The sequence below is a fragment of the Epinephelus moara genome, chromosome 24 (assembly GCF_006386435.1).
Source record: "Epinephelus moara isolate mb chromosome 24, YSFRI_EMoa_1.0, whole genome shotgun sequence".
NCBI lineage: Eukaryota > Metazoa > Chordata > Actinopteri > Perciformes > Serranidae > Epinephelus > Epinephelus moara.
The window spans coordinates 22,510,448-22,582,536 of NC_065529.1; the positions used below are offsets into that span (position 1 = coordinate 22,510,448).

General features: G+C 42.1%; 2 protein-coding genes and 5 non-coding genes across 9 annotated transcripts in view; 3 read left to right on the forward strand and 4 right to left on the reverse strand.

Moving 5' to 3' along the window:
- The first annotated feature begins 8,110 nt into the window (after positions 1 to 8,110).
- Positions 8,111 to 52,528, forward strand: fgd5a (FYVE, RhoGEF and PH domain containing 5a). 3 transcript variants are annotated; one of them, XM_050038286.1, is made up of 21 exons: positions 8,111 to 9,056; positions 11,718 to 14,439; positions 22,895 to 23,012; positions 25,357 to 25,415; positions 25,809 to 25,839; positions 29,977 to 30,128; positions 31,584 to 31,740; positions 37,484 to 37,574; positions 38,516 to 38,566; positions 38,786 to 38,844; positions 39,555 to 39,626; positions 39,815 to 39,883; positions 43,649 to 43,732; positions 43,831 to 43,910; positions 44,077 to 44,173; positions 44,545 to 44,682; positions 45,051 to 45,153; positions 45,305 to 45,441; positions 48,582 to 48,746; positions 49,092 to 49,246; positions 50,348 to 52,528. In XM_050038286.1, exons 1-21 carry the CDS (start codon positions 9,047 to 9,049, stop codon positions 50,382 to 50,384), a joined length of 4,587 nt encoding a protein of 1,528 aa, XP_049894243.1. In that variant the 5' UTR covers positions 8,111 to 9,046; the 3' UTR covers positions 50,385 to 52,528. The 3 variants fall into 3 exon arrangements, with proteins under 3 accessions (XP_049894243.1, XP_049894244.1, XP_049894245.1); XM_050038287.1 differs by having other exon boundaries at positions 8,464 to 9,056; positions 48,582 to 48,710; XM_050038288.1 differs by having other exon boundaries at positions 8,464 to 9,056; positions 48,582 to 48,683.
- On the reverse strand, positions 45,736 to 45,807 carry trnae-cuc (transfer RNA glutamic acid (anticodon CUC)). Its single transcript has one exon. It is a non-coding gene; the product is annotated as a tRNA-Glu (tRNA).
- Positions 46,174 to 46,245, reverse strand: trnae-cuc (transfer RNA glutamic acid (anticodon CUC)). Its single transcript has one exon. It is a non-coding gene; the product is annotated as a tRNA-Glu (tRNA).
- Positions 46,947 to 47,018, reverse strand: trnae-cuc (transfer RNA glutamic acid (anticodon CUC)). Its single transcript has one exon. It is a non-coding gene; the product is annotated as a tRNA-Glu (tRNA).
- Positions 48,098 to 48,169, forward strand: trnae-cuc (transfer RNA glutamic acid (anticodon CUC)). The gene has a single exon. It is a non-coding gene; the product is annotated as a tRNA-Glu (tRNA).
- trnae-cuc (transfer RNA glutamic acid (anticodon CUC)) lies at positions 49,359 to 49,430 on the reverse strand. Its single transcript has one exon. It is a non-coding gene; the product is annotated as a tRNA-Glu (tRNA).
- An 8,208-nt stretch (positions 52,529 to 60,736) lies between the features above and the next one.
- The window catches only part of LOC126386269 (protein kinase C delta type-like), a 27,379-nt gene continuing 16,026 nt past the window's right edge, over positions 60,737 to 72,089 (forward strand). The window contains exon 1 of the mRNA XM_050038496.1: positions 60,737 to 60,942. The gene's annotated coding sequence lies outside the window, so the exon portion shown is untranslated. The remainder of the gene's footprint in view (positions 60,943 to 72,089) is intronic.

Consider the following 72,089-nt stretch of genomic DNA (forward strand, 5'->3'; position numbering starts at 1 on the left):
ATAAAACATGACAAAAATGAATGCTGCAAATTATTTTTCGTCTGGTGATCCAGCTATGACCTCAGCTGTGTTTCACCTCCAGGTGCCACTTAACCCCATTAAATGAAGATGAAAAAACATACAAAATATATATTTGTCTACCCGTGCACACACACACACACACACACACACACATGGAATATAAACAAATATTTCAACCTTTACACATTCAGCACTTAAAAAGACACTTTATTTATATCGATATATCTTTATTACCTACTTACACTTAAAGTGGCTCCATCACCTGACATTTAAATCTGGGTTATTGCACCGGCGCCACCGTGCTGAATTCATAAACCAATATGACACAGCAGAGCCAAGACCCCTCTCAAGAAAACAAGTGTGGGCATTACAGACAATGGCCGCTGGGTCAATGCAGGGTGAGGGGAGAAAGTGAGTCCCAAGAGACGGACCAAGAGGAATTTTCACTGCGCCAAACCAGGCAATATCGCCCAGCCAATGTGTTGCGACGACAGTAACGATTGGCTCCAGTTCATTGTATCAAAGCTGACCTTTTTGACCTCTGGTTTGCCGTGGAAACATGTTGTCTCAACAGAAGTGATAGCTGCTGATTGACATCAGCTGACACAGTGTTGAGAATGACACCCCATCACTTGAGGCAGATATTACTTATAGATAATGTGATTCTAAGTGTCCTCTCCCTCCTCTGTGTCCCACTGAGAGACAGATGAGCGCACGAGCTAAAAGTCTCCACAGGTCAACGTGTTTTTCATTATCACCAGTTTAACCACACTATCGTACTGCAGCAACGTTGTGACCTATGCATTGTTGTCATGATAAATGGCATGATCAAATATACACGCTGAAGCATATTCCACACTTTGGTGGTTTTGCAGCTTCCATAAATGAAAATTGACCGTGCTGTTTGTGCTGATGTTGGTAGAAAACCCTCATGAAGCATCCTCCCCCCTCATGAAGCATCCTCCCCCCCTGCGCCCTCGCCACACCCTTCATCCCCTGAGGCTCACTGTGCATGAGAATACACAGGAGCCCCGCTGAAACGACCTCAGCAAAATATCTGACCAGAGACAGGACAGCGAGACCGCTCATGTCCCCTGAGTGTGTTTTACTGTGTGTGTGTGTGTGTGTGTGTGTGTGAGAGAGAGAGAGAGAGAGAGAGAGAGAGAAACAAAGACATAAAAGTAAGGAAAGCATCGTGAATGAGGACGTTACTGAGAATGAGGACGGAGAGAAAAAACAGATATTAGCAGTCAAATATATTCAAAAAAAGATTCCACATACTGCCATTACAGCCTCCAATAGGGTCACCTTGTGTTCACAGAATGGACATCAGTGTCCAGGGAAATATTGTCCTACTGCCAAAGATAAATTCACAATGACCTAAAGTGATTTGGAGTGTCAGTTGGCACAACATGCATTCAGGAAGGACAAGATAACACGTACGCAATGTATATAGAACAAAATGAGTTGCCTGGTGTGATGTTTAGGATGAAGTAAGACAGCACTTGTGATTAAAATAGGATAAGTATGGTGAGGTATAGTTTTTTTGTTGTTGTCGACAAATCCCATAAAAAGAACAGAACCAACAAAGAATTGATCCTAACAAGTACTGTCTGTGTATCCACAGCTTATTTCATTGTGCTATAGAGCTCCATTGTTGTCCAAAACCTATTAGAAACACATTAGCCAGCCACACTATTGCACATGGTGACACATTCCTTTATTGCCATGAACATGACATCCACACCTGAAAACAATCTCCAACAAAGGCTTTATTTACTCCTGTTTGAGTAACATTAGCCATACACTGCAGTACCCAGCTGCTATAGGAATGTATAGAGATTTATTTTAAAAATGAAAGTAAAATGTCCGTCTTTAACTATTTTTGAAGACCTGGTTTGAGTCTTAAGTGGGATTTATACTTGTGCATCAGCTCTGTGCAGAGCATTTATACTTGTGGTGTCTGTGTCACTCTGCAGTTACACCACAAAACACGAGTCAACGGTGCGGTTTCTGTGAAGTGCTGTAAAGTTTAGTTGACTGGTGGAGACACACCCAGAACACACATTAAACATGGCTTAATAGAGACAATTAGTGCACAAGTACACAAATCGGCTTCACTATAACTCGCAGCATTCACAGACAAAGCATTTGTCTTTTGCTGGACACATTTTCCCCACAAATACAACATGCTAATGTTATTAGTACAAGCCTATGGCATTTCACATTGTATAAATTAGCCTAGCGGCTAACAAGCTTTTCCTCTACTTAAATTTTATATACTTTATTAATCCCCCTGAGAGGAAATTACATTTTTTCACTCTTTTTGTCATACACACATGCACAAATAGGACCTATTCATGCACAAAGTGGAGAGCGGTTGGGGGGGTTCAGTGCCTTGCTCAAGGGCACCTCGGCAGTGCCCAGGAGGTGAAGTGGCACCTCTCCAGCTCCATATTTGGTCCGGACGGGGACTTGAACAGGTGACCCTATGGACTGAGCTACTGCTCAGGGACAATAGCAACATTTAACAAAGGTAACATTACAAAATTTGGCTCCATTACAGCTCACCAAGTTCATCGACAAAACAGTTGCCTTGTACTAAACACGTTTTCAAAACAAATAGCCTATAACAATCTAACATTATTAGCTTATACATCAATGTACTATGTTTGTCAGAATGATGTTGTAAGCAAAACCTCATTGTGTGCAAGTGCATGAAACAGCACAGTGATCGGAGCTTAAAGTCTAGTACAGTTTGTATCATTTTGAAAACCATAATTAAATTTCTTTTCATGAACACAAATCACATTTTCTGATTTAAACATCAAAGATGCTCAGACTTATGACTTGACTGTCACTATGAGAACAACGTGTTGCATGACATGAACAGTGAGTTTCATCTTAGTGCAAAATATACACGACCAGTGAGTCTCACACTGCAAAGGCTACAAGTCTAATCTTATTTTAATGCAGATCTCTCATTTCCTGTCTGTCAGCGACTCGTCTTGATTAGAAAGGACTTAATTATTCCAAAACAAAAGCCTGGTGGACACAAGAAAGGGAGGTTGTGGTGCTGGCTGTTGATATTGTTCTATCAGACAGTTCGAAGGGAGGAAGTCCTCTGTCTGAGCTGCCAGGCCTGGCTGTTTTTTGGGCAGGGGGGTTGGGGGGTCCTGGGGATAAGAGCCCGCCCTGTTATCTTTGTGTAAAAGGTCACACAAGTCTGGCGGAAGAAGCAAAAGCAACAACCATCTGTGTTTTCCACACACTCCGCTGCAGCTATCTAGACAACGGACAGCCGGGCTGTGAAGGCACACATGTACACACAGACATCACATCGCTCACTCATATCTGTGCACTCAGGCCGTATGGTGAAAGATGCATTGTCAGGAGAAGTTGGAAAGCCCCCAGATATGTTTTCCGTCTTGTGACGCGTGCGTAGGAGTATCATTGTTTTTGTTACACACGCTATTTATGCACAAGCTATTGCTCAGAATGAATTGTACTGATTTATCAGAGGACTCAAGGTTTGTGCTGATATTGTGCAGAATGTTTGTGTGTGTGTGTGTGTGTGTGTGTGTGTGTGTGTGTGTGTGTGTGTGTGTGTGTGTGTTGTTGTTTTTTTAAATTCATATGACACCTTCAAGGACGATTTTGCAACTCTGATGTATCACAAAGAAATAAATGGTTTTGCTCTAAAGTGAATGCACTCCAGCTAGATGATGGACACATTTAAGCTTTTCATTAATGGTCCAGTGTGTAGGACTTAGGGGGATATACTGACAGAAATGCAATGTAGTATAAGTATAGTGTTTTCTTTCGTGTTTAATCACCTGAAAATAAGAATCATTGTGTTTTTGTTACCTTACAATGAGCCATTTATATCTGCATAGGGGACAGGTCCTGAGTCCGCCATGTTGCACCTTATTGGCACCCTCTGGGGCTGAAAAATGAAGCCAACATGGAAGTGCCCAAAAGTGCAGTTCATCAAATGGCCACTTGAGGTTGGCTCCAGAAGCCAGTCAATCCCCATAGACTCATTTCAACACAGTAGAAATGTTTATCTGTCTTCTGATAGTGTCCTCAGTCTCAGTCAGATCCACCCACACCTCCACAGCGTCAGCCTCTCACCCAAATATGGTCACTTCTGGCTTGGAAAAAAACAAGATGGCGATTAAAACGGGGGTCCACAAACCAATGGGTGACTTCACAGTAGCTACATCCATTATTTTATACAGTCTATGGTTGCACCACCAAATTTCTACAGTAGCCTGGAATGGACAAACCAAACACTGGCTCAAGATAGGACCAGTCACATCTCTGTGTTGACCACCGTAGATTAGCAACCCCGTGATTATTCAGTGTTTTTACTGGTTTTGATCACCTGGTCCATTTGTGTTAGAGAGTTAGAGACCACTGCAGATAATTCAGCTCCTACGAAAGAAATCTCCTGAACAATGAACCTTGAAGGAATTCACACTTGGCATACAGGAGATGTTTCAGCTGGTTGCAATCCTCACAGCTAGATGCCACTAAATCCCCCTAAATCTTACACAATGCTCATTTAAATTACATAGTTTCTCCTGTTGCATGTTGTGAAACATAAGTCATACACTGTGCTTACACCTACAGCGAGACTTGCGTGAGAGTACATAAAAACTCTGCCAAAGACGTGTTTGTTCACTCACAGGAATATCTGCATCCTCCCCGTCTCCTTTGGCTGAGAAATGTGAACACACTCACAAAAAGAGTAAAAATTCTGGCTCGGGGCTTTTTTCATGATCTTATTGTTTTCCCTCTTGTTCCGTTAGTGCTCGACACAACCAGACTGGTGGCAGTGGATCACGCACACACTTGCTGTACGTTTACTGACTCATATGTACAGCATACACCTGCATGAACACACATTACACACACACACCTTACACGCTCAGAGCAGATTCCATGCAGGGAATTCATGTTATATTGCCACACAGTACCTGAGTGTTCAACGCCATTAAAATGGTAAACACAAGCATACTGCAGAGATTGAGGAAATATATAACAGACTACACAAACTCAAAAGTCCCTCACAATGAAAGGCCTTGACGGTGCTCGTTAATCTGCGACGCCAAAAGCCATCGTTCAATGTTTTGACTGTGCTATTGTGCTTTATTTGGAGAGGACATAAATGCGTCTTTTTTTAAAATTTTATAGGGCTCCCCGAGAATTTTATTTTGAACCAGTAAATCATTGTTTTTACAGCGTAGCTCGGAGGATTGTCTCTGCAGCAATAGAGAAAAAGAATAACAAATGCATCTGTTATCAGAGCTTGACCTACTCTCTCCGCTTCAGGCTAATTAACGGCAATGTGACAGCTATTGTGCCGTAGCCGTGGCCTTTTACTGCCGAGCAATAATACTTTGTTTTTTGGTAATGGAGCTGCGCTGCCATTTTATCTCAGGTTAGGTTAGTCGGCTAGACTTAACACAAACAGCTCCTCTGGAATCACAAGTTAATGTGACCCAATGAGCCACTGACACACCAACCTCTCGTGTCATTCTTTAAAAGTGCTTGCACATGGGGAAAACCCACATCCTGATGACTGCAGCACTATAACAATAACATACCTCTGACATTTTTGAATGTAATATAATGTGTCTTTGTTATTCAAATGACAACAATGATACAGGCCCGTTCATTGATTTGCTGTGGAAATCAATCAAAGGCCCTGTGGGGAATTAAACCTGTATTTGCTGCTTTTTGATGAAGTGCTGACTTCCATGGTCCACCTGTTTACTGCAATGCTCTGCTGTGTGTGCATGTGTGTGTGTGTGTGTGTGTGTGTGTGTGCATGCAAAAGAAGTCATAGAGGTTGGTGGGAGGGGGTCCTGGCTTCATGCTGTTGGGAGAGTGGAGTGTACACTGCTGACACCAGGGTTTTCTTATTTTACACAGGTTACACAGAACTATTTTTATGCATAAAAACATGATGTGGTTTAATAATGCATCATCTGTCTTGTCAAAAACAACCAAACTCCATTAATCCTAAAATAATCTCTGCATATTCTGTTTTATGACATTTTAATAAAGTCTGTTGTCCTACATATCTTCTGCTCCGAAGTCCCTTAATCAGAATCTAAAGCTCGGGGCAAACACACAAGTCTCAGAAGAGCGCCCTTACTGGCTGTGCACAGCTGGCAATCAATAAAACATGTCAATAATGATTTGATCCATTACAGCAGTCAAACGCTTTGCCATCCAATTACAAAGGTGTTTGGGTCACTTCAAAGAGTGAAAGCCTGATTGTACTTGAGTATCACACAAATCAATACCTGAACTTAATAAACTGCAGCCAGTTTGCATAACAGCATGATTAAGTGCCTTCTTTTCTTAGAAATGAACTCTGTTGCGAAGCTGCCGCTGACACACATTAAATAACACACTGTGCCACAACGGGGCAAAAAACACAAAACACTCGCTTTCCAGTTATCAGCTGCATTAAAGTGTGATGTCATATAGCTGTATAGTCTCATCGGGGAATAAAAACACTCAGCACATCCATTCAGTCCTGTGTCCAGTCGCTGGCAAAGCAGGTGTTATGGATTGTCTCAGCTCTGGGAACGAGTCGCTGACCCCTTCCCCTGATCCCTTTCCTGTTTGGCATTGTGTGTGCAGCCTAGTCGGGGGGCGATAGAGTCGGTTTGTTCCCTGCTACTACGGCATGTTTTTCCAAATATCTCCATTCCCCTTTTCTCTTCCAGTCAAGTCATGTTCCAGGTGGGGTGACAGAGCACAGCACGCAGCTACAGGCGGTCCAGGAAATTTGTGTCCTCCGTCCAAAAACATGTTTTGACCGTCTGTGCCACATCTGGGGGGATATTTACTCCTAAAGCCATTCTTTTCTGCAGCCACATGACACAATACTCATAACAGGTTCTATTTGCACACCCTGCAAAAGCAAAACATATTTTGCACAAATGAAACCAAAAAAAAAAGGTCATATGTGGCGATTGTGAGTGGAATACTCTTGAGAGAGGCAATTTGGCACAGCCAAAAGACCAGAGTGGAGCTATCTTTAGTCGTCCAATTCAAAAACAAAAGGTTACTTTATGGCAGCTATAAATGTGCTACTACTGACACATTAAAAATTGTCTTGGCTTCAACACTCCATAATGGTCATTACAGTATCTCATTGTAACAAGGGGAAGCAAAACAACGGAGTCACAGTGATTTAATTGTTTTGGTGGTGGTGTAGCATATTGCAAAATACATTACTCAGCATCCCATTTACACAAATAAACAGCTTAATTACTGCAGCAAACACAATGGGCGCATCTTACGCTGAAATTATTTCATATTTAATACCCTCTTTAGTGGCGTGCCGTATAATTTAGAAATGGTATCATTACACACACCAGTATATTCATTGCTTAATGAGATGACCCTTATGTAAGTGCAAATTATAACATGAGGTGATTATGACATGAACTCTCTCTTTGAGTCTGACACAGCTCTGCACCTGCAGCAGAGCTAATCCTTCCTGCACCAAACCATCTGGAAAGGGAATTTTGCTCTGTGTATAATGTATGGGTCTGTATGCCGCTGCAGCAGTCAGGACCAGAGCCCTGCGGTGAAACAACACAGCTGATTCTTTTGTTGTGCTTCTCTGCTCCATCACTATCCATTTAAACTCTGCTGTAAAAATCCCACAAGTCTTCTACATTGTTTGACCTTCAGTGTGTGAGTGTTAAACCAACATCGAGAGCTGACAAATCAAAGACCCCAAGAGAGGGGACAGTCCCAGCCCCCTCCTGTGTTGCTCAAGGTGCCTCTGTCCTTGAAAGCCCACAATGAGTCCTGGACTTAAAGCTGATCAAAGTTTGTCTTGTTCCTCGAACCATCAGTCTCTGCACAGCAGCAGTCAATCAGCTCTGCTCGAGGTTACCTAAGGGGTTAACATCGCCAACCTTTCCCATCTGTTGCTAAGGAAGTGTTGCCTGTTGTGCAGGAAACAGGGAGAGCGGTTTCCTGTTATGAAGAGAGGTTTTTAAAGGCTTGCATTCATTCAATCGTGCAACAGATGCCGGGCCAGGAAGCTCAGCCAATAGCAAAAGCTTTGGTGTCCTGCAGAAACTGGGTCTGGAAACTGCTTTTAGGAACCTTTCTATGCACTGTGCTGGTTCAGGAAATAATACACGAGCAAAACATGCTGGAGAAAACACGGAGATCTCTGCTTGATTTCTGAGTATCTGGTGTACACTGTGTAATCCTATAAAAGCATGAAAAGTATGTCATCTCATGTAACTGTGTGAGTCTGAACTTTTCAACTGCTGTCAGTCAGTGAGGGAACATGTGCCATGCACCAAACCATGGGCAGATGTGGGTTGAAAAAAATAATATTAGTTGTGCAAATATAGTAGCTGCAGATTAGAAGCTGCCCACCAGAACAATGAAACACTGGAGATGAACCGTGGTTTATAGTACCATATTTATGGTCCAAATCTCCCACACTGAGTGGATTTGGTTTCACTCAATTCTAGTCTTACAGTGCTGCGTCTACAATGAGGCAGAATTGGCCACATCTGTGCAGCGGTGTACTGAAACAAAACACGAGCAGATGTGAAAATGAAATAGCCCAGATATAATGCTGTGCATCGCAAAAAAAAATGAAACATAGACAGAGTGGGTTTAGTTCGCGCTCCGTGTCCGCGCCGCCGCGCCAATTGTAGGCTCGTCCTGCTTCAGGAAGCTCCAAGCAGCACCTCCCGTTTCCACACAAGAGCGCACCACTTTACTGTAGCACCAGCACTGGAGATACACACCGGCTGAAAGCTGAGCTGCCACTCTGCGAACACGGGCGTCTTTCCACAAGTCACTGGAGAAAAACAAAAGACAGCATGTCCCGCAACTCTTCATTCACCTCCTAATTTCCCCGCAATGTGTTTGTGTCTGGATTAAGTTTTCATTTCGAGGGACGCGGTCGGCTGTGGGGAGAAACATGAGGATAACTGTCGGTTCCCGTGGATGATGCTGCCCCACAATGAACACAGGTTGGTTGGTTATGTTTTATGTTCATGTCAAGAGTGTCCAGAAAGTTTAAATGTTTTACAGCAAACAAAGTGGTGACAGCGTGAGTGTTTGTGTGTGAGTAATTAATGAAATTGGCTGATTCTGTCTGAAAACATATTTCACCTGTTTATTTTCCACCTATTTCACATACAAAATGATGCCCAATGCAACTTGATTCAGCCTGCTTTAAATCAGTTATTACCTAGTGAAATATATATAGAGTGATGGATTGATCACATAGGTACTGGTATTTTCTTAGAAATGATGCTGCTAGTTTTTAACAATGCAACTGGGTTGAATTCTACCTGCAGAAATTTGGAGTTTTAATCCATAGCTATTGATAAAGTTGCTTTCAGTGGAAGTCTGTTCTAGGATTAGTATTAGGGTTAGAGCTGGGATTATAATCCATCAAAGTAGACAGAGCCATTGGTTTCGAAGGTCACCTGTCTGTGAGGTGTCCTGTGAATTTAAGTGAAAGAAGTTGAAAATTGCTCTCTTGTCATTTTTTCCACCAAAGGAAATCTTTGTTTTGGAAAATAAAGCCCCATTTGTTTTGTACAGCCTTGTCACTCTGGATTTAAGACAGGTTGTTAAAGCTTACAGTGTGACATTTCACGATGAGGACACAGTCTGAAATCATATCCTGTGAGTTTGGCACAGCCAAGGTCCCAGTGTCTATCTCTTCCTTTGTTTTTCAAACATTTGTTTTAATTGAATTCTTGTTGCATAATTCATATCCTGTTGTTTGCAGTTGGGTGCTTTGTCAGACTGGGACCCTTGTTTTCTCTCCCTGTTTTATTGTTCTTTGACGCACTCAAAGGACCTTTTCAGCAAAAGCGAGGAAAAAAAAAAGTGTGTGTGCCTATATGTGTGTGTGTGAGTGTGTGTGTGTGTGTCTGTGTGAGTATGTTTCGTGAGAATCGGGGAAGAATGACGAGAAGGAAGTCCATTTGTGTTGTGAAAATCTGTACTCCTAGAGAGGTTCATGGAGGAGTGATGGGGGGCCAAGCTGTTAATGTCCTTCCCCCCGTGGACATCCTGTGTGGAGTCCGAGGAGGCTTCTTGAAGAAAGAGTGTGGTGACATTAATGGAAAAAATATGTATAATTGGGGGCAAAAAGCAATATATGACAGTGAAGGGCAGTTTCCTATTAGACTGATGTCTGAAGAGGGAGACACACTGACAGAGAGAGGGAGAGAAAACAGTCAGAGATAGCCAGAGTGCACACAGGGTTTAATAGGATGTGCGTCAGGGCAGGTACTAAATAACAGGAAGAGACAAAGGGTGTACACACTTTGTTAAGTACGGGTGTGTTTCATGACAATTCTAAATTTTGATAGCAGTGCTCTTTAATGACTTTACAATTTTTCAAACTTAGACATGCAGCTCAGCCCCAAATTCCAAAGTACATTTTTTCCTCTTACCTGTAGAGTTCTTTATTAATCTAGATTTGGTGTGTCTAGTTTTGGTGTGAGTTACCCAGTGTTGGAGATATCAGCTGTAGAGATGTTTGCCTTCTCTTGAATATTAAGGAACTAGATGGCACTCTGCTTATGGTGCTCAAAGTGCCAGAAAAATAAATGAAAACTCCACAGCAGTGTCTCTTTCCAGAAATTATGACCAGCTACACAAGATAATCCACTGACATTGTTGTGAGCAGTTGAACTATTTTCTTTGTAGCGAACTACACCTGCCAACTGTATCACTGCACAGAAAGAGGTGTGCATCTGCTCATGGACCAGAGGCTTGTGCTTGTGATACTGCGAGATGAAAGGATTAATGGAGTCCTTCTTGGCTGAGCTGTAATGTTAGCTAGCTGAGTGGAGGTGAGCTAGCAGAGATGCACACTTCCTTTTAGGCGGGTGTAGTTTGCTAGAAAGAAAATAGTTCCTACTTAAAACTGCTCACAACAAGGTCTTCGGATTATTTTGAGTGACCGGGTCATGATTTCTAGAAAGAGACATTGCTGTTGAGTTTTTCTAAGCATGTTTTGGCCCTTCAGCACCACAAGCTGAGTGCCATCTAATTCCATTATATTCAAGAGCAGGCAGACATCTCTACGGCTGATATCTCCAACACTCTGCAACTCACACAGACACAATCTAGACAGATAAATAGCACTACAGGTAAGAGGAAAAAACTGTATTTTTCATTTGGGGGTAAACTGTCCCTTAAGCTAAATGTTAAGTCTAAATTTAAAAGCAAGACATGGACGCACACTGTCAAAATTAACACACACAGATTAAAGCTGCTTATTCATTTCAGCAGGCCACAGATAAGGATTTCTTGGAGCAATAACAAAATCATCTTTAAAGTTTTTGACAATAAGCCAATCATTTGTTGAATCAGATTTAGCTATAAGCGTACAACCTGCATGTGTCATTTCCCAGACAGGGAGATGTTATTGTTCCTCCTCTAAGTACTCTGTGGCTCTGTTGTTTTTCCTGCTGATAATGTCCCCTGCAGCATTCTGCATGTCACTGACTATTGTACAGGACTTGACTTCCTCTCAGCATTCTATACCAAAACAGGAATCACATCTTTATCCTCGTGTTAGCGTAGATATTACAGATAAAATGAAAGTAGCCTATTATTTAGTGGCTTTTACTTTTTTTAAATTAACATTTACTGTCTTTTCACAGATTTTCAAAATCCACTGCAAGTCCCTCGACCAAAGCTCCGCAGTCATCTGACCATCAAAGTGCAGTCCAAACTGATGTCCAGGCCGTGTCCCCCTGTCCGTGGTCCAAAACCTCCTGTCGCCCCAAAGCCCAGACCCCTGTTTGAGTCTCATACACAGGAGGAGCCCTGCCCCCCACAGCGCCTGAGCAACGGAGACCTGGCTCACTCTGATGGAGAGACGGAGGATCTCCACGAAATGGCTGGGGAGAATCAGGACAAAGAGGAGAAAAGTGAGGCAGAGGATGGGGCTAATGTCGAGGAAACGGAAGAAGAAGTCGACATATTAGATAATGATGCCGACAGCACTGGCTCAGAGGACACAGTCAAAGCAGATGATGGTTCTACTGTTGACACTACTGAGGATGAAAACAATGACACTGACTTGAACCAGCCTGAAGGTGGCAATCACACTGATGATGAGAACAAATCACCGCCTTCACTTACTCCTGCTGAAATGGAAGGTGAGACAGGAGAGGAGGCAGAAGAGGAGGAACAGAGTTTCAGTGAAAACAGTGAAATAGTCTGTGACTCTACAGGAAACTCAGATGGACACGTAGAGGAACAAAGTCTTGATCAAACAGAGTCACTCAGTCAGGGTGATAAGGACAATGATACTGGATGTAATGAAGTGGACAGTGAGCAGAGTGAGGAGTGTTTGCACTGTGATTTAAACACAGATGAGAATGAGCTGGAAGCTGGAGGTTTTGCATTTGGATTCAGCGTGCTTCCAACTGTAACTGAGGAGTATCCCTACGACGTGATTGGCCCCACAGATGATGCTAGTGATACATGTGAGTCATGTGACACAGTTGAAACAGGCGAAACAGGGGTATGGCAACCAGAACGGGCCACCAAGGACCTCTCTGGTTGTTTTAGATTCGCATCCAGTACTGAGGATGTATTTGGGCCTTATTCCGTCATTGAAGCTCTTCCGCCAGATATGACCGGCACTGCTGACCCAGAGTGGAGTCAGGACGATACTGATGACAAACCTTCAAATGAAGTTCAGACAGCAGGTGCTTCTAATCAGGAACCTTACTATGTGTCATCAGATGATGTGGACAAGCTAGAGGATAAGATAGAGGAGGACGCCGAGCAGTCGAATCAGCACAAAGACAAAGCAAGGGACGGTGAGTCAGCTGATGAGTATGCAGACATTGAGGATTCACTCTGCCCTCAAGCAGATAACTTAGAGCAGGTTGAGTGTGTCTCATCAGAGGATTACGTCGAAATAGGCGATGACGAAGAAGAGGAAGAAACGGAAAAGAAACACATCAAAGGAAAAAGTGTGAAAGAAAGAACGGCTAAACGAGAGCAGGCTTTCCTCAGCCAGAGAACAAGCTGCCAGCCTCGCCTCAGGTTGTGCAACATCACAGTGCCATCAGACCTGGACGTAGGCCGCACCCCAGAGCTCACCAACAGGGTGGTGTTTGCCCACACCACTGAGGCCTTTGAAGAGGACATTGAGGAACTGGACTGCCATATTGTGCCTTACTATGAAGACACAGACTCGGACAGTGATGAGCATATATACGAAGAGGCAGGGTTTGATTCAGAAGGGGAGAACTTTGTGACACTTGATCGAAAGACTATTGTCACACGATCACGCTCTTATTCTGGGAAAGTTCCAGGTTATGTCCCAGAAACTGTGCCAGAGGAGACAGGGACAGAGTACCAGGCCCATGACTACTGCACAGTACCCTTGGATAAAAACAATGAACCACTTAGCCATTCACAGCAGCCTGGGATCAACTGTTTGGTCCCGTCCATGAAGTCTCGCCACTTCTTGTTTTATTCCCGATCTGCAGAGGGTCCAGAGTTGACGTTGACCAGTCCCACAGAGATCAGCCATTCTCTGAAGGATGATATCAGAATAAGGAGGAAAGATGATAATCTGTCACTCCCATGTGTCATCACCTCTTCTGGAAGCTTCTCCCAGCGTAGCCATCAATCATCCAGTGGTGTTTCTACACCAACCTCTCTAGTGGACATCCCGCCACCCTTTGAGCTGGCCTACATCACTAAAAGACCTGTTACTAAGAGTTCCCCATCCCTCCTGATCCAGCATGAGCATAATGATATACCTAAGAAGAAGAAGTCCTCCTTCAAGCGCTTCCTGGCGCTCAAGTTCAAGAAGAAGACAGATTCGAAGGGTTTCAGCGATGGAAGTGTCCGCTCTTCACGTTCTTCCTCCGAGTCCAGCCACCACGGCCCAGCAAGGGTCATAGAGCTTGATCGTAGAAGCACTGGCAGCTCTCCTCAGCTTCAGTCCCGCATTGTGAACCCGCAGCAGCGTCCTTCAGACCTGCCACCCTTTGTCTTCTACAAAGACCACCAGAGGAGGAAAGGTGACCCGAAAGCTTATGGCAGGGGTGTCTCTAGAGTGGAGTCCTTTGAGGAGCGTTCTCGGCGCTCCGTCATGCCGCTGCCTTTGACCAAACCCCGCTCCATCTCTTTCCCCAGTGCAGACACCTCAGACTATGAAAATATCCCAGCCATGAGCTCAGACTATGAGAACATCCAGATCCCAGGCAGACCCACCAGATCCCACACTGTGACTGAGTTTTTTGAGGACCCAAATCGCACTACAGTCGCCTGCAATGAGAATGATGGCTATGTGGATATGAACAGTTTCCCTGGGATTGACAGCATAACCCAGACATCAAAAGAAGACACTGAAAGGTATAGTAAAAGCTTGATAAATTGGTTTTGTACTATCTCAAGCAAACCTGAAAGGGTAAATTTTGAAGCTACAAAAACACGTTACCTTACATGTTGCAGTGATACCCTGCCATACATATATTTTTGTTTTTATTAACCCAGGTTTTGACTTAACTTTCTCTTAAATTTCTGCTGCCAATTCACCTTAGCGGACCCAAAAGTCCTTTACAGACCGAAATTGGTCAAATAATACATCAGTTTATTAAAACCATTTTCAAGCAGTGGTGCCAAATGTTCACCGGTTCCAACTCCTCAAAGGTGAATATTTGCTGGTTTTCTCAGTCGTTTATGATGATAAATTGAACATATTGGGGTTTTGGACTGTTGGACAAAACAAGATATTTGAACACATCAGATTGGACTCTTGGAAACTGAGATGGCTATTTTTCATTCACTATTTTCTTACATCTTATAGACAAACAATTAATCAATCTGCAGAAAAAGAAAAAAACACTTTCGGTATGGTACCTTTAGAACCAAAGTAACCCTTCAGACATGGTACCTAGACCCTAGCGTTTCCTCTGCAAACAGTACTCTTTCATGTGGGCGGGGTTGTTATCACTCACTGCTCCATCTAGCACGGACTGTATTTCCTCCTTTATCAGTCTGCACCTCATTTATCGTCCATAGAATGAGGTTGCACGCTGACATTTTCAGAACAAAAAAGAACAGGCTGGAGCGAGAGTCTTACTCAATGGGATATTTGAAAATAGCGGGTTTGTGCATTTAGTCTCTCTAAGGCAAGCTCAGGGGTTTAGTGTTCCCGGAGCCCACAAGAACGACGCTCCACTACGCTTATTTTTCTCCGAGTGAGAATTAGAATATATGCAGTTCACAATATCTGGTTGAAATTAATATATTTTTTAAACGCTTTACCAGTGTATGTAAAACTCTCCACGGTATGAACAAAGATTGCATGAGCCTCAATACCAGCCACAACTCAGCCCTGAGCAGAGTGACTGTCCACTATTGACCAATCAATGACTGCAGTGCTCACAGCTCCACCTTTTAGTACCAGATCTGTGTGCTAGGTACTCCAACAGAGGGGTGGCCAAAAAATGGTTGCTAAAACTGGCATAATTTTTTACCAAAAACCTTGATATCAGTATTGCAATGATATTAGAGAGCTGTCTATCGGTGATTTCACAAAATATTTACACAATGAGATTTTTGAAAAATTATCATCAGTATTATTGATATAACGACTAAGTGCATAAAAGCAAATAATAGAACAACTAGAACAGTGTGGTAAGAACAGAAAATAACATCACTTTACTGTAAAGCAGCCTTTAACACCAGGAAAACACAACACTTACAGAATTACGATATCCAAAATCTAAGATGATAACTAGTCTCATATCACGATAAGGATATAATATTGATATATTGCCAAGCCCAACCTGAAATGTATTCTTATTTATGATCCAGTATGGTGTCACAGCTAATCCTCCTTTACATGCCTGTATTAAACTGTAGCGGCTAAGCTTGCATGTCACTTTGTAGTCATTTGAACAGGTGAGCGTGCTTATCGCTGGAACCACTTTTAAAGTAGTCAGCTGAGTTGTTAAGCCCACACCTGGCTGCTCAGAGGTGCAATCTTGACCCCTGAACAGCTGACAGATATTCATACATTGTATCTCAGATGAGCGGGGGGCACCTGGCTGAGTAGAATCGGATTTCCCTCTTGTAGGAAAAGTGTTTGGTGAGAGATGAGCAGCCTGCTGTGTCAGGCATGGCTAGCTTTGGGAAGATGGACAATGCTTGTGGGAGAGCTTACTCCTGGTTTTCATTTGGTGTGTTTAGAGGTCACATCTGGTGCCACCGCTTCCTATGCAGAACTGAGGTGATAGAACAGGTAATGGCGGGCTCACTGAGGGCAGGTTCCTCACATTAGATGAAGTCATTATGGGCCGCAATTAAAAGTGATAAAATGTGGGGGAGTTCCTTTCACACAAGTAAGCGGAGAAGGATGAGGGGAAAAGGTGAGAGAGCAAAGGGAGGGGATGTGTTAATAGAAGGTGCAGAAGAGGAAGAATACAAAGAGTAAAGCGATAAAGTCATATAGAAGAGGGGGAGGGGAAGTAAGAACAGGAGAAAGGGAGCTGGAGCCGTTCTGGTGTAATTGCTCTCCTGTACCTGACACTTATTGTTAAGTTTAGGAGAGCTTTTATTAAAGTAGCTCTCTCTCGAGTGCTTCTCTTTCATTGGACCCTTAAGGGGCCACAGGATTTACTGCAGTGTGTGATAGAGTGAGGAATCACCACGGTCAGACTGTACCAAATTACCCCGGCCTGTGCCACAGCTTCAGCCACTACGGGCTGCAGTCTTTCCCCAGTCTTAATAAAATAGTTGTGTTTGATGACCTGTGTGTAGTCAAAGAGACAGGCCATTACTGAGAGCTTCTTAAAAGGCTTAAGAGGTAAAATGCATCGGCATTTGTTTTTATTTCTTGTGGCGCTCTTTGTATTTCAGGTGCAGCTAAGTGCTGTTTATATCACCAATTCATTTTGCAGATGTCTTTCATATCTATTGTGAATTTATAGAGAAACATTTCATCTTGCAGCTCATATCATTCGTATAACTTTCCACTCACATAAAGCTTGTCTCCTCCAGACATTCTGAGCAGCAGTCGACACTATACCATGATTCTTTTTTTACAGTGTATTTTAAACTCCATACATATCTCAACATTTGAAACCTCTCCATTTCCCAGACAATGGTCCCTCAGTGAGGGCTCTTTTTCTCCCGGTGATGTTATCGATGTGGCTCATTGTGTGGTGGAGGTTTCACACCACTCACAATGATGCAAAGAACCTATCTGTCCTGTCGCCTCCCCTTCACCGCATTCCCCCCGGAGATGCTTCTGTTGCCAGGGCCACTCTTTGGTGTGCCTATACGGGGCTTTTTTATGTGTATTTGAGTGTGTGTATATATGTGTGCACACAATATACGTCATGTGTAGTCAGTGTAGGTGTTTGTCAATGCCTTTGTGTATACATCTTACACTAAACTCTGTTCAAAGCTTGACATTGCCGTCGTCCCAGGCTGCCCAGCTGATGATGGCAGTGATTTATTGAGAACACATTCAACAGCCAACGTGGTTTTTAAACCCACAGAGGAAAAAGTGGATTTTTGTGGTGAGCAAAATGACCAAACAGCCTCAGAGCACTGCACACAAAAGGACCGTGCCTACAGTAGCAGACACGCATTTTAAGGAGAACTCACAAAGCTGCTGTTCCACGGGCTTGGCTTGTTTCCACTTGTGTGATTAATGTATAGCACCATTCAGACACTACTTCAGCACAAGCATTCAGGCTAAGCAAAGAGACATGTTCATTAGCAGGCTACCACAGTGTAGAATGGGAAAAGAACAGGCACACTAATGATTCATCCCAAACCTAACCAAGGTGTTTGTGTGTGCGTGTGTTTGTGTGCATATATTTGCATGCACACTAAGTTACAACTTAGAGCTGCTTTATCAAAGACAAGGTTCCTGCTGATAATGCAGTCTCAGCAGAGTTGTCCTTGCCAAGGAGCCTTGTAGCAACAAATGAGAGTTGAAAAAGGCATTTTAGCAACGAAAGCCCAGGATTTGTGATTGTGCTCAACTCAGAGCCCATTAAGTGTCCTGTCCAGGTAGACTTACAGCAGTAATGCAGATGTGTTGCTGTCCCTGTGCACACAGGAAACAGAGCTATAGTGTAATGTACGCAAAAATGTACGTCTCTAGCTCACCCTTTGGTGTCATTCTCACTTCAAACTGAACATGAACCTCCTCAGAGTGATGACAAAGCCCTGCCATGGCCTCTAAAACAGCTCCTCCACCCACTGTTATGTTAGTGTTAGTAGTGATGAGGGAGCCATCTTAAGTACATTGTTGTACTGGGTGGTGGCTGTGTGCTGTGTGGCGAGGTGGTGGACAGGGCGTATCGTTTGGCTCGCCAGGCCTGGTGCCAGGCGCTCTGAGGTCATTGCCAGGTCATCCCCGGGGAGGAAGTGTCCAGCCTAGGAGCTTCCCACCAGCCTGTTTACAGGAAATGCAGGGATGAGGGTGGGGCTGTGGCGGGAGGCAGGAGAGGTGGAGACAGGAGAGGATAGATAGGATGAAGGGAGGGAGGAGGGGGTCACCGTGGTGGGGCGGAGGTTCCCAGACTCTCCCTTGAACAACAAGATGAGGTGTGGTACCGTCAGGAATGCCAGGTCTGCTGTTATTGTTGCTCCAGTTTTTGGGAACTCCTCCCACATCATACACCCTGAAGTACCCTTGGTATGATGGCAGAGAGCTTAGAACAAGTGAGCAGAGGGTGTAACAGTGTTGCACATATGGTCCTGAATCACAGCCTGCCACATAATGCAGGGTTATTACCATCCAAAGTCATCTTCCTCCACGTCACAGGTGTAGCAGAAGCAGTCAGAGCGCCGGCGTCTTCACAAATCACCTCATCACACACTGTCACAACAGCACAAGCCACAGGCTACATGTAATCATCATCACCAAAAGCAGCAAACTATTTAAAATGCCTTTCAATCTCTTGATTCCCCCCATCAGTATCCCAATCATCTATACTTGGCAGGCTAATGAACCTATTCAGCTGCTCCTATTTCCTATAATAGCGCCATTACAAGCCGAAAAGGGCCTGTCTGATTGCACCTAATATATATTTTAATACTCAGTGTTTAGCTCAATTGAATTATATATTTCAGGCATCATCAAATTCACAGGAGATCGGTGGGATACAGGTCTTTTCCTAGAGAGTCATTTTGTCGTCCTCTGAATCTGACACAGTAGATTTAACATTGCCATGTTATCAAAGGCTTGCAATCTGCTGGAATAATAGCACAGCCTTAATGGTCTTGTAAAAGGGCTTTATGTATTACCACATTACAGTATCACATATTTGCAGGTTTAAATATGGAAACATTGCACGAAGCTGACTGGAGCTAAACAAAACCTGTAATTGAGATTTTAAACGATGGGCTACGTTGGTATAGAAGAAATCAGAACATCAACTTTAAAGATTAATTGTAAGTGCTACTGATCAGTGATAAGTTTGTTTTATTGTTAGATGGTGTGACTTGCTGCAATTCAGAGAGACATATATTTCAGTGTAATGTTGAAGAGGTTGTTAAATATGTGAGGTTACTTTGTCCCTGTATATTCTGACCACCGAATCTTTATTTTGGCTCTGTGCAGCTACCGTACATATGTGACAAATGAACAGGAAGTGAAGGTTTCAGCGTGAAATGAAGTGAATTGAGACAAAGATGAAAACAATACAGACTAAAGTTAGCCACAGTTAATGTTTTAATACTAATAGTTTTTACGTATAAAGCACTTTCCAAAACAGCATGACAGAGTGCTTCACGAGGCAGCAAAGCAAAACAGACACATCATAAAGTCAACTGGTTTTAAAGAAACATAAAAACAATTTGGTGTATAAAAACCAGGAAATAAAAGACAGTTCAAAGGAAATTAGAACTCAAGTAAAACCATGAAAAGCTCTTCAATAAAAGTATGTTTTAAGAAGACTTAAAAGAGATCACTGACTCATCCGACCCAATTTCCTCTGGGCAGATCTTACGGGGCCTCGACTGCAAACACTCTGTCCTCTTTGTTTCCTGTCCAAGAAAAGTGAGATGTGATTTTACAGAAGAAATTATTCCAGTCTATGTTTTTGTAGTCATTGATTTTTTTTGGTTTTCTTTTGGGCTCTTCAGGAAGACATTTTTATAAATTAGACACAGCCCTTCATTACAGCACAGACAGGGTGCTGTCGAGAGTGAAAAATGTGAAGGTGAGAATCCGTGGCAGAGTTTCTGTTGGACACATGAAGGAATTCCCCTCACTCGTAGAATAAATCAGAGCTTAAGAATAAGTTCAGCGAAGACCCATCTCTCCTGTTCTCCTCCCTCCCAACATCACCCAGGAGCCCACGGCAGGTTCATCTGTCTACTCAGAGGTCAACCATGAGTAATGGCCTGTAGGTGCTTTCTTCAGCCCACCCAATAGGGGCGATGGGTGTGTGTGTATGGTGTGTGTGTCTTGAAGTATGAGTGTGTCTGAATAGAGATGAAGTCCAGCGGGGTAACTCTGTTAACCTTTGGTCTCCTAATAGCCGTCTACTCTCTGCACACACAGGGGGGCTGTTTAAAAACATCAGGAAGAGCATTCATTATTATCTGTAAAATGCCAGAAAAAGGTGAGCAATATCTCACAGTCATTGCTTCTTAACACCCAAAGTGACATCTTCAAATTGTGCGTTTTATTGCACAGAGGGCCAAAACCCAAAAATGTTCAGTTTATTATCACAATAGATAAAGAACCCCCCCCAAAAAATGCAATTAGAGAGTGTTTGGCATTTTGCCTGAGAAAGGTAATTCGCCAGCAGAATATTGCAGATTATTTTTCTGTTGATCAGAAGATTAATTCATGGGCTAATCTCTGCAGCCTTAGATCAGAACATCTGTGAGGTCGTGAGAAAAGTTTAGAGAAAGTCCTGAGTATTGGTACTCAATATCAACTTGAATAACCCAGTACCAAAAAGTATTGAAAGTCAGTTAACACCTGCACCCGATCCTTTTTGTACCCATATCTGGAAAAAAAGAGTATATATATGATTTTGCTCACAGCCAATCACCCAAAAGTGTTCTTTGTTGTAATACAGTGTGTGTAGCTACAACCTGTACAGTCTGTGGTCAAGTTGAGCACAGTGTATTTGACGGAGTTGGCAGTTCAAAATGCGAAGATGCCACTAAAAATATTTGAAAGTATGGCAAGACTTAACAACTGAAATGTGCGACATTCATCTGGCCTGGTGCCTTTTCCTCTAAAAACATCACCAGCAATGGCTACAGTAGCCTTGACGCTTCCTAGCTTGGCTAACTGTGGATTCCAAATCCCAAAAAGGAAAAGTTTCAAGGTAAAATAGAGGACTTAATAGTGTGTGGACAAATTTGTTTGCTTTCATTGGCAACGCTGCATCAATCAGAGATAGCCCACTGCAGAGTAGCCACTTTGTGCTAACACGTATTAATGAACGCTCATTTAGATCTATTAGTAATGTTCATAGCCTAAATTCGACTTAAAATGCTGTGTTACCTTTATCATGAGGGTCAAATGTGTTTTGCAGATCCAGACAGATTTCTTTTTCTTGGCTCTTTTGATAGCAAAGGTTGCTGACCCCTGTTCTAGTCACATGATGGGTATTATATAAAGTAAAAAAAAAAGTATCAAGTGAAGCACTCTGTTGGTATCTGTATCAGTTTAAGGGTACTGGTATCTTAATTTCATTTAACGATACCCAGCCCTATCTATGATCTGTTGATTGGTGTATTCTTCATATTCATGTGGATAATAGAGCTACAATGATAAATTGATTGGTTGTCAACTATTACATTTTACTGATTTGATAATTGATTCACTGGTTTAAGTTATTTTTTAAGGAAAACATTCTCAGATTCCAGGATAGTTGTCCACTATGACAGTAAACTGAATATCTTTGGGTTGTGGACAAAACAAGACATTTGAGGACGTCATCTAGGGCTTTCGGAAATACTGAAATACTGAAATTTTCACTATTTTAATACATTTTATAGACAGAAAAGTGATTGATTAATCAAGAAAATAATCATTAATTGCAGCCCTGGTGGATAAAACAAATGAGATTTCACAATTCTTTGCAGTTTACGTTCAAAATCAGTTTGTTTTTTATTGAACACATCAATCAGTTCTTCAGAAAGAGAGTGTTTGTTAGCTATACCATTCTGCACAGATAAGGTGATGATGAGCAAAGACATTATGCTATGAATCCTTCCCTCTTCTTGTGAAACCTGGTAGCTGCCATAAAGCTGCTTTGAGAATACATGTTATCCAGTTATCATCCTGGCGATGTCAATTTGGTCAAACACACTGTAATGGGTCTTAATGGGCCAGAGGACATTAATAATTACCACAGGTAGCATTTAAAGGGATTACATGTGAAGTGACCTACAGCGTGCCCCCCTCAGGTACTGCAGCACCCAAAAGGATTACCAGTGTACAAACACAACCGTGCTGTCTGTGGATGAACTAATGATGAAAGAGATTACGGCGTGCCACTGGAGGCCTCCATATGGGGAGTGAAAATGTTCAGAGACACACACAGGAAAAAGGAACAACATATTTACGGGGGATTTATTGCTCAGTGTTTTGAGAATATGCTGCCGCAAAGATTTACTGTAAATGTGCTATTTGGAGTTTGTGTCATCAATGCCTCCCTGCATCCCCAATTGAAAAGATTCAGTGTCTTTCTTTATGGTTAAAGCAATGCTGTTGAACACATCCTCGAGTGTAGATGCTGCTGTAGTATTAAATATTTATATTTGTGTATCCAGGGCTGTTTTGCTGTATTCATACTTTCTTTTCTGCTCTCGGCAGTGCCTACACAGAGCCTTTCCCAATGAACCCTGTCCCTGCTGGGCTGTCAGCGGACGAGGACCACGGGCGTACTTCAGAGGAGGAAGAGGGGGTGGCTGAGCAGAGTTATGACCGACAGGTGAGACATGCGATGCAGAGACAAATGAAAGCACAGTAGAATGTAGTTTATTCAGTCCTACCAGCTACCAACTGGCATAACAAGTAGACTTAATGAGTGAAAAATGCTGCAAGTCCTGTTTTACTCTATTACCAGACCCTAGATTGTAATTTTTAAAGGGACAGTTCACCCTAAAATCCTTTCCTCTTACCTGTAGTGCTGTTTATCAATCTAGTTGAGAGAGTTTTAGTGTGACAGAGACGTCTGCTTTCTCTCCATAATGGAACTAGATTGCACTCAGCTTGTGGAGCTCAAAGTGCTCAAAGTAAAACTCCAATTTAAACCCTACTCCCTTTTACTACCCTGGTGTGGCTACACATTTTGACAAATAAAGGCCTGTCTCAATCAGACGCCTGGTCTGGTTGCCAAGCAGTTCATTTTTTATATACATGTTCTTCGGATGTATAAAAGCAGGTTGTTGACTACCTCAAATTATTCGTCCATTTCTCGATTACCCAGAATCAGAAGGGTTTTTCATAGAAATGAATCCAAGTTGTGAGTATTGTTTTAATAGGATAAAGTGGTGTTGTGCTGGTAAGTCGGGTGCCATAATCATTAAGTGCCTCATCTCTCCATGATGTGTTATCTGTCGGAGCTAGATCAAATGAATGATTCGTAATTGATGTATTATTTGAAGCCTAATTTTTATACAAGTAATATTCATGCTAGTTCAAATAAACAATTTGATTGTATTTCCTGATCTTTGCTGAGCAACAGTTTTTTGTGAAAGGAATTAAAGGCCTGTCCCAAATGTAGGCCGGTTGATTTCAGGGATTTACGCAGACAATAGCCCGGGCTATTAATTGAAGTTTTACGGTACATTTGAAAAACTCAACAGCAATGCCTCTTTACAGAAATCATGACCCAGTTACTCAAGATAATCCAAAGACATTGTTGTGAGCAGTTTCATGTAGGAACTATTTTCTCTCTGCCAAACTACACCTGCCAACTGTATCACTGCACAGATGGAAGCATGCACCTACTACTAGCTAACTAAAACACAGAGCTAGCTGACATTACAGCTCAGATGAGGAGGGCGCCAATGATGTTCACATCTTGCGCTGTCATAGCACGAGCCTCTTGTCCGTGAAAAGATACGAGCTTCCTTTTGCGCAGTGATACAGTTGGCGGATGTAGTTCAATAAAAAGAAAATAGTTCCCACATAAAGTTGCTCACAACAAGGTCTGTGGATTATCTTGAGTAACCGGGTCATGATTTCACGGAAGAGACACTGCTATTGAGTTTTCCATCAGAGAGAAGGCAGACATCTCTACAGCTGATAGCTCCAACGCCCAGTAACTCACACCAAAACAGTTTAGATTGATAAAAAACACTACAGGTAAGAGGAAAAATATGTATTTTGATTTGATTTGTGAACTGTCCCTTTAATATTTTACACATGCAGTTGTCATTTGAACAAATATTATATCTTTATATGAATGTAGGAGTACTGTACTATGCACTTTTCTGTTGGTAGATGCATTATAAATGCCACATTCACCAGCCAAAATTGCTTCAGTGGAGCGTTATGTGAGGCATGTACAGGTCCAGAGAGATCGAGCTAGTTGAATATTGCCTCAAACTCCCCAGACTTCCGTACAGTAAAAAGGCAGCCATTTTACAGTAGATCAGAGACGGACCCCACCCGTCCTGCTGCCATAATAATACCAGGCCAGAGCTCTCATCACGTGACACGCATTTCCTTGTTTTCTTCTTCTTCAAAGCAAAGAAAACAATAAATAGAGGAAAAAACAGAGAGGAAGAGAACCGAGGGAGACTTGAGTCGGCCCCAGGAACAGTTTCATTTAATGGAACTGTGTTTTGGTTTTATTTGGAGGAGATGAAGATCAGCATGCTTCTAATGCAGTATTTGTGAAATGCCCCACATAGGAAAAAATAACACTGACAAAGCACAGGAGCCTTGCCGGTAAACCCTTAAATGGCTTCAATGTTATGTTTTGGCTCGGATGTTTTGAGACCTGGTGATTAGCCTCTAAATCAATGGGCAGTATTGTTGTCGCTGCACACACACAGCCTCTCATACATAATGCATCTGAACTTAAAAGTCCCGTATTTGAGCAAGCATTCATGTCTATGCTGTACTGTAATGAAATAATCAGTCTTATTTTGACAGCGGAAATCTAGCAAAAAGAAAAAAAAAAGTGAATTTGCTTTTCCGCCAGTTTCCTTGGCTGCCGTGTCGCTGTTCCTATTAATGTTTGAGAGGAATAAATGCCCACGGAGAGCCTTTAAACATTAGCTGTGTTCATTCATCTCCCACTGTTCTCCCTCCCTGTCACACAGATTGATGGCCGATCCCGAGCGTTCTATGTCGCCAAGGAGCTCCTCGACTCGGAGAGACTGTGAGTATCTACCTGCACACATGGATTTCCCCAAATACACATTTCCACAGCGTGTCATCACACACAAGCCTCTGCATCCAAATCTCATGCACCCTGCACCTACTTTCCTATTCCCTCCAACTGTATCTCCCCTGCCCCTGAGCTAATTCATCGAGCGGCATGCAGAGTAACTGACAGCCAATTACACAAGTGTCTTGTGTAACTTATTAAACACACCGGCCCTGCCCTTGCACTGTTACACACTTAACCATTCTTCTGATGTGGTTTTCTCATCATGCATAATTTAGATAATTTAATGAGCCTTGTAGAAAGATTAACATAGCTGTTTAGAAGGTTGTAAATTCCTTTTCGCAGTTTAATTAAATCTTGTGTTCCTCTCTTTTTGTTTTCCAGACACGTCAGTGCCCTCAAGTACCTTCAGGAGGTAAGAAACCCGTCGCTGCCACGCCCATAAGTGTGTCACATTCGCTCTAAATGTCTCCTGCTTAAAGGCCTATTAAACTTTATTGAAAACCTACTGATAACATCACATCCTGTGTGTCTGCTCCCCAGTCTCTGTCTCCGTCTTCTCCTCCTCCCCCCTGTTGTAAGGCTCTGCTCAGGTTTATCAATGTTGTTGCAGCAAGATCTGCTTCCTGGTCTTGACAAAGTTGACATGTTGTACCCTGGAGTGGTTGGTTGTAAGATGACGCAGCGTGCGTACACCAGGCTGATGCTGTCCTTGTATCCTTATGTGGACTCTAATACTGAGCTGGCAGTCTGCCCGCTAAAGGTCAAACAAAGGCTATTGGGGCCTTTTATAGTGGTTGTATTGGACGCATGGTTTGATCTCCTTATGAGCAGGTTGGCCATAAAATGGAGAATGAGTGTATTTAATGCACAGAGGATTTAAAGGTGAGCTGTGGTAAGCCCCTCAAGGTTGGTGATGCATCACTACCAACTGTTGTCATCTATTTACATGATACTGGTACCGGTTACAGTACCTATAATTCAGTAAGTAAGTACTTTACTTTCTCTGTAGTGAAAATAATTTAAAGCTGCAGGTGTGATGTAATAGACTAAAACACATTTCTGCTCCTCTGCTCTTTTCTAATCACACACAGAGCGATTCTTCTGTCTCTCTCTGTCCATCTAGTAGGCTATTACTACAATAATATTAAAAAGAAAATCGACCACACACTTAAACTATCACATATCAGTGCTACAGAGATAGTTTTGGTGTACTGGGAAGCTGATGGAGTGGCTGCAGTGCTCCATTTTTAGCTTCGCAGCTTCAGGGCGCCTCCGCCTTGTGTCTGAAATTGAACCTGGTGGCTCCTCTGAGCTCTCTCCTTGGCTTCCAGGCTTCAAGGTGCCCCACGGCACTTCTGCTTCTTGTCTAATGCCTCTTTTTCCACGTAGCTCTTTGTAAGTATGCAAGTCAACCAAAAGTCCATTCATTCCCCAGGAAACTCCATGATTTCCGATTTGTTTGCGAAACTCCTCCTTCCATTTTTTTGGAGAGGAGGGGGCAGAATTTGCCTTGAGTACGCTGAAAATAGCAGATGATACATCTTTTAGCAAAATGTCTCACAAAACAGGCTACACACCTGACATGCTAACCTTCTCACTTCTTTTTCGCCATTTGTTATTGGTCCTGTTTTTGTCTCTGTTCTTCCCCATGGGCATTTTCTACCAGACTGGATGGCGAAAAATACTCACTGTGGTGACATTTTTATCCATACAAAAAGAGATGCTTTTTGTGGCGTTAGACACTAGGGGCATACTCCACATACTATATGGAAATATGGACACAAAGCAAAACTATTTGCATATGAGGCAGAAACAAGGTGGAAAGGAGGCCTTCTCTCACATGCGCTCTCAGACACCGACACCGGCACTGTTGGATTTAACGTAAACTGGTGCTTGGTAGTACTGATATAATTTGGTCAGTACCCTAAAACCAGGGCCGGATTATCAAACAATGGGCCCCTGGGCACAGATATGCAAAAGGCCCCACCACCTCTCCTATATAGAAGCAAGAAACACAGACTTTATTGTTGTGAAGCCTCTTTCTGCAGTTATTTTGTGTCTCTTTGCAGTCACTTTGTGTGTCTTTGATGTAATTTTGTGGGGGGTTTTTTGGTTGTTTTCTGTCTCATTGCGGTTCTGTTGTGGCCTTTTTGTGTCTCTTCCTGCTCAGTATATGTTACCTTGAGTGGCATTTTGCAGGTGGAGGCCAGGTGGGCCGCCTGACACTGCTCAGTAGGCTTGTTGAGTAATCCATCTATGCTTAAAGGTACTGAGGTTGGTACCCAACCTTGATTCTCACTTACTGCCTGTTGAAACAAGACCACATCCCTCCAGAGTTAGAAACAAAGAAGGATGTTTACCAAAAAATACCACACAAAAGACTGAAACGGTTGAAACAATCATTTAATTTTAATGAAAAAGGAAGGTCGTACAGGAGAGGTCAGATAGGCAACACGTTTTAAAGAATGGTGTGGAATAGTTGCTATTAAGGTGATGGTTGCCACTACAAATCTGACAGGTAGAGTCATTGAACTCAGAGCAGCCCATCAGTCAGCCTGTACCTTATAACCTTGAATGAGGTCATAACCTGAATTCCTCATGTGTACCCCCTCACTGTGATTTATGAAGGCCTGCTGCGGGTACAAAAGCAGCTACTTTGTGTAATGTGTAATTTGATGCCATTAAACGGCAAGTAATGCAAATATTATACAATGGACGTCTCTAATAATCATAAATCTGCAGCCTCATCATGATGCTCAATTATACTAATTACCTGCTGCATGCCAAAGTACAGACAGCAACATATGCTGCAAGTCAATATGGGCATCAGTGCCTCAGAAGTGACATTTTGACAGCGTAGCCTGAAGCGTGAAATCTGTTTTTCAGTGTAAATGATCTGTTTTCACAAATTCTCACTTTAAGAGATACTGAGTAACCTTGGCGTGCGCCCCTCTTCACTGTTACCGTACCTCCTAATTGAATCTTTTTGCCACCTTTCTGAGGTGACATTGAGAGCTTTTTCATCACGCTGTTGCATAATGCATAGGTGCACCGTTCAGCTCTTATTATTCTTCAAACTTCAAACAGTGATGTGCCGAGATATTAGTTACCGTCCGATGCAGACTGATGTCATAATTAGAGCGAAACTGAGCAATGTAGCTGGGAAACACTCCAGCGGCACAACATGCACAAACACACAAAAACAGGAGCAGCGTTAAGTGAGAGGCACACATGAGCTATTGTTCCATTGTTTGATAAGGAATAACAAGAATACAAAGAATTTCCAGACCCTGTCTCCACATAGGAAGGGAGGCCGTGCTCCTCTTCTAAAGGACTTTCCCTGTAACAGCTTCAACATATGAGGCTAAGACTTAGTGTTTTTTCTCGTTTGTAACCAGCGACCTCTGAACAGATCCTCTGTGCTGAGTTATGACCGAGCATGACTGGCTGCTCAACCAACTGTTTAACGTTGCTTCTTGACCCGCCTTACGTGAGGGAAATAGGGATAAGGTGGAGAGGTGGCCAGCGAAATGGAGAGTAAAGCTCCTCTCATTCATGGATCTGAGTGTGTGTGTGTGTGTGTGTGTGTGTGTGTGTGTAACCTGGGAGACAGAGTCAACCAGAGCCGTTAAACTAGCTGTTCTTCTCCCTAGCAGATGTGATGAATGTTAACTCATACTCGATCGATTGCACATGATGAACGGCATGTTCTGAAGCGCCTGGTGTCACCACATTATCTCACGGCCGACTGGGACAACTCTATTTGTTTTATGTCTGTGCTTTGCTCAGAACTGGAAGAGATGGGCTCCAGACACTTATCCCTTTACAGACATGCCGAGCCTTTATATATATATGTGACGTTTGTTTTCCAGACAGCTTGGCCCACAGAGGAAACTGAGATTTTTTAAAGCATGTTGACACCTCCTAACGATTCACCCACCTCCATTCATTTTGTGTCTTCATTTGCTGAGTAGATAAATAACCTCTCCCCTGGTTTTTCACTCCTGTGTGCTGTAACTCCTCATATTAGTCCTCTTAGTCTCTGACACTGCAGCTATTAATGCCTGTTGCTCGTGTTTTATGTGTGCTGAATGGACTTCAGTGGACCTGAATTCATTGTAGATCAGTGTTCTTGTCTACAGGCTCTTGTCTATGGTGAAATGAAAAGTGGGGAGTATGTACAGTACAAAACAGCATTGTGTCATTGAGTACCAAGGTCTTTATGCAACAACACCTGGTGTGTAACTCTTGTGTAAGCAGCACCGCCTTTCCTGAATGCCTGGACAGAGCCCATAGTGGTGGGGAGTCACTGAGGTGATTTGAAGGGAGGGTGGCAGGAAGGATGTTTAGGAGGATCTGACCTTCCTTCCTTCCATTTTTCTCCCCCTTTTCATTCCTCATTCCTCAATGCCTTGCATTTCTGCCGCTCTCCCTCACTTCCTCCTTCCATCCTAACAACTATTTCCTCCATTCTTCTCTCTTTCTACCCCACTTTTTTGTGTTATTAAAAATCTCTCCTCACAAATCCTTTTTTCCCTCCCCTGTGCAGGACTTCAGGTCAGCGGTGACAGAGGCAGTGGGTGAGGAAGAGGAGCCTGTACTGGAGGAGCAGAGGTTAGGAGAGATATTGGGCGTGCTCCCCCAGGTCTACACCCTCCACAGCAGCATCCTCACTGAGCTGGAGGAACGCGTAAGCCAATGGTAAGAAACACTGTGGACAATGTAGTCACAATATAGACAGAGAAACTCAGACAGCCTACTACAGTATGGATGTCGAGTAATGGCCACAATTAATTACTTTTATTTTATTTTCACAAACATAAGGCTGCATAAAATACAGATAATGAAAAAGAAGGAATGTGTCTGGAGAGTACAGCAGAACTCTGCTCAACTTAAGGAGAGAAACAAACAGTAATAACAAAAAGAAAAAATAATAACTAAAAGAAAGAGAAAAAAATCAGCTTACAGAAATACATTTATTCTCCACTGAACTCACAATAGTAACTCCACACATCCCAACCCTGCTTTAAAATGCACAGCAGGACGACATAATAATTTGGGAGGTCATTCCTCAACCAGGAGCCCTTGCATAGCTGTAAACTTTACTGCACTGAAGTGCTCTGTAGCAAGTCACTGAATGACTTTGCAGGAGTTTATGATATTTATCATCTTCTCTGTCCTTTAAAAAAAAACATCCTAAAGCATTAGTGCTGTACTTTTCTCATTCTTAAATCAGTGCTGATTTTTTAAGGAGTAGTTCTACATTTTGAGAAATGTGATTATTTACGTACTTGCTGAGAGTTAGATGACAAATTCTATACCCCTCTCATGTTCATTCATTCATTTTCCATAAGTGATTATCCTCTTATCCTGCGAGAGGCCTGTCCAGGGTACACCCCCACGCCAGACTATAACTGGGCTCTCATGTCTGTGCACTAAATATAAGGCAGCCTTCTAGCTTAGCTTAGCATAAAGACTGGAAGCAGGGGGAAACACCTAGCCTTGCTCTGGCCAAAGTAAAAAAAAAAAGCCTACTAGCACTTCTAGCGCTCACATGTTGTGCTATTGATTGTTTGTAATAAATTGACAGGTATGAGAGTTGTCGATTTTCTCATCCTACTCTCTGCGAAAAACACATCTTTTCTGAAATGTTCTGAAACTGTTCCTTGAGACCGAAACCTCAGTTGTTGTGTTATAGTTGGAGACTCTCAGCAGCAGCTTCTTTTTAGAGTTAACATTTTGTGATATTCCACAAAGATGGAGGATACTTCGACATGCGTACTGGAGGAGCCTGGGATCAAACGACTTGCTTTACCTCCCGAGCCACAGCCAACCCAAAGAGACCAAAATGAAGTGCAGTCACAAATATTGTAGAATTTCCTGAAAAACAAATGACTTTCTGACTCGCAGAAGTTGCAATGGAAAGCAAAATGTTTACATCTGTTTGTGAAAGGTTGTCAATGAAGGAAGTCACTAACTGAGGAAGAGGTAGGCTGGTTGTAGGAAAGTGGTTACATCTTGAAAAAAAAAACGTTCTTGATGTGCATCACACATTGTAGACTTTGGATATTTACATTTATGTAACTCACAAACATTCACTGTGCATGAAGTGACTAAAGAGAATGTACCTAATCTCTGATTATCCTTTATGCCCAGGGAGGAGAGCCAAAGGGTGGTAGATGTGATCCTGTCACGTCAGGAAGACTTTAAGGTGTTTGACACCTTCATCTCAGAGTATGATCGCAGCATGTCCTTACTGGAGGAGAGCTGCAAGGACAACCAGGCCTTCAGCGACATCGTCAAGAAATTTGAGGTAAAACGCTGATCAGACCTGAGCAGATAATTCAGCTCTTAGTTGAGTCTCCTGCCAACAGTAGGTCTTTTTGTCCATGTCCAAATTTTCCCATTTTCCCTTGTGTTTTTACAACTGAGCGATACTGAATGTAGGTTCAGAGCACAGTTCAACACCAAATTATTCTCTTCAAAAGGGAGCTGGAAGAAATATTTTGATAGTCACATATTCAAATCTGAGGTTTCGTTTCTCTGTTTGTGAAGTGGAAGTGACGCCGCGTGTGTTTCCAGGGAGCAGAGATCGAACCTGGTATTTCCCCTGGCACTCACTCAGAGGCTCTCAACTTAGATTTTGTCACCCAGCTTCCGCGGGGAGATAATAGCATTTCTAAACCATCTCTATCCCACTCCTCTCCATGGGACTGACCTTTCCTCTGCCATGCTCGCATATTTTATACCCACTCGACACCAAATACTCATTCTTTGTCCGGCATGGATCTCTTCATCCTTGATACTCCCTGGAGAGCAGGGTAGTGGGATTTAGATGACGGGATCAAAATTCAGCAAAAGCTCATTTTAAAACCATCACAGTGGTCTACGGATTGTGTGCCTGCCTGGTCCACTTAAATAACACTTTATCCCTATGTTGAAGAGGAATAGGTGTTGTCCAAGCTGATGACATAGCAACTGACTATTTTTACTAAAAGACAGGACATTAAGAGAGCCTGTAGATAAGGCGACAGAGATACAGCAATGGATTTCTCATTTCCATGCAGCTGTGTCCTGGTCTATACAATTGACTCACAGTATACAGAGTTAAACCGGCTGTGTAGCAGCACACAGGTCCCTCTGAATTAAGAAAAATAGACAAGCCTTTCCCAGGCTTCTGTTTATGTTAAACTTAAGGTTTCACAAAGTTACCTATTCAACTCAACAACCCCCTCTCCCCCCAAAATGTACGCATTACCAGCTCCATGCTGTACTCTGATTCACTGTGAGTGGCTGACACAATGGTTCCAGGCGTTTCTAGTTTGATAAGAAAAGCTAACGGACAAGCCACCAACTGTCTCTGCTCATGAATATTCAGAAGCAGCTGCCCCTTCCCAGGAAAACTTTGGCTCTGCCAGACTTTAATAGAGCTGATGTAAACTGAAGGGAGTGGAGGTGAGAGAGATGAAGACTCTAAAGCGTCACACTGACCTTTAGCATCTTATAGCATGTTTTCACACCTGGTCTACATCAGCTCATGATTTAGCCCTCCGTAACCTTGATCAAAGTCGGTAATGTACTGCTTCATTTTAGAGTCATGAAGTTGATAGTAGTCCCTTTTCTCACATCATAAAACACTAATTGCTGTCTGGAGTAGCCATGAATGGATTGACTTGTAAAGAATGATAGATGTATAAGAGGTGATCATCTTATCTATGGACACAGAAGGCAGAGCTGGACAATAAAGAGAAAATCAAATATCACAATATTTTTGACCAAATACCTCAATATTGACATTGTGACGATATTGTAGGGTTAATTATTGGTCATTTCTCAAAATATTTACCCAGTGGCAACCTCTGGGGCTAAAAAGTGAAGCCAACACTAAAGTGGCAACAACTGCAGTTCCTTGAATGGCCACTTGAGGCTGGCTCCACAAGCAAGTCAATCCCTGTAGATACCAATCTGAAAATGCCCAAGTTTACAGCAGAATTAAACATGTTTACAGCCTGGTACAAAAGAACATTTTGGTCTCTATAGCTAATTTAAACATTCATGACAACTGTGCTCATCTGTTTACATTTTATAAGGCTTAAAGTTACACATAATTAAGGGTGTGACTGCTCTGAGTGACATGTGGGTGCCATCCTTTGACAAGTAGCTACCACAGCGACAACATTGGTTAGGTAACATAACCTCAGATTCACAGAGTATAGGCACAGTGGTAGCTGTCACTATTTCAGTGTGTTTTCAGTTCATGAAAGTTGATTGTAATGCTATGGTCGCCTATAAAAAGTATTGTTCAGTGTTCAGTTGTACTAAAGGACCCTCTAGGGAGTCAGATGCTCAGTTTTTTCTAGTAAGTGTATTTTGTTTTAATGGTTTACAGCCTGTTTTAGAGAGAAAATTATCATTAGCATTAGTATTATAACAGTTGTTATAAATGCACCATGCTAACCAAGGTAGCAGGTAGCTTTAGGGTTCGCTCCTGCACATATGGTCACCTCTGGCTCTTACAGATTCAACATAGCGACAGCCAAAATGCTAAACTCGAGGCTTCGAAACGGGAGTCCACAAACCTCTGGGTGACATTACAGTGGCTTCATCCATTATTTTATACAGTCTATGATATTTACACCATCGGTTCCCAACTGGTCCAGCCACAGGGACCAGATTTCTCCTTAGTCATGAGTTCAAGGTCCGCACAGTTTAATATATTCAGTGCCAAACTTCCTTTGGCCATGTCGTCGAGCTAGTTTGCTGTCTTTGTTAAGTAGCTGTCCATTAGTCAGTCACTCTACAGCAGGAAATAGCACTTCAAAATAAAAGCTCAGGCCTGAAAATTCAATGTAATTCAAATTAATATGTGTTTTTTTTAAAAACTTGACTCATTTGCGAGTCACTTGTGGAACAGCTACAACAGTCTGGTAAGACAATGACATCACTTTACTGTAATGTTGCCTTCAAAACCAGGAAAAGACAACACATGCAATATTACCATATCCAAAATCTAAGATGACGGTCGTCTCATATCATGATATCGATCTAATATCGAAATATCGCCCAGCCCTACAGAAGGGTCGGTCTGAATAAAAATCAGGCATTTTAGTACTCCTTATTTGTGTCCATATAAACACTGTGATTTATCATCTGCCTCTAAAATTAACATCCAGAGGCATCTTCAATAATCTTTCCTCAGTCCACAGGCAGATTCTCCACACCTGCCACTACATGTGCACACTGCATATCGTATTTATGTTTCCCACACTGCATATAAGCCTATAATCTGAGGTCTGTCCTTCCCACCCTCCCACACCAGGGCATTGTGTTTGTGTGTGATGGATGTTGCATTGAATCGGAGCACTGCCTTGGGAATTGCAAGGTGTGTGTGACCCCACTGTAATGAGGGAGAAGGAGGGCCGAGGGAGAGCAAGGAGGATCTCGCGGGTCACGGGATACTCTATATGTACTACCGAGAGGGACGACGGTCATTTGTCTGTTCTCTGTATGACAGCTCACAGGCCATTATACTTCACTGGGGTGGGAAACTCTGATTTGAATGTTTTTCTCACCGCTTGCAGCTATATTTGTGAATTTAAAAAATGTTCATCAATCTCTGCCATTTTATTCTCTTTCTTTGTTCCAAGACTTAAACCCTTACCTCCCTCAACACGTCTCTTTTTCTCCACCCTCCTTCTCCTCTGCCTTTTTTTTTTTTGCTACAAGCCAAAGTCCAGCGGTATAAGTGGTAGTAATTTCATTGTGGATGTGGTGATGACAGTGATGAAGTAGCCACAGACCCTGATCAGATCAGAGCTAGACCCTTACAGGATTAAAGCCTCCTCTCCACAGCCACTTGCTTGTTTACCAACACTGTGTTGTGCGTCTTTGTGTGTGTACATGTGCGTTTCCCCCTTTGTGTGAGACTGTGCGCCTGGTTGTATTGGTGCCTGTTTCGCAGGGACATGTCCATACACAAATTGCGTGGATCTTGTGAAACTACTTTTATGAAACCTCTTTCCAGAGCACGCCAGCTTGGATTTATATTCATGCCGTGGCCCGTGTTTGTGTAAAGCCTGTGTGTTTCCTCTTGTGCAAGAAGCCCAGGAGGAGAGGAGGAGGCTGTGCAGCAGGTGGACAGAGAGCGATAGAGGGAGAGAGCGATGGAGTGAATTCCTTGTAAAGGCAGCTGGGCAATGAGGCAGACAGAAGCTAATTAGAGAAGCAGTCTCCTTTACAACTCCCCAATTAGATCAGTTGTGTGTGCGCAGGCAGCAAATCAGCTGGCTGTGACAGAGTCTGAAAGGTGTGTTTGTTTGTCCACGCATGTGTGTGTGTGTGTGTGTGTGTATGTGTTTATCTCCCAGCACGAGGCTTCACACGCTCTCCCTCTTCTCTCCTCCTCCATTTGGCTCGCTCACCCAAACAAACCACACGCTAATTACCATCTCTGGAAAGCCACTTCCTCTGAACAAGTGTCAATTGGATGACAATTTACAAGCAACACTTGAGGAGAGCGGATGTTCCGAAGCCAAGCGAGTTTAATAATGGAGAGCTGGTTATTATTGTACTCGATGCATCACACGGTGATCATGAGAGAGGAGGAAAGAGAGGAGGGGGGCGACAGAAAGTGAGAGAAACTCAAACTGAGGCTGTTGCGAAGTTCAGGAGAAAAAGATGATGAGACGGAATAAGAAAAATAGAAACCAAAAGAGGAAGCGAGTATTGGAGAAGGCCTGCTCATTAAAAGAGGCATCAGCTCTCTGTCTCACTTTTAAATCCTGCTCTGCAGATTGTGACAATGAAGACAAAGACTGGTGTGTTTAACTCCCATCCCATCCCTCCCCTTTACAGGCCAAATCAGTGTTATCTCATCGGCAGTCCAAGGTCTGTGTGTGTGCTCGCTTGTGCGTGGAGGGGCACATCAATAATATATTGTATGTGTTTGTGAATGTGTGAGATGAGTTCAGTGTGTGTCTTCCTGTGTGTGTGTGTGTGTGCAGTGTAAATAAGATGAAGATGCTGTTTCCCGCAGGGTGCTATCTGTGCCTCTCTAATGAAGGATAGGACTTCATTGGATTAGAAAAGACTGTGTGTGTGTGTGTGTGTGTGTGTCTGTGTGTGTGTGTGCATGCACGCCCAGTCTCCCGTTGCTCCTCTACCGCTCAGGGCATAAATACCTGTCAGAGACAATTAGATCCTGATTGATTTTCTAAAGCTCTCTTTGATTGTGCCAATTTCTGTCCCCTTTCACCTGCAAATGACTACTCTGAGAAGAAGAATGGGAGTTGTTCTGGGGTTTTTGTGCGCTGGAAAGATGCTTGAAGGTCAGCCGGTTTGATAGTGTCCCCATGGTCACTCGTGACCTTGACTTGCAGCATCGTATTATAGAGGTTACCACCATGGAGCTGTGGTTTTCTGGGAGTACTTCAGGGGCCCTTTGATGGGACATCACACTGAGCAAAATTTTAAAGGTGAACCATGCAGGGATTGTCGGTTAATTTTCAGCAGGGATAGTGAAAGAGGAAGCCAACCCCAGATTCACTTATTTTAAAAATGCCTCGCCATATGCTTTTTTTTCTGCACTGTGTCCATGATTTCGTAGCTTCCTCTTAAATGTCTGTGGCTTGCGGTCTGGCACTTGGTTGCCTCCTTTTTATAAAGTCCCCACCTCACCTGCACGCTGTGCCCAGCAATGTCTCGAACACTGCAAAATAAGACGAAAATCCTAAAATACAGGCAGAGTGCGGAGTCCTTGCAGATAAATATACCGCCACATACTTCTACAAGGACATAAGTGATGATTGAGAGGGATTACTTTTGATCAGGTGTCAGAGGTGTATTCAGTTTAACAATTCAATAACTCAACACTAATAAAAACCTTTTCATAAAGGATACAAGTTCGAGCATAGACTATGGGTGAATGTAACATGTTTAAATCATCTTTAGAGTATCTGTCAAACATTTTTGTAACCTATGTGAAGTTATGAAAAAGTGTGTGTGTGTGTGTGTGTGTGTGTGTGTGTGTGTGTGTGTGTGTGTGTGTGTGTGTGCAGGCAAGAAGCCCAGAAGAAGCTGAAGTCCCATTGAAACACCAGCTGCTGCAGGTTATAGTGAGAGTACTTCAATATCGAATGCTACTCACAGGTAATACACAAACACACACACGTACATGGCAATCTTTGAAGCAAGCCCCATTTTTGCTCAGTAGTTGTCAGTGAGGCCAGTTATGGGATAGTAGTAACTGCTAGAACGTAGTGTAACAGTAGCACATGTGCAGGAGAGTGAGCTATAGAATGCTGCAGGAGTGAATCCTAAAAATGCATGTTCACTTCCCTCATCTTGAAGTCAGTGGGTTTTTGCATAGGTTTTTGGTGAGATACATGACGAATGGTAACAAGCTGAAGGGATTCTTACATTTCGTTCTACAACTTAAAATACGTCAGTAAATATCTAATTCGTGATTTTTTTAGCTTTTATGTGTCTTAAAGAAGGCGGCTTCTAACAAGTGGCTAAACGAGACAACAGAATGTCATAATGCCAGACACGGCTTTACAGCCCCGTTGTGGTGTTGACGATGAAGGCATGCAATCATGGCGTAGTTTGTCTATAGCCTAACGTTAGCTCTTTACCTCTGCCTATTGCATATATGCTTCAAAGATCATAGAAGTGGTGCTTATTTGGGAAAAAAAGTGGTCCAGTGGTGCTGTAAGGTCACTGGTGTTACTTTGAAGAACCTACAGCATCTGTATGAAGAGAGGGTCACCGTTAAAGCTCAGTCTATTGTCTGAGACTCTCAGTATCCCCTTTATGTTGAGTTTCAGATGCCTCCATCAGAGCAGAGGTTTTGCCTCCCTAAATGTAACACTAAGCTTTACAAATCGTCCTTTGTCCCGTCTGCTATCACTTATCTTAACCAGCAGTGACCAGTAATGTCCGTGATTTACCCCTGATAGTGTGAGATACTGGATTCTGTGTGTTATGTACTGTAATGTCTGCTTTGTTGTACTCATGACTACTGTCTGTATCTTAAATGGACAGTTATAAAAAAAATTTCATCGCTTGCCCATTCTTTCTGTCTTCTCCAGATTACCTGAACAACCTCTCTCCTGATTCTAAAGAATACGAGGACACACAAGGTAAACCTGCAGAATGGAGCTCTGTGATGTTCATAACCGGAACCATAATAGTTTTTCTTTCAGTCCTCAAAGACGTGCTGACACACATGCATAGACTTACACACTGCAGCTGCTCAGCATGTATCAGGCTCTACTTGTTAAGCCACAGTCCCTGAGTGTGTCTTTATTGAATTGGCTTGTGCATAAATCTCTCTCTTTCTCTCTCTGTTTGTGTTGCAGCTGCCTTGGTGATCGTGTCCGAGGTGGCAGACCAGGCCAATGACAATCTGAAGCAGGGGGTGAGTTTATTCTGGATACACTCCATGTGTTTACAACATTCCGACTGTTTAGCTCCTGTTGAGTTTGATATATTCACAGCCCAGCGTGCCGTTATTGAGACGCGTCTTTATATTCTTGGCGATGAAAGAGCAATTTTTGGATGGAGATCAGGCGTGAAGAAGTTAGACAGCTGAGGTTTTCCCGTGTATGAATCCCTCTTCTAAATGACACGCCGGAGTGAAGGAGAGGTCTATCCCTCTTTGGCGCCGGCCTCCGCAGCTTGTTGATTAACACAAGGGGCGAGGAAAGATGATGTCATCACAAAGTCCCAGGTGTACCCTTACAAAGAGAGCAGTGTAAGGGTGGACATGACTTACGCTTCCCCTCAAACATGAGCAGTTCATGGAGATAATTCACAAACCCTCCCCCCACTATCTTTCTCACTGCGTCTCACTGTCAAGATCCCCTGCGCCTCCCCTTGGTTTGCCTCCTCTGTTTATCACACTCGCTTATTTTCCTCCTTCTGTGCACGTGCACCGACACACGCAAAGACTGACAGACAGTGGAAACACAGGCTCCCTCTATCTCTGTCCCCCCTTATTCAGTTTTCAGTATCACATCCCTTTCCGCCTCCCTCCCTTTCATTCACTAACAAACAGGGACAGTTTCATTTGTCTCCTCTTCCGTCCATCACTGGATAATCTCCCTCCATCTCTCTCTGCTCCCTCAGGAGAACTTGCTGCGTCTGGTCCACATTGAGTACAGCGTGAAGGGCAAGAGGGACCTCCTGAAGCCAGGAAGGGTGAGCACCATGTGGCCAGTGTTACTGTCTCACTGTCAAAACACACCAACACATTGTTCTGCAACAACACACTGAGGAACAGCATGTGAAGGCCCTCACAGGGTCTAAAACAAAGTTGATGTAAGCAGCAAGTTGACGGCCTAACATGCCTTTTTAATGTTTTCTGTGTGTGCTGTTTCTTTTGGCAGATGTTTGTCAAAGAGGGCACACTCATGAAGGTCTCGAGGAAAAGCAGGCAGCCCCGACACCTGTTTCTGGTAATATTCTTAACATATCACTCTGTCAGACACGTTATTAGAGCGTATTAGCTAGTGTTTACGTCGTTCAAGGCCCAGACACATTAAATCAACATCACAGAACTAGCGCCGATGAAGGTCGTCTGTTATGTCGCCTATGTCTCAGCCAAAATGTTGCACTTGAACACACCGCAAAGACTAAGCTACAGGCACCAGTAGTCTATATTCGTCATTCAAAAAGTGATCTCACGCCCTCCTGGCTTTTGCCGTTTGTTTGCTGTCCTCACTCCTGTTTCTCTGAACTGCCGATCAGAGTGATTTCACTCACACGATCTGCTGATTTATCATGCTGAATAAGCTAAAAAACAGGACACATCGCAAAAACTAGGGCAACAGACGCCCACTAACAGCCCGAAATTGACCGTCGGTTTGGTGTGTCAAGGCCCTAAAATACAGTTTTACCCCTTTATTGACTCCCACAGTCTCAAAGTATTAATTTGACATTTCAGGAAATATGTTTATTGGTTCTTTTGCCAAGAGTTGGATGAGAAGATCCACAACAATCTCATATCTGTCTGTTAGAACGGAATGTACAGCCAACAGTGGATTACAATAGTTTAGCATAAAGAATGAAACTGTAGCGAGGGGGACAGTGAGCCTTGCGTTGTCTGAAGATTGAAAAATCTGCCTGCCAGCATCTCTAAAGTTCACTAATTATCACCTTGTATTTCATTTATGTAAAAATGACAATGTGGGGTTTTCCAGGGGGGTTATGTGCCAGACTATTTCTTGGCTGGGTGCCGTTCTTTCTTGTAGTTTTCTGGCAGCCACTGTTTTTTTGTACAGATGAGTCAAACAAGATTTAATGTGTTGATGATATTAGGTGTTGACAGGTGTATTTTTACCTTTTGATAGAGCTAGGCTAGCTGTTTTTCACTGTCTCTTGTCTTGCTAACAACCGCCTGGCTCTATGGGTCGCACTCCATATGCAATTATTAAATGATTATCAATGCATATTATCAAAATGTTTTAATTTCTATACGGGATTTTTTTTCACCCAGTGACTACTTGCTACTTTTAAAACATAGCGTATTTGTAATGATCTATGATTAAAAGAACGCAGATGAATTTACTTCAGTTATCTTTTAATGATACAACAGTAGTAAGTTTGAACGTAAACACGGCTCATAGGTTTACATCCATTACATTTCAACATCCAACTGGTTCAGCTGTAAGGAACGGACAGCCCAGTCCTACAAAACTAATAATCAGAATTTCAAGAATTGGGTATTACATTTTCGATTCTTGACTTTTTTGCATCGAGACAGACATAATCTTTTAAGAGAGAATTGATTTTTGTCCCACCACCAGGATCTAGCTTCAAATTAAACAGACAGATATGAGAGTGGCATCAATCTTCTTATCTAACGCTCCTCCAAAAAAGCAAATAAGCATATGTCCCAAAATGTCAAACTGTTCCTTGTAGGTTGTTAATATTGTTCCATAATGTCTGACAGTATATTTTGTATTGTTCCATATTCAAATTATATTATAAACATATTCAAATACTCTGGTTGAGCATGGAACTTCAAGACTCCATAATTTTGTACCCATTTCTCCAAAATTCAGCCTCTCATATTCTCTGGAAACTTTGTGATCTCCAACAGTTTAAAAGAAAGTTCTGTGGGTTGCACATCATGACTTTGTAATGACAAAGGCCTAAATGATTGCTACATCAGTGATTTGACGTGGTGCACTACAGTAGAAAACACCTGCCATATTGCTGAAGCAACGGCGAAAACAAAGCTAGCGTGGTCTGCAAAAATATGGGGGAATGTTGGGTGGAGGTCGGTTTGCGAGGAAGGTGAGGTTGGGAGGGGAGGGGGGGGGTCACGAGGCCAAGGCTGTAAGGCCTCCACTTGGCACCACACCCATCCAGAGAGGGCCTCCCTCTCCTCTCCGCTCTTCTCCTCTCCTCTCCTCTCCTCCCCTCTCAGGACTTGTTTTCCAGGGCCCCACTTCCTTACAGGATGTTTGGTGTGGGTCACTGGATGCTGGCTTCCTGTGTATTGGGAGGGGACTGACAGCAAAGTGAAGGCCAGACACCCTGTAGAATGCAGGGAGGAGGAGTTGGCGGAGGAGGGGTGGTGGTGCTACACAAACACATAACGTGAAATAGAGAAGCCCACTCTATTGTTCCATGCGCAATCAGTGCTGTCTCACGTTATGAGTTATGCTTGAGTTACATATCCGCAGGAGCGGCATTTATGATTTTGGCTCATACTAGTTGATCCAAATAGAATCTAACATGTTTTTATCTTCACTTTGCTCTGTTCCATCATTCTCACAGCCCCCTCTAAACAGGATTGCATTTGAGCGATAGCTGAAAAGTGTTGGTGGTTGATACTTGTGGGCTATTAGGGTTATATAGCCATTTGCTCCCTTGAAGTTGACAGCTTCAGTGGGTCAGGTGTTATTTATGGGCTTTTAAGGAAAGAGAATCCAAACAACAGTGAAGATGAAAGCCATCACTCACCTCAGCGACGGAGAGAAGCTGCAACCATGTCATGAGCCTGGGCTCAAAGAAGAAAGAGAAGCAAGGTGAATGAGTGAGAGAAGGGATTAGAAGGAGGATGGAGACACAGAGAGCTGCCAGAGGGAAGAGAGTCTGAGTGAAGGAGTCAGGTGGAGGAGGTGAAGGGTTAGGAGGTGGAGATGAAACGCCACTGTTGGAAAAAGTATACGTCTTAGGTGTCAAGGGGTCGAGTAGGTACATGTTGTGTCTCATCTGGGAAAGTCGTTTGTGAAGTATGTTAACTTGGCACTTGGTTGTGTTTCTGTGGAAGGAATCTTTGAGTAAATGAGCAGCGCAGGGTGGAGCAGACGAACTGCGGTGGCCGCAGCCCAAAGGTCGTAGGCAGGGCCTCGGGCTTGGCTATCACACGCTGTTTTGTCTCCAGCCAGTCAGCCAGTGAACCCGTTAACTGCGGCTGTTTGTGTTGTTGTTGTTGTGGCGAAGGTGGCCGGTTCCACCCAGTCCTGGTTCTCAGTGTAGCCTGAGAAGGCTGGGAGGGTCGAGGGGAGGCCTGGAGTCTGGAGCAGGGAGAGAATTCCTGGATGCTGCCTTTACGGCCCCAGCGGATGTTTAGAGCACACATTAGGTGTGACCAATTATGTCATCTCTTTTGTCTGGGAAGAAATGAAATACCTCTCATAACACAATGGGCTTCTCAGTGTGTTCACGGGATCACAATACTTTTCGTCTGACAAGCAAATAAACACTTTTAATGCCTCATTTTGTTGTGTGCATACATGGGAATTTTGTGCCGAGGGGTTTGCCAGACATAATGTGAACGCTGTGAAAGGAAACGTGATTTAAGTAGTTGAGACCAGAGGGTTGCTTTCAAGAAAGAAAGAATCAACAAAGAGGTGTGTGCTGCAATGTTTGATATTTCTCTTAAGATAACACCACCACCCTGTGGTAATCAGGGGGTATTACATACGGAAAAGCTGGGAATTGAGGTTTTACTCATTTTTGTAACCCATATATGGATGAATTGCTAAAGTGGCCCAAGGGCCCAAAGTGTCAGTGCCCACCTGCCCCCCACCTTGCTTCCACTTGTAAAATATCATTCATATTGACATGTACTAACCAGGAAGAGACTCAAAATGACCACAAAGAGACACAAAATGACAAAAAAAAGACTCTCTTTTGAAGAGTATGATAAGCAAAAAGGTGAAATCTAACATAATATACCTCTTCTTTCTTTCTGTGTTCCTTATCAGATGAACGATATAATGCTGTACACCTACCCTCAGCAGGATGGAAAATACAGGCTCAAGAACACACTATCTCTGTCTGGGATGAAGGTACATTCATTTTCCTATCTCATCTCCAACTTTATCTCTGTATGCAATGTTTTTTTTGTCTGAACTGTGATGTGTTTTTGCCCCTCACACACACACAGGTGAGCAAACCTGTTCTTGACAACGTGCTGAACTGTCTTAGGATCGAGGTGTCCGACATCACTATTACACTCTCAGCCAGGTGAGCATGTGACTGACAGAACCTTGAAATTAATTTGTACGATTTCATTTACTGGCACAAGACTCCTTTTCTCCTGATTGACTCCTGTAGTCCAAAGCAACTCTAGATGTGATGATTAAAGCCTTTCAAAAGCATCTGGTGAACCTGTTTGTCTGTTTCTCCTCAGCTCAGTCGGGGAGCGGGAGGACTGGTTCCACACACTGAGTCGAGCCATAGCAGACCATGCTGCGGGACTCTGTACGTTTGGTGGACCCTGCAGCGAGGTAATACAAGTACTGCCATTTGTTAGCCACTGTGTGGAATTGTGGGGCAACACGTACATGAGCAACATAAAGCTGTTGTTTTGTAAAAATGTATTATAAAGTAGATTCAAGAAACACACTAAGGGACTGTTTATTAAGTCAGGACTAGTGGAACTTAAAGATTTAGTTGAGTTACAGATTAGTTATAGACAGGCCAAAACGCAGAATATCCTTGGACCCTCACAGTGGATAAGGAAAAACTCCCCCCAGAAAATCCTTTGATGGGGAAAAATGATAGAAACCTCAGGAAGAGCAACTGAGGAGCAATCCCTCTTCCAGGACTGACAGGCGTGCAGTAGTTTTGGTGTTTAACATATCATATGTGTCCACAGGCCCGTGAGAAGTTGTGGATGGCCCTTGGTGAGGCTGCCCCTGTACTGGTGTCAGTTTCTCATGTGATGATGTGCATGAACTGCACCACTGACTTCAGCCTCACACTGAGACGACACCACTGCAACGCTTGTGGCAAGGTCAGATGCACAGAACTGCAAACACTACTTTGACTAGTAGTTGTTGACTTGTACTATTGTTTTGTTTCACTGTACTGGATGTCAAGTTTCAGGAGAGTTTTAATTGACCTGGACTAGTACTACCAGTCGTAAGAAATTGTTTTGAATCTAATAAACTCATTGTCCTAGGTTCATCATTTAAGCTCCATAAATTATTGAATTAAAAAGTTACAATGTCAGTTTTTGATGTAGTGCTTTTGGTCATTCTATGCGAATGCTAGTTTCCTCTTTTGGGTCAAATATATTAGTCAAGTCAAGATAGCCCGCTGAAACTGGTTATTGTCTATCTGTGGTATGTAAATCTCTGTATGTTCTGTCTCTCTGAGCAGGTGGTGTGCCGCGCTTGTTCCAGGAACAGATACCCACTGAAGTACCTCAAAGACAGGGTGGCCAAAGTGTGTGACCACTGCTATGCCGAGCTCAGGAAACGAGGTGAACCTCCGCTTTCTGTATGTCTCACTGGTGTCTCACTGGTGAAGGAGAGATATATGTTGATGTGCTTCTTCCTCTTTGATATGGTATCAACTGTGTGTGTGTGTGTGTGTGTGTGTGTGTGTGTGTGTGTGTGTGTGTGTGTCTATAGGTGGCAGCATATCGGGGGCGTGTGGTAACACCAGCCCTCGGACTCACCGGGCCAGCCGTCCCCTCTCGGCTGTCTTTCAGAGCCTGCAGCCCCCAAGTTTGTGGAAGAGCAGGAAGAGCACCTCCTCTCTCAACCAGGTGGACGACACATGTCATCTGTACCTCTTTTTCATTTCAAACATGCATTTGACTAGCCTCAAAATATGACATTTTATTGGGGCAATTTTGATTACAATGTATCACACACTAGTCTCACAAACTCCAGTTCCACCTCTCAGTGTAAATATGCTCAACACAAACAGGTGAGTGAGGCTAGTTACATTTGATTTGACTTTAGTGTGTTGGTTAATAGTCCACTGTACTATACTGTATGTCATTGGTTCTTTATGAAATCTTTTCATAACCTGCCATCTATGCTTAATCTAAAGAATGTTCCCTGACCGGGAATCGAACCCGGGCCGCGGCGGTGAGAGCGCCGAATCCTAACCACTAGACCACCAGGGACTTGTCAACGGGCTATGGAGAACTTTTAATTTCAATACATGATATGCAATTACAGATTACATGGTATATGTATCCTAAAGACGTTGATTTGTAAATAGACTTGTTTTCACAGCAGACATTTTGACATGTCATAGTATGAAAAGCACAGGTATATTTAATAAGGTTAATGATAGCTGCATTCCACTTAGGGAAGGCTGTGAAAAAGGTCCATTGTTTACGGTTTTGTCCCTTGATTTCTGAATAGAATCAAGAATGGCCAGTGCTCAAACATGTCAATGCCAATACACAGTTTGCTTATAGCATGACTTTAGAACACAGGCCCCCATAGACTTTTGAACTAAGTTCTCAAAGAGGACTAAAGTTAAGTTCCCTGACCGGGAATCGAACCCGGGCCGCGGCGGTGAGAGCGCCGAATCCTAACCACTAGACCACCAGGGAGCTATATATTGAGTCAAGCTTGTGAAGTGGAATTTCAGGTATGTGTGACAGCTGATCTGCCGCAGATGCTAATGTGTAGAGCAAAGCAGCTGCCAGTAGGGTTCACTGTCTACCTCTTTACCCTTCATTCCTATTGTCAGGGGTTGCACAAACAGAAATATAATGCAAACTTGCTCCTGCAGTTACTATTTTGAAAATACTTAGATTACCCTCAGAGACCTAAATAGACCAATTTTTATTACTTTTTCGGGGTAGATGGGATCTTTTGGGGGAGACAGCAGGTCAACAGTATACCCCACACAGAAGTGGCATACATATTTTTTTGGTTGCCACCATTTGTTACACAGTTTGGGTGTTAAATTTTTTACCACTCAAGAGTTGTTAACAATGGTCAAAAATTCCTCCAGAACACCACTTTTTCATATCACCTTTTCACATGATTTTTGATATGACAAACGACATGTTGGAGCACATTTGTGGGTGTATGCACAACTGCATGTAAACAGGAATTCATTTTCATAAGCCCTATAAATTCCTCTTCTTGGTGTAAATATGGTCATGATAGATGGTGAGTGACAATTGATTGGAGTTTAGTTTGAATGAAATCTTCCACACTTTGAACACATAGTTGTCTGCTATAGTCCTACATGCCAATGGTTCCTAAATGGCCTCTTCTGTTAGGTAATTGTGCAAAGATTATGTTCCCTGACCGGGAATCGAACCCGGGCCGCGGCGGTGAGAGCGCCGAATCCTAACCACTAGACCACCAGGGATTTGTCAGAGTGTTTGTAGTATAACCTTGTGTCCTGGAATGTCAGGCATGTGTGACAACTACACTAAAGATGCTAGTGTGTAAACCTTAACAGCTGCCAGCTGGGTTCAGTATCTACCTCTCCACCCGTTACTCCCATCGCCAGGGGCTGCAAAAACAGAAAAGTAATGCAATCCTGCTCCTGCAGTTACTATTTGGGTAATTACTTATTTATTACTTACACTCTCCATGACTCACATGTCTATAATGCATTATAAACATACTTATGATACATTATAATCTTATAAACACATTATAAGGCATTCTATATTGATTTTATAAGTTCAAGTATCATAGACTTGAAAATTGCTGGTCACTCAATGACATTTTCTTTGTTGAAAGAATCACAGAGTATTATTGTTCTCATACATTATTATAATTTTATAATCCATTGTAGTGTGTTACTCTAAGTGGTCATTGGGTGTGTTAAGTTTCAGTGATCTGCCTGTGCCTCAGAAATTTCATTACTTCATATGAAGGGTTACTTTGGTGCTTTTGAACCACATCCATGTCTGTGTGTGAAGATGACCAGTGTTTGTTTACCCCCAAACTGGCAGCTCCCGGAGCTCCCTGCCTGCTGGCACAGGGAAAGCCAAATACCATTCATCGGCACACACTCCCCAGACAGTGGTGACACAGACCTGGTTCGGATGACCGCTGGAACTCACCTATAATCACATTATGATGCATTATAAAATGATTATAATGTACTGTAACTATGAGAGTAATACACTGTGATCCTTTCAACAAGATGATTTTTGTTATAAAGTAGTATAAATCAAAGTGCTTTAAGCAGATTATAATGTATTATACATATATTTATAATGTATTATAGACAAGGGAGACGTAGAAATTGATACCCAAATAGTAATTGCAGGAGCAGGATTGCATTACATTGCTGTTACTGCAACCCCTAAAGACAGGAATGAAGAGTAGAGAGGTAGATAGTGAGGCAGCTGCTCTGCTCTATACACTAGCATCTGCAGCAGTTGTCACTCAAGCCTGAAATTCCAGTTCACAGGCTTGGTAGTCACAGACTGGTCCCTGGTGGTCTAGTGGTTAGGATTCGGCGCTCTCACCGCCGCGGCCCGGGTTCGATTCCCGGTCAGGGAACTCTCTTTACTTAAGCTTCACAATAGAGGCCATTTGGTCAAGAGCCCATGACATATAACACTACAGTGGACTAGTACATGCTGAAAATGAGGATGTCTCATTCAATCTATCATGGCCATATTCACAGAAGACAAAGTGGAGCTTGTGAGACTACTGTGTGACACAAATAAATAAACACATTCATATGTCAGTAATGCATTACAACCATGGGTGTCATAGAAAGTCTTAACCAAAATTGGACTCGTTGTTCTTACTGTCAGTTCTTGTTTAAACTGTCAGAAAAAGTGGAGACTGTCATTTTGTAGTTTGTGGGACAATAATATTGCCAAAGGATTCCAAATCCAGTTCCTCCATCTGTGTCTCTGCATCAATGTAAGCTCGTGTGTATCTAATGTGTCATGCTTGTCATCAGGTGTCGCTTACTGTGGAGGGCTCCACCATGAGCGGCAGCCTGCAGCGCCGGAAGAAAAGCAAGAGGAAGTGGAAGCGACTATGGTTCCTCCTCAAAGACAAGGTGCTCTACACCTTCACAGCCCGTGAGGTGAGGGGGCACAGAGTCTCCCACACCAGCCCCAAAGTACTCACACACACACACACTCTCATGATCACTCTATCACAGAGGCATTACTTTGGTCTATCCTTTTCCTCCTTCACATCTGACCAATGCAACAAAGAACTATTTAACACTCACATTTCCGCTGCTCAACCTTCCCTCCTGGGCAGAACACTTTACGCGACTAATGGCGGGACTCTCTGTGCTCTCTCTCTGTTTCTTTTGACAAGTGTGCATCTCAGTGTTGTGCACTGCTTTGTTCCTCTTCAGGCATGAAATTCTTGTTATCCACATACTGCTGCTGACAGCGAGATTTGTTGTTTTAAACCTGTATGCCTGTGCTTGATGTCTTCACTCTGCTGTGTTCAGGATAAAGTGGCTTCAGAGAGTCTACCTCTGCAGGGCTTCACTGTCAAGCTGACTGAGAGGCCAGAGGGAGAGGAAAGCAGCAATGTGTTCCATCTCTACCACAAGAAGACCCTGTACTACACCTTCAGGGCCGACGATCCACACACTGCACGCAGGTACTGTATTTTATTGATATGAGCAGAGATATGGGTTTATTGTATTGGTGTTGAAGCAGTCATGAAAACTTTGTTCCCTGACCGGGAATCGAACCCGGGCCGCGGCGCTTTGTTCCCTGACCGGGAATCGAACCCGGGCCGCGGCGGTGAGAGCGCCGAATCCTAACCACTAGTCCACCAGGGAGCTGTGAGTGTGCAAATGGCATGTGTGAGAACATGTGTGGTATGTGAAGCAGACAGGCAGCACTGTGCAGGCAGCTCTGTGCACTTTCCTCACAGTTCTACATGACATCTTGTAGAACACTGTTCTCCTTCGTGATGGTGAGAGTGTCTCCATATGGGTTAAAACTAAATTTGTCGAGATCGTCTCTTTTTTCCAGACCTAAAACACGACTTTGTTTTAACTCTATGGTGTTAGGGTTGGGCAATATATCGATTATACACTGATATCATGATATGAGACTAGATATCATCTTAGATTTTAGAAAACATAATATCATAAGCGTTGTCTTTTCCTGGTTTTAAAGTACAGAACACAAATAAGTGGATATGTCAGCCAGTAGTAGATTATTGGAGATATATTGGTATCTGTGTATATGTAGCCCAACAAGTACAAAGAAATTGCACTAGGTTTGATGTAATGTAGGAACAGTGTCTTAATTACATTTTTTTTGTAACTCTGCATCCCGAGCACTTCTCTACAACTCTACAGTCAAGTAAGGTTTGACCCATTTTAAATAGTCAAATCTGTGGTAAAGATAGGGTGATTGGGCAGAGGTCATGCAAAATTCATGCAAACTGGCTGAATTTGCATTAGTTGTCGCAATCGCAACATCCCGCAGGGACTGGTTTTCAATGGTGTGTATCAGTTTTTAAAATTTAGAGTTGTATTTCCATAAAGTTTGGTATAAGTCAAGCTCCAGAAAAACTGGATCCTTCATTTCCCATAATGCAACCTGCACAATCCTTTTGCGAGCCCTTCCCTGCATGGTAAAATCAGTAGCCTGGAACTAGTAAAGTGGCTTTGTCTTGTAAAACCAGTGGTGTGCCCCTTTAAGTGTTGTGTTAAAAGGTCTCATGTTGCTTTTTCTTGTCTTTCAGGTGGGTCAATGCAATGGAGGAGGCTACTGTTTTATAGCACCTGCTCAGTGAACTGAACACGTCCTGCTGTCTGTGACTGCTAGAAACTCCTCCGTGGAGCACAACATAGCTACCTGCTGCTTCTGAACTCAGACCATCAGTAAGAATTCATCACATCTGACCTGTTGTGGAATATTGTGTGACAATGTGATCACTAGGCAAGGCTGCCACCCAATGGTAGGAAGGTAACAGTGGCTGACGACAGTGTGTGGAAAGGAGAAGAGGAAGGAAACCCCTTTGATTCCCAATGTGCTGATCCAGCCCAGTTCACAGGAGCCTTCGATTTTTAGGAGTAGCTTGGATTCATCAAATGCATCATCCAAGAGAACATTTTAGTTCCTCTGTTTTACCTTTTCATAAGGATAATCCCACAAAAAATGTTCAACTCTTGGCTGTATTTTGATGTCTTTTACCTGAGGTTCCACTGGATTATTAAACCACTTTTTTGGCTCTGCAGGAGAACATCACATCCTTAATTTTTATATGTGAGACAGCCTCAGCCTGTGTTCTGTGATGGGTATAACATCACAGACAATCTTTGCTCCATAGTAGTGTTTGCAGCTAGTAAAAGGGAAAATACTGGTCACCGTCTTAGAGAGATATTTGGTATTCTGAATATATATTGTGAAATATACACTGCAGATATTGAAGTGAATTATAGGATTTGTTTGTATAGAAATGGTGTTACATGATGTTCTGGGTAAGAGGTCATTTTAATCATCCCGGTGTGTGTACATTATATTTCTTGTGGAGTTTTACTATTATATTGAATCTACAAGGCTATGGAATGACTCAGCATGACAACCACTCAGTATTTCTAAAGACGAACACTTTCAAAGACACTTTGTATTTGAATCTGTAGGTTTTGAAAAAAAAACACCATACAGTTCTGAAGTGCCAATTAATTTCTTCCAGTTGAATGCAGTGCAATTTGCAGTTGATGATGAATGTGCCTGAAATGAAATTGTACTCCTTGTTTGTCTTTATATCATCAAAGTACTGTACTACTGTCATGTCTCCAGAAGAGACCTTGATAACATTAGCTTTTTATCTACTCTTATATACTTTAACCTGCTAGTATTTTTTGAGCAATTCAGTTACAGCCCAGTAACATAAGAATATACTATTGTGCCATTTTTATTAATGCCTTTTTTTCATGCTGTATACACTGCTGGATAAAATCACACTTTACCTACTTGGACTTTATGAAAACGGCTGGAAAAACAAATAAAGCCATCGTCATACTACCTATAAACTGACAGTGTTAAGAGTCATCTGAGCCGCTCATTTCTTCAGCAGTAGTGTGACACTGGAGTTTCACTCTTCTCTACTGTTTTAACATAACGCAGCATCCATAGTTTCTCTTAAAGGGACAGTTCACCCCAAAATCAATACAACAGATTTTTCCTCTTATCTATAGTGCTGTTTAACTATCTAGATTGTTTTGGTGTGAGTTGCAGAGTGTTGGAGATATCAGCTGTAGAGATGTCTGCCTTCTCTTGAATATAATGGAACTAGATGGCACTACATTTGAAAAACTCAACAGCGATGTCTTTTTACAGAAATCATGACCCGGTTACTCAAGCTAATCCACGGACCTTGTTGTGAGCAGTTTCATACAGGAACTATTTTCTTTCGAACAATCTACACCTGCCAAGAGTATCACTGCACAGAAGGAAACGTGCATCTACTCATGAACCAGCGGCTCGTGCTTGTGACAGCACGAGATGTAAACATTAATGGCGTCTTCTTCGGCTGAGCTTTCACATTAGCTGCCTCAGTTGTGCTAGATGAGCCAGCAGTAGATCCACCCTTCCTCTGCAACTCACACTAAAACAATCTAGATTGATAAACAGCACTACAGGTAAAATGATAAAATAGTATTTTTGATTTTGGGGTGAACTGTCCCTTGGAAATAACCTACCTAAAGGCATTATCTGGTCCGTTTGGAATGCAGCTGTTCTACATGTGATCCTTCACCCATCAGACATCATTATTTCTAAAGCACACATTTGTTCATCATGTACTGTTAAGCTTTTCTACCTGTTTCTTATGTGCTATATCTATAGTGTTAATTATGGATTGTACCTCTTGCATATAGTGCATTGTAAATGTTTATGTATATAGAAACATATAGAAATAAACTCCTTTAAAAAGTTTACTTTGTGTGCTTTCACGGTGCTGCCTTTTCTTACTTACAAATCTGTTTATTATAAATTATAAACTGAATGCACAGTTACAGAAGCACTTGTACAACGATATCCATTCCAGTACAGCAGCCCTTAAATATGTTTGGTAAATATAACACCGTATTTTGTATACACAAGATTGTATTTTATCATAAGTTGCTCATATTATTCAGTCTTTCGTCTCAACCCCTATGCCTACATGTATATTCAAATATATACGATTTAGAAAGAAAACAATGCACACAGAAATACACCTTACACAGACACAAATCTCAGCAGCTATAATTATGAGCCTCACAGAAGCAGTTGTTATTGAACAGTTTTTGCAAGGCATTGTATTAGATTGTACATGTGCTCATGTTCCACTCATCCCCTGTAAGTAATTAATGCCAGAATAATGCTGAAATAAGCGCAGAGTAGACTGCACCTGTGTGTGCCTATTGTTTGTGGCACTGGCAAACAGTTTAGTTAAATACCTCTTTCATCCAGCAGAGGGCAGCAGTACATCAAGCCAACAGATCTCATTGGAACCTGGTTTGTCCATCAGTATCAACTTGGAGTTGGGGGATGTTAAGATGATAAGATGCAGTTATAGAGATGGAACTTTCATTTGCAGATCAAACTTACTAGTGTGTGATATGTACAGCTCTGTTTTACATCATTAATTGAAAATGAATCGAAACTTGAACTCAGTCTTGAATTGCAAACATATTGCTTTCAACAGGAAACAAGAAGGGGGGAGAGAGAGAAGAAAAGAGTACAATGCTGTTATATGTGTAGTGGTGTGATACCAGATGTCTCCTCATGCTGCAGGTATACTAAGTATTTATACACACACACACACACACAGATGCATGAAATGAAATTATTATTTATGCTTGGGAGTAATGTTGGTGTATGTAAAGATGGCATTTTAAGGGGCAATATCGTTGCAGACTGTGTTTAAGACAAATTCTCCACTTGACAGATGTATTTTGAAAATGAGCTTAATGTTCAAGTCTGTTCATAAAAAGAGTGGCTTGCAGAAATATTACGAAAGAAAACTTAACAGCAGTGATTTCCCAGCCAAACCTCTGACGTTTAAATCTAATATTTCACTTGAAATGAACTCAGCTGACTGATGTGTTACTTTGCAGGAAATGTTTGGAATTTCATTTTGGAAGCAGTTTGCAAGACTGCACTTTGATCATCCTTTCTTTTTTGGCTTTTTGTTTTTTTGTTATGGTGTAAAAAGGTTATGTCGTGGAAAAGTCAGGGAAGAGAAAGTGACTTCAAGTTGTTGCAGGGAACACAGTCAGAAAGTCCCAATTTACACCCTGCAGCAGTCAGTGTTGTGTCAGTGACTGCCACGTGTCCTTGGTTTACATCATCCATTCAAAAGATCAGCCTGCTGTGATGTCCGCTCTTGTCAAGTTCTAATTATTATTTTAAAAGAACTACGATGCCCTGACTACAAACACGAAATACTGCATCTGTCAAGCCAATGAATGTGCATATGTCACGCTGGATCAGAATTCAGTGATGCTGCATTCCATTAATTTCCTCTACACTGATTAACCCAAGGGAGGTACTCTAATTTTAGGTCAAATTAAGGTGACATATTTGTATCACCCGGTGGGATTACACATCATTACTGGTAACTGTTGCCTGTTGCAGATGTAATTTGGCCAAATATAAAACACGTTCCCATCCACTGCTGGTAGAGACCATAATGAGCCTTTCTTTTTCCAGGCTTTTCACTTCCCAGCCACAGCCAGACTTCTGCGTAACACGAGCCATCTCAGATAACTTAATTAGTTATACCAAAGAGTTCCACCAAGCCAAAACAACCAAGTCAGACAGCGATGGACCGCAACCAGGAAAGCAGTGCTAGCATAAATATTTAAAGACAAAGAAACAGCACAAAACATTTTGGCCTATTTCTTTTTTAACATCTGCAATATTAATGATGGCGAGTTAACCAGAGCAGTTCCAATGTGCGAGCTTGATGAAGAAAAGAAAAGGGATGTGGCTTTAATTTATCAGCCAATAAAGGTCCTTTGATAATTCAAAACTGGCATTTGGTTTGCTCATTAATAATTAATAAAAGTCTGTCAATACTGATAATAAGGAAGGAAGGGAAGGAAGGGGAGTGTTTTCTGAGGACACTGTAACTGGATACAGAGATCAAGACTGAAAGATCATCTCCAATTAGATGAGTAAAGATGAAGTGATTGCGTGTCAGTCAGAAAGTAGGCAGAAGAAAATAGGAAGATTGGGGTTGCTCTAGATACTTGATCCCAGGAGTGTCGGTGACCCAATACTTACTTGAAATACCGACAGACAGAGAGAAGTGAGAAAGGCGTCATAAGCAGGGAAAGTTTCCTTCAAGCACCTGAAAGTTAAAGACACCTTGTTCCACTTCTCGTCTTGAGCGTGAACTCGGTCACATGGTCTCTCACACATGCAAAACACATTACAAAACCTTCCCCTTAGTAGCCAGGGAACCACAGATGCAGAGAGTGATTAGGTAACCACCCGGCAGGTTTGAATCGATAGCCTTCAATTTCTGTGGTCTCGGCAAATTGTAAGAAAAGGACCTCTAAAAATAGTGAAAGGACAGTCTCTCCTTGTACTCGCTGGAAAAGTTTCAAATCCCCATCACACAGAAACACAGTGCCTGTATCGCATTCCAGAAGTCCAACCCTACACAGGCAGGTTTATAAGAAAGCTGCAGAAGAAGAGTCAATGAATGATGTGAGATGTGTTTGGAAGAACTGACCAACATTTTACTTGTGTCTCCTGATCAGACAGTGATACCTACTGTATGCTGGAGTGACAAAGGGACCATTCCTCCCAAGTTGGGTCGCTTACGTGACACCAGTGTAGGCAAGTTAGCAGCTTTCCATGCTGTCATCTCAAAATCATTTTCCAATGCAATAATGTAGTCAGACCTGACCAAAGATTGAGGTAAAGGGTTGTTTGAAGGGGAAGTGCTTCATCTGATCTTTGTTCTTGTTTAATACTCCTATTCACGAGACAATATGTCAGACCACTGGTTCCCATCCTGGGGGTTTCAACTCCCAGTAAGGGTTGTAAAAGCTTAACGGGGTTTGCAAGGCCTTCTTGATTTAAAGAGGTGTATAAAAGAAACAACATATATATAAATATTAGGGGTGTGGGCAAAGGTGGTGTAGTGCAGAGTTTGCATGTTCTCTCTGTGTCAGCGTGGGTTTTCTCTGGGTACTCCGGCTTCCTCCCACAGTCCAAAGACATGCAGGTTGGGGAAAGGTTAATTGGTGACTCTAAAACTGCCCGTAGGTGTGAATGTGTGTGTGACTGTCCAGGGTGTACCCTGCCTCTCGCCCAATGTCAGCTGGGATAGGCTCCAGCCCCCCCGTGACCCTCAAGAGGATAAGGGGTTACAAAAATGGATGGATGGAATCACAAGAGGCCCCACAATACGATGTGTGATAAAATATATTGCGATTTATTAAATTTTTTGAACTGCAGATTTTGTCCCCAACTGAAAACTATGTCAACATATGTTCAAAAAGTTTTCAGTCTGTTTATCTGTTTAATGCAGCAAAAATGTATCTAGCAGACTGAAAAAGCAACTGATTTATTTGTGATATAAATTATTTATATAGTAAAAAAAAAATCAATACTTGGTGTGCCATTCAAAAATATCATGATATCATGCTGTATCGCTTTTCCCCCATCCCTAATAAATGAATAAATAACTATATATATATATATATATATATATATATACAGTAGGCCTATATCTCGGCATTTTATTCATTTCTGCAAAGAAAACTAAGTAACTAAGAAATTTCATTGTTATTTTGAGATTTCAAAAGTTCACATTGTTATCAAGACATAATCTTTAAAAAGTCTCACTGGATAAGGGCAGGGTGAGGACCTGAACACAAACTAAATTCACAGGCCTTCACTCTGCTAAACAGCCTCCGCTTGCATTAGAAATGTATGCAGTTAAAAAAACCAAAGACCAAATAGAACAACAGCTGAGCATTGGGCTGAAGAAAACACTAAATTTGCCCCCCCAAAAAAGTCTATTAAGTACGTACGATTTTTTAAAATAATAACTTAAAAGAAATAATAATACAGACTCATAATTGTATTAAAGGTTTCTGAAAAATATCAGGAAAACTCATCTCTGATGTAGTATACACAGGAAATAACCTGCTCAAAATGAATTCAAATCACTTGTTTTAGATCACCTTATGGCATTCACTATTTGGTTAATTATTTGGGTTAATCGCACAGTTAATCAGTTGTTCTGTCCTGTTATAGGTATACATTGAATATAATCACAAATATCCATAAGATATGTCACTCAGTCAGGGGTCCAGTTTACTCAATGATAGAAATCAAGTCACTTAAGAAAAGGCTGGGAACCACCGGCCTTTGTGAAACGAGTGCAGGTAGGTTAGTAACTTTCCATGCTGTCATCTCAAAATCATTTTCCGATACAATACTGTAGACACACCTGACCAAACTCTGAGGTGAGGGCTGCTTGAGGAGGAAGTGTTACTGCCTGATCTTTGTTCTTGTTTAATGCTCCTTATTCACAAGACATGTTAGACAACAGAGGATAAGTGTGACTGACAGCGTAAAATAATCAACACAACAAGATGTACCAAAGCCCTGCTGATATTTCAGTTGTGTGTGTTATCTGCATCAACACTTGTAGATGTTCTGATATTTTTTATCACCACTTGAGAGAAACGTCACTTAGCCAGTGTCTAAAAGAGGAAAGCAAGGTTACGCTGCTTTTAGAGATAACACCCTCTCTCTTGCCAAATGTTTTACCACCATTATGTCACCATGTATGAGCTAGGCCAACCCTGTATCTGTCTAAATACTGGTCTGGTTTACCTCAAGGCCATTTGAGGGAAGAACCAGTTGAACTTCTCTTTGTCTACAAACATGTTGTTATCTGCGTTGAAACTTGAAAAAGGCGTAAAGGAAAGATGAGAGTGCTGTGAAAGGCAAGGGATTGAAAACAGCTAAAGAAAGAAAAGGAATTGTAAATGAGGACAGATAGAGAAAAACAGTTTAGTCTGTGGCATGTCTCTTGATGAAAGGACTATTTCTCTCCTTTTTTAGGGATTGTTTTTTCATCCCTCCCTCCCCCTCCCCTCCTCCCCCCTCCCTCTGTCTGTTCCTCTCATTACTCACTCTGATGTTTGCCCTGGCACTGCTGGGATGGCAGAAATGGCCATCACAACAGGAACCGTCTGGGTCCCTTGCCCGGATACATGTCCAATTTACACAGAAAATATGAAGCCAGGAGTTTAATACAATATGCTGTGTCATGTCATGTTAGTGGTGTTCTTAAGGAGACGCAAAACAGTCAGGTTTTTCTCTTTCAAAGTGAACTAACTCAACCTGGAACTCTTACCTCTAATTTACACTTTAAGCTGAAAGGGGTAATTTTGTGTCAGAGAGACACTTAACTTGTGATACCAGAAAACTATGCACCCTTCTTCCTTCAAAGGGTCGTGACAGGGACAGAATCTTTCTTGCTTGCTCATGTTGAGGAGAAAATCTTGCTTCCCCAATCTCATATAGTTCCTGTTGAACGAGAATGCTGGGCGGGACAGAGCACAGGGATGGGTCACTCCAGTGCAAATCAAATGGATATCAGTTGGGAAAGCCAGAGGCAGGTTTATTTGATGGGAGTGGCAGGCAGGGGTCACTGATCGAAAGTCTGTGATAGTTTTATTGCATGGAATTATTATTTACAACTACTGGTGCAGCATGAGGTCATCAGGGACAGTTTTTCCAGGAAGTGGTAGTAATGGAAAAAGTCACGTTTTCCTGTCATGGGCTTTATGGTTTTTTTGTGGTTGGTGCAATTGTTAGAATCTTTTGAGTTAGTGGGGATGTCATACTACTCCTTGTCACAACCACAAATTATAGTTTTGAGTGATCTTAAAGTGATGGCAATTGTGCCCAGATGCCAAAGCTCTTTGAGGGGTGGGAGATTGTTTGTGTAAAATCTATTGTCCTTCAGCTGACTTGTTGTCCCATGCTCCGAGTGTTTGTGGTGGTGATGAGGCGATGAGTAACTCCATGGTCTTACTAATCTCTATCAGCATTCAAACCCCGTCACCTGTTGTACCCTTTTCACAGAGCTATAAATAGCTCTTTAGGAGTTGAGACAGGCAGTCTAAATTTACTGGTCCATTCTTTCTTATAGTCATACAGTTTTGGTGGGTGGGGGCTGATGACTCAGCACTACATGGATCTCTGTGCTTTGCCTTGTGTGGAGGTGATGTGGGCAGGGCCAGTATGGAAATGCATGGCGGTTTAGATCAGCCCACAAACTGTATTCTCTCTCAACCTGTGTGTGTGTGTAACAGAGACACATGGAAAGAAAGACAGACCAGACCAGTTGCGTATCCGCACATTGCATTGATTTCCTGGTTTGCTGGTTCTCTTGCGTTATTCTTTTCTGTTCTTTTCTTTTTTACTAGAGGGAAAAAATGTTGGGGAACATTAACACTCAATGTTCAGGTGCTGCAGAGTCACATTTGTGTTTCAAAAAATTAACTGTGTTAAACAGACTTTTGCAGCAAGTGTTACAACTAAGGCGGAATTTATAGGTCTGCGTTGAATCGACGCCGTAGCTATTGCTTAGTTTCTGTGTTAACATGGAACCCACGGCTTAACCTACGCCGTAGCCTGATGTGCACCTTCACAGAAATGTAGCTACACGTTGCGGTGACGCAGACCTCCTCTTTATTTTTGTAAGCTGAAACCATTTCCCTCAGTGGAACCGAAGCTTTCATTTACTTTTATTTCACAGATAAGTAACAATAAATTGTGAAGACAAAAAAGCCTCCACAAAAATAGCATTTTAAGTCTTGTGTGTGATTTATCCTTCAGGGATTTATACTTCGGGATTTATCCTTGCTTCATGTGAGTAGAGGAAATCTTGCTAGGCTAGGCTAATTTATACAATGTAAAATGTCATAGGCTTGTGCTAATAACGTTAGCATGTTGTATTTTTTGGAAAACGTGTTTAGTATAAGACAGTTGTTTTGTCAGTGAGCCTTGTGAGTTGTAATGGAGTCGAAGTGTACCGTTACTTTGGTTAAATGTTGCTGTTGTCCCTGAGAAGAGGAAAAGGTCGCTGGCCGCTAGGCTAATTTATGCAATGTAAAATGTCATAGGCTTGTGCTAATAACGTTAGCATGTCATATTTGTTTGTAAAACGTGTTTAGTATGAGACAATTTTTTGTCAGTGAACCCTGTGAGTTGTAACAGCGCCAAATTATGTACCGTTACCTTTGTTAAATGTTGCTATTGTCCCTAGCTTCATATGAGTAGAGGAAAAGTCTGCTAGCTGCGAGGCGAATTTATATAATGTAAAATTCCGTAGGCTTGTACTAATAACATTAGCGTGTTGTATTTGTGGGGAAAATGTGTCCAGATAAAGACAAGTGCTTTGTCTATGAATGCTGCAAGTTATAGTAAAGCTGACTTGTGTACTTGTGTTTGAAATTGTCTCTATCAAGCCATGTTTAATGTGTTTTTAATGTGTGTTTTGGGTGTGTTTGAATCAACTAAATTTTACAGCACTTCATAGAAACTCCGCCGCTGACTAGTGTTTAGGAGGTGCAACTGCAGAGTGAGCCAGGCACACCAGCACAAGTATAAATGCTCAGAAGGGCAAGGCGACATGCATAGTAAATGTAGGGTCTGCCACATGAGTATAAATCCTGCTTAACCCTGCCTGTTACAAATAAGCCTGCCCATGGGGTATATTGTGACAAATCACTTCCACCACTTCTCAGTGCAATTGTTGAAGAAAGGTAAGTTCTAGGGGGGAAAACTGTTTATTTGTAGCAGAGATGTGTTAGGTTGTGCCCTGCTCTCCCGTATTCATGATACAGTGGTTAAGAGGAGCCAACTTCCAGTGTAAAATATTAGGTTTCCAATGTTGTCAATCCAGTCTCACCAGTGCCAACGCCTGAATGTGGAGTATAATAATACACAAATGAATACATAGCCTTTTGGAATAATCCTCAGCTCTATTTGTTTAACTTTGTGTGTCTCTGCCAAACTATAGTCTCACTTCTGTGTGTGTTTGTGTATCTTCGGGAATTCACCTGGTTGACGTCACGCATTCACTCCTCTGCAGCTCGCGCGCTGCCACAGAGCCGCAGCAGTTGAGAGACAGACAGACACACTGAAGGACAGAGACAGCCTGAGTTAACAGCAACCGACTTCAACACTTCCTTAAACACCGCTGAAGATTTCTGGAGCCGAACAGTCGGTGAAGCCGCTGTTTAAGAAGCAAATCCGGTAAAACTCGCGACAAACAAGAAGACAGTGTCCAGCTCAGCGGAAGAGGTAAGTCACAGTTTCTTGAGAAGCGGTTAAACTTCTTTGTGGTTGGAGAAAGACTTGGTGCTGTTTGACAGTTGGGACAACAGCACTTTGTTGCCTGCAGAGTTGTAAAGACTCTTTAATGTGGGCTTTAGCTGATGTTTTGTCTTATGATAGAAGAGCAAGGCTGGTTGACATCAGTAGTAAAAGTAAAAGGACTGTGAGAGGAGCTGCTGTCGCGGAATAACTCCCTCTGTCTGTCGCCGTGTTACAATTGTAGTTACGTAAATTAAGCCATGTTTCAGTGCTTGCAGGTCCGGTTAACTTAGTGTAACAAAACTGAACTTTTCTCTACTGATACTGGGGAAACTTTACTCGGTACACCACAGAAAAGCCAGTTTGTTAGCTCCATACATTCCTGCAGTGAAGTGTTGTATCTTATGGCAACAGAGGGTCTGCTTCAGTGATGTAGCTAGCTAACGTTAATGGAAAATGTAAATGGGGCTAAAGGGTTGCGTTCACTATTATGCTAACGACCAGCAGCATTAGCACAAACCAGGAAAACATTTAGTTAACTTAAGCACTTTAGCCCATTTAAAAGTTTCCATTCATTAGAGGACAAGTTTCCCTTTCTAACACTTTAACGCTATGCCTCAAGTGTCCCTTACTGGGGTGGTTAAACCCCTTAAAAGTTCATGTGAGCAAGTAAACATCATATTTACATGTTACACTAGTTCTCTGTCTGTGCTCAAATTCACCTCTTAAAAACTTCAACCTGGGTGTTTAAAGGTAAACTAACAAAAAAGCAGCACTAAGAGGGTCTGTAAAAACGCACCTGAGTGAGTCCCACAAATAGTATACACTGTGTAACTGCTGATTGTTAGCCTACATCTAATACACATCAATATGATTTACTGTAGTGGTTCGCAACTGGTGGGTCGCTGTCCAAAAGTGGGTCGCATGTCCTTTCTGAATAGACCGCAAGTGACTCGGAAATATGTCAAGTTTGTTAAAATCAAACTTGATTTTGAAGTACAGTGAATTTCCAGCACAGAGTTTCTATTTTGAAGAGCCCTTTCCTGCTGCAGAGTGAGTAAATAACTGACAGAAAACTAGCTCAATAGCCGAACGCAAGTATGACGCTGAATGTATTCAACTGTTTGGACCTTGAACTAATGACTTTGGTGAAATCTGGACCCTGTGGCTGGACCAGTTGGGAACCACAGATTTACTGTACATACGAGCTGCAATGATCAATCAGTTAATCAACTAGATGTCAACTATTAAATTATTCAGCAATTATTTGATATTTAAAGATCCGTTGTGTAGGATTTAGGGGGACACATTGGCAGTAATTGACTATAATGCTCAAAACAGTGTTTTCATTAGTATAAAATCACCTGAAAATAATTACAGTTGTGTTTTCATTACCTAAGAATGAGCCATTTTTATCTACATACTTAGGGGGTCCCCTTCCGTGGAGTCCACCAGGTTGTTTCTATGGTAGCCTAGAACGGACAAACCAATCACTGGCTCTAGATAGGGCCTAGGGCCGGCGTCAGTCTCTAGTGTGCTTGCTCCGTGGGTCCCAAAGTGCGGAAGATTCAGGTGATTTCATACCTTGGAGCTTTTTTGGCTTCATGTGCCACTGAGCAACTTTCATAGGAATGAACGGGGTCTCACCTCCAGCACTGTATCCAGTTGTCTTTATACATCCATGAGATAAGGTCATTTGTCGTTTTTGCATCTGCCACTAGATAGTTATCCTACATGCTTGGGAAAATAATCAACAGATTATTCGACAGTGAAAATAATTGTTAGTTGCAGCACTACTGTATATGTAGTCATAAAATGTGGATATAACCCTAATTTCTTGAAGCTAAAATGCAAATTAATTGAGTATAAACTGACTTAACTTGAATTGAACGCCAGGTTTCACCCTTTGGTTTAGGTTTGACAGAAAGATGACAGTGTCACAGTTATTACAAACACAATACAGATGATGACCAACAGCACTTTGCTGACGTTGGTCTAGAGCTGCAACGATGAGTCAATTAGTTGATCGACAGAAAATTAATCGCCAACTATTTTGATAATCAAATAATCGTTCAGGTAATTTTGTTAAGCAAAACAGCCAAACATTTGCTGGTTTCATGCTTCCTGTCTGTGGGAATATGATGGTTTTTGGTCATACACAATAATAAACTGAAAAGCTTTGGATTTCTGCACTTTTGGTTGGATAAATCATACTATTCAAAGATGTAACTTCAGGCTCTGAGAAATTACACAGGGCATTTTTCACTATTTTCTAACATTTTGTTGACAAAATGCTAAATCTAGAAAATAATGGCTAGATTAATTGATAATGATCATAGATGCAGCCCTGTTGTCTAACTTGAACTGGAGTTGGTTTACATTGTTCAGCTGAGACTAAAGTCCATGAGCTGGCTATGCCAAAGGTCCTTCCCTTCATTGCACTCAGGTGAAGCAACAAGAATATCCATCACATAATCCCCAAGTACCCTTCATCACCTTTTTCTATGTGAAGTCAATGATTGAGAAGCAGGCCAGATGTAAAACACAATGAGAAGAATGCATTTGGGGCAACAAAAAGAAGTTCCATGTGTCAGTAGGGTGACTCAGTAAGTCTCTGTGTGAAGACTTCCCTGCATTCTTGTGGCTGTAAACAACAAAGCCTTGTGAGTCCACAGTAGCTGACGTGACACGTCAGCTCCGCAGGTACACTAAACACATTATCCTATTTTGAAATATTTCTTCCATCGCTTGCGAAAGTCTTGTGTCACACGCCACACCACAGTTCTGCCTCTGTGGCAAGACTCTGTGTCCTGTTGTTATCTTCTGAAGCCAATGCAGCTTTGTGAGTGCAGGTAACACTATCTGCCTGCATCTGCCTGCAGTTACTGGTGTGTCAATATTGGCTCGTGGCTTCATGAGCTGCTTGGAGGACACAGTTGGGACATCTGCTCAGTGAGGAGTTGCTCATGCAGCACTGTCCTTTGATAGTACCACACACATATAAAAGCATCTCTGACTCATAAGATTTAGACTTATATTAAGCTGTATTGAGTGCATGAATAATTGATCATGTACTTTAAGACAGGATGGCAGAGTCAGGTAAGTTTCAATAGATATGGCAAGCGAAAAGTCAAAAACTATCAACGAGACACTTGTCATGAATACTCTATCTGTTTCAATGAGATATTTACAGATTTAAACTTTGAGCTGCCCACGGATGATCAGTGGTAAAAGTGCTCTGCACTGGCTGTGCCATTGTTTTCTTATGGAGAGAGCGGTGGCGCCCAGCTAGACTGAAGGGCTATCCTTGGCATGGCATGCTGCTCAAAATTGCCACCAAGCGCTGCACTTAAACTTTGACCTTGGTTGCTGCTGACCTTTCAAAGCACAACTGACAAAACAGTTGCATGTGGCGTAGCCAGAAGTGACACATGCAAGCAGGGTGGGTCGAAAGTGATGGAAGAAAACATCCTTCCCAAGTTCCCTGGACTCTATAGCACAACATTTAAAACATACCTCAATCTCGCCAGGGGAAAAGTAATAATGCATGGCGAAATGTCAGGAGTCAGAGGGGGCTGTCAGGTTTTTGAATAGGCATGGAACCTAAATCCAATGCTTAAGTTTGCTTAGCTTCCTTGCACAGTTTTTGATGACATACACCTGCGCTGCACATTGACTCTGCAACCATTTGTGCTACGCTCTGCGCCTTACCTTGCGGTGAGCAAAGAGCAAATTTCTTATCATCTGAAGTCAGCTTCAAAAAGTTACTGCTGTTTGTGATAAGACACTATTCAACATTAATGCAGTCAAGGAATTAGAATTATTTCAGAAACCGAGGTTTGTTTCATGTAGTGTAGTTATAGTGTAGTTATACTCGACAAAGTTTATTTTGGTATTGACATCAGACTCAGGTGGTGTCAAAAGAAATATATTTGATAATATTTAGCACCAGCATCACCAAAACTGTGTATACATTTTGTTTTATATGTCACAGAATATGCAAGGCCTAGTATCTACTACACACACATGCGCGCACAGACACTCACACAAACATTGGCGTTTGGCACAAATTTGCTAAATCAGCTCTGTGTGATAATAGTTTGGCTCATCACTTGCCCTTGACAGCCCCAGTCCCCCCCTCTCTGTCTTCCCCACACACACTCCTCATTGTGTTATCCTGCTGGGCTCTCCTTGCTCAGATGCTGTTTTGTCTTCTAACCGAGGCTTTGTGAACTGTGAGTGAGGCAGAAATGGACACCGCTCTTAATGCATGTGGAGAGAAGACACACCCACACACACAGTGGCAGGATTGATTCCATGCTGGTATAGCAGGTTTGACTCCGTGCCAAAGAGCTCAGTGATACTCAAGAGGAAGGGAAAATCAGAAGAGGTTTTCAGCTACTCTTAAATTTGTGTCCACGGGTACTGTCACTCTTAACATCCAATAAGCAGTCATTAACACCTTGTGTTGGTTTGGATTGGCGTTAGGTTAATTCAAGGCACAGAGTGAAATTGTATCACTGTAAATGTATCACATCTGACTCTGACCTTGAACCAGCAACCTCAGCTCTGGTCTCATTCTGCAAATCTCACTCACTTTTCTGTGCTGTCCTACTTTGTCCTGATCGCTGTGTGAATGTACTGTATGTGCAAGAGAAAGAGGTTTAGGTGTTGGTGTATCCCCAGACATCATCTGTATAGTGTCTGTATATGTTTGTTTACATGACCTCTGTGAGTGTGTGTAGTTGGTGAGGGGGTGTTAGACATTAACCTTGGTTAGTGAAAGAAAGGAAGGCTTTGATTCTCTCAGGCCAACCCCCACTGAAATTCATTAAAGGCTGCTTTGTTCAAGGTTATTAGTGCGTGTGCGCGCACAAGTACACTTATGTGCTTTCAAGGCGGTGTTAATGCGGTAATAATACATGCCACCGTGCCACAGTGAAAGCTTTGTGGATTAAGGGAAGTTTTGTGAGAATTATGTTGCTTTGTTTTGCATGAATTTATCTGTCAAAATTGGGAAAGAAAGACAAAGTCAAGTGATTGATTGGGCTCAAACATTACCCTATTTTATGTTATTACCTCCACCACGGAGGTTATGTTTATTGGTCCTACTGTACCTGCTACTCTATATTTGCATAGAACATTTCCCACATCATGGATTTACAGCTATTTTAAAATTTTTGCAAAACACTTTCTAACCATTTTTCCTACATGCTTAAGCTAGTTTTCAACAAGTACGGTACATATTTAATTGACCTCAAAGAAAGTTATTCAATTGTTGTTTGGCAGCTTGTTGTAGGCATGAACAATTTCACATAACTGCTGTAATTCTTGAAAGCATTGTATAGTTGTAATGCAATTTTTCAACCCACTCGCCAGAAAAAAATGTTGGCATTGTACATTACTGCAAACCACAGATTCGTTACATTTTCACGTAATTATGTAACAAATATAGTGACACTTTACGTTTCAACAACAGTATGGTTAATGAGTGGTTGGGTTTAGGCACAAAAAACACTTGGTTATGGTTAGGAAAAGATCATGTTTTTGTCAGAAATACTCAGTTTTGGGGGGCACAATCCCAGTATGAAAAGCAGCAATGTCTTGGTAAAAAACAACTAAGCACTGTCCCTGCCAACAGGTGACTACAAAACACCCACAAAGCTGCTGAAAAGCCGGCAATGATTAGCTACAACACAATCGGTTTTATTGGTTGTTGGTCTGTAACAGTGGTCTGCAGCTTGACAGGCATCTCACTGAGGTTTCACAGCATCCAGTATACACTCCACCTCCTGAAGACACATCACTTTAGAACTGTTGATATGACATGAATGAAACATGGAAATGTGACATATTCTGGGTTTGTAGAAATGTACAATGCCAACATTTTCTTTTAGCTACTGAGCTGCAATTTGGCATGCTCATATCATTTCCACTCCTGCAAAATTTTGCAGCTGAAGCACCACAGCATTACGATTTTAAGGGGCCAAAACTCAGTTGTCTTGAATCTGACTCACCTGAAACAAGATTTGCGTAGTCTGCAAAAATCTGCATGATGTTCATCCAGTTATACATGGTGAAAAACCATCACGTATGCTTGCATGTACATCTAGATCTAGATGATGATGAAGATAGACAACTTCTGAAAATCATCCAAGTGGTACATTTCAACGATCCTACAGATTTTACTTTCTGAATGCTTTTTGTTTATGTATGTGAGACTGGAAACACAATGTTCCAGCAGACACTCTCAATCAACACTACTATCACAGTTAGGAACAACAAACCTTTTCCATGATCACTATTTAATATTTAATATGGAGGGATTGTTTTTTGTTTGAGCTCCTATAAAGAGCAGTTTCATGATGCTGATGCAATAGGTGTTTACACACAGCACTACACACCAGGTTATTAGCTTTAGGCGCGATTGTGGCCTGGCTGACTCTGACAGTGCTTGCTCAGGTACATTATAATCGTGTGGAGCATATTTGTTCAGCTCCGATTTGCCAGGCCACTGACTGGCCCAGCTCAATCCAGCTAGGCTGTTTAAGGTCTCTTTTGCCCAGCCTTGCACTCTCCTTTTCTATCCCTGTCACTTTGTGTTGACAGTAAAACCTCTTGAAGTAACATTAAAAGGAACACAAAGTGGGGGAGGTACAAGGAAACTGAGAAGTGCTTTGATCATGCAGGTGTGCATTTTCTTCATTTTTTTCCTTCACATTTTCACCATATTTCCTGATACTGATTACAGAATATATTACAGTAAACACTGTGGGAATGTGTCAGGCACTTCCTGGTTTTGCTTGACAGCTCCCTCAGGGCAGCATCAAGTGAGCCAGAAACCTTCAAACCTGACATACTCTCATAGTGGTAGCTATGACATGTAATTTGGAAAGACTGAAATTGTCAGAAGTCATGTCAGTTTTATTTATAAAGCGCCAGTGCCCGTTCACAGTAGATGTCATCTCATGCCACTTTTCATATAGAGCAGGTCAAAGCCATGCTCTTTAAAGAACAGGTTGATCTGTTACCTGCGTTCTACTTTTGATCCTTTAGCTCTAATTAGCATCTTGTTTGGCCAGTTTTCCTTGCTCGAGGTGTTCTTCTGTCACTGAGGCAGACATAGTTTTCAGTTTTGTCAAAGCCCTCTCACAGCCCCATTTTGCCCTTTCCTGGTAGACAAACACTGACTCAATTACTTGTACTAAAAAACATCTGTGAATATATTGACCCTGTCAGGTCAAAACATATCAGAATACTCAATCAATGGAGTCAGTATACTGCTGGTCTTGACGACATTCTCAACATTACTCATCCAAGCGAGTTGATTTAGCTCTACTGATATGCCATTTTCACAGCACAAATATTTTGACTTGTCATGGTAGAAAAAGCACAGGTCTTAGTAATAACATTAACACCATGAGAGTCTGACAGTTAGCCAGCGTGCACAACACCAGGATCCTGAACCTAAGGCAGCCAAATGGAATCCATACATTGCTTTTCTTATTTACACTTATGCTTTTCCATCTGTGACATGTTCAAATGTCTTCCGTGAAAAGGGCCTGTTGGTATTGAATCAGCGGAATTTAAACATTAAAACCTCAGTTTAAAGACACCTTTTTTACTGCAGTCATTTTGACACAATAGAAAAGGTACAGGTGTAACAACCTATAATGTCTGCATTCCATTTAGGTGAGACAGTTTTAGGGTCCTGGTGTTGTGCACGCAGTCTCAGTGGAATGGCTTTCTGTAAGATTAAATGACACTTACAGTAACTGAGCCATGATTAGTACGTTTCCTGATATGACAGGTCAAAATGTCTGCTGTCAAAAAGGTATGCTGCTCATGTTTAGGTTTAAGTGCCTTAAGTCCTGAATGGCTTCTATAGTTGCAAAAACAATCACTGCCTTCGACATAGTACCTCTTGATATACAGTGCACAAGTGCAATGCAGTCAGCATTTGGACATCAGCATTTCTGTTGTGTAGGAAACGTAGCCCTGTTAATGCATTGACTCCCAGTGGACCCAGTCACAGTGTTTGTTCACGATAGCTTCCGGGTAGAAAACCCTGTGTCACAAACAAACAATTTAATTGTGCTGAGCATATGGGGATAAAGAACAGCTGATGTATCAAGAGAAAATGGATAGGTCTTTTTGTGTATTGGGGTGCTGGGTGGAGTGGAGAAGGGTTTGGGTTTTTCAGATTTCCATCTGCACCTGAAGTAATTATCTTTTAATATTCCTTTGTCATCAGTGACATCAGTAGACAATGAGCATCTTTCCTGGTAATGCACTAACAAGCCTATACTGCAGCCATATATCCACTTCTTGCTGGCTTGAGTCTTGCAAGTGAAACACCTACTTAGTTGGACTGAGTTCAGGTAACCGACTTTTTTGTTGAGTCGAGAGCGTTCCACTGTCTGCCCATAAAGAAACGAATTGGTTTTCTTGTCTACATGGTAGAGATTGTTGTTGAAAATTAGTGCGCCAAAAAAAGGCGGCAAGTTTGACACTTTTCACTCAAGATGAATGTTAACACCTGCAGTACATGCGCTCTTTGATGTGAACAAACCTTCGTTGCAATTATGAAGCAAAAGGGTAGCCTAGTTGGGGTGAGGTAGGGGTTAACCATTCATCAATGCTCTGTAGTCAAATATTCCCACTGTATGTTTGAACAAGACTGAATCCCTTTCAGCTGTTCTGCAGGCTCACAATAATAAGGTTTTCCCTGTAGAGATTAATAGTCTATGTCAATAATCTAATCATCTCTTTCACTGATTTGTGGATTTCCATTTCAACTCCGCTAGTAGCACAATTCAAGGTGCTGTTGAAGGGCAGGTAATTCTGTTGTTGTTGTTGCTATCAGTGTAATTCTACCTGTCTTCACTTATTCCTACCAATTAAAGGTTGACATACAAAAGCTCCCCAACCTGCTGGACCAGCTTGATCACTTCTTCCACTGAATGACATCTCCAGTAATTCAGTGCATACCAAACCTTTGACTTGTCTGTGGTGCCTTGCTGAGCATGACTTTGATGATCATCTATCTATTGCAGACAGTCACGCATCTTTGTCTCCAGTAATGTGTCTAACGCATGCAATGTAATGGAATATTGGTTTGACGTCATTACAACCAAAGGTTATTTCCTACAGTCTTGACTGTGCTTGATTATGGAGATGTATCATAAATAAATGGACCCTCCTATTGTTTGCATGCTTTGGACTCTGTGTATCATGGTGAGATTTATTACCCACTGTAAGCACCTAACTCATCACTGTATCTTGTATGCTCGGGTTGGGTGGCTGTCTTTAAAATTTCATAGACTTTTACATTGGCATTCTCTTGTTTACAGAGCTATTCTTGGCCTACTTCCATCATATTCATGTGTGTACATTAAGCAAAAAATTGAAAATGTCCATGCTCTCCATTCGCAGAACATGTTTTTATTGTTTATACCTAGCAGTGTTTCCCATACATTGACGAGACTATGGCGGCCCGAGGGTTCGGACCAGGGTTTTGTATATTAAAGATTAGGGGTGCCACAACCTTTATTGATGATAACCGCGATATTTAAAACATTGAATATTTATATCATGTTAATAATTTAAATATGATAATATTGTGCGTATAATACAGCGCTTCTTCAATCATTTCAGTTTCTTTCCGTTCTGACTTTGTCTACCTCACCACCCATCAACACTCATATTTGACTGTAATTTATTTAGCAAAAATCCAAAGACAAAACTCACGATAAACAAAATTAAAGATGGATTTGACTGGTAACATTATTATTGTTTTAACTTTTCTATAGGTATTGTGATAATATTGTTATTGTAAATTATTTTGGCCATCACGTATGACCCACTCTGAGTGTGTGGCAGTGTATTTTTCTGCCCTCTACTTGTATGTTCTTAAATTCTGCTCATTTTCTGAGTTTGGGACATTTATGGGTGTGACCGACTGAAAGCAGCAGGCATCCAGGTGACACAGCGCTGAAAAAATGCAAATATCGTAAGGCAAAACACCAAAGGAGAGTGAATCTGGGCTTGGCTTTTACTTTCACTTTCCCTGGCATGTGTGTTTATAGACAGTAACCAACAATCCTGCATAGTGTACCTTTAATCTACTGATTTCATTAACTACTTGCTGAAATTTGTGAATCTTCTATCCTGTCAATCACAGAATTAACTGTTCTAGCAATCAGTTGTTGAAGTTGTCGTTATCATATGCTGCTTCTGAAATATATTGCACTGAAAGCATATAGTTTGTTTACACAGTAGTTCATTTGACTGCCTGATATGACGTGCGACAGGCATTTTCATGTCAAGTGGCATTTAATGGTATGTTCTAGTCACTTGCATCTTGTTGTTGTCATGTTTTCCGTATACTATACCTTCATCCTGTAAGTGTATGATTTATGAATTCTTTTGTGTTGAAGTTAAGTCATAAACCACAGGCAGGTAGTCCAGCTTTACATTTGCTGGTACTTGGCAGTCCTGTCAGTCTAGGACAAAAGCAAAAGATGTACTTGAGAGCAGCTAAAAGGCTTCTAGAGGCCACACATGTACAGTATCCATCTCAGGAAGTCGACTTGTGCCTGTATCCACTGAAGGGAAATCTGGTTCTATCATTGAGTCTGGTTTCTCCTCATGTCCACTGGCCTGCCTTCCAGTGTGTTGTCTTTTTCTAATCGTTTTTTCTTTCCCTCCCTTTTGCTCTTTTCCTCTACCCACCCCTTCCCCAATTGCATGTGCTCATTTTTTCCACTCTCTCTGGGGAAACAAGGCTCTCTTTTCTATGTAGCAGTGCCTGTGTATGTGTACATAAGAGAGTGTGTGTGTAAAGTGGAGAGAAAATTGGACGTGTACTCAAAAAAGAATGCTTAGTGTGTATTTCACATCTGGCAAACTCCATAACTTTGATTAATATTGGGTTGTTGATTTTTTTTTGTGTATTTCTGTCTGTATGTGAGCATGCGTGGGCAGTATTGTGAGAGCTGTAATAGTTTTCGACCCTCCTGACCTCATTCAGAAACAGTCGCTTGTTTAAGTCTTTAGATCCCCGACAGGCTTGCTGGGTCAGTCAAAGCCTCCAGCAGTAACAACAGAGATGTTTCAGTCTCATGGAAATGCAC

Coding starts and splice junctions, on each gene's coding strand:
- fgd5a (XM_050038286.1), top strand. Junction 30,129..31,583: donor GAGGAACGCGTAAGCCAATG/GTAAGAAACACT, acceptor CTTTATGCCCAG/GGAGGAGAGCCAAAGGGTGG. Junction 43,733..43,830: donor TATCTCTGTCTGGGATGAAG/GTACATTCATTT, acceptor ACACACACACAG/GTGAGCAAACCTGTTCTTGA.